Source organism: Nelusetta ayraudi, unplaced genomic scaffold (genome assembly GCF_046127955.1).
Source record: "Nelusetta ayraudi isolate G7.1 ecotype Tasmania unplaced genomic scaffold, CSIRO-AGI_Nayr_v1 ptg000084l, whole genome shotgun sequence".
Lineage (NCBI taxonomy): Eukaryota > Metazoa > Chordata > Actinopteri > Tetraodontiformes > Monacanthidae > Nelusetta > Nelusetta ayraudi.
The window spans coordinates 102,955-161,607 of NW_027466134.1; the positions used below are offsets into that span (position 1 = coordinate 102,955).

Sequence of the window (58,653 nt, forward strand, 5' to 3'; positions counted from 1 at the left end):
AAGAAAAAAAAAGTCCATTAAATAGGTTATTGTCTGATACACATGGCTTTATATATTCTGTATTACACTGTATATACACCAGTCTTTATAAGAAAGGTCCATTCATTGAGGGAAGCTATTGTAAGTCATCGACGCGAAGGCCAATGACTGCTTCAGGCCCTTTTGTTTTGGAATTTTTCCTGATGTACTCCCAAAGAGAAAAAGAAAAGGCTTGGGATTGACATGGCTGACTCTTCCTACAGACACAGCGGAATCGGAGCGCGCCGACGCACGTGCACGCACTCCGACCCAGGTGCGATAATAATAATTTAAAAAAAAAAGCAAAAAAAAAACTGAGCAAATAAACACAGAGCTAAGGAGATAGAGGAGAAAGAAGGAAGGAAAGGAAGGAGAGAGAAGGAAAGAAAGAGACATCAGTTGTGACTGAGTGTCTTTCCGGAGGGAGCGACCCCGCACTGAAGGAGGTGACGGGGCCTTGCACAAGCAGCTTCCACGCACAGATACAGCATCATAGAGTTCACGTGACAGGTTAGAAAAAAAAAAAAAAAATGAAATGTACAAGGTAATAATATTAGTTAGGTACAGTCAAAACCACGGCTTAAGTTAAGAGAGTTTAAGGCTTAAACAGGACAAAAGCAACACTGCTGTGTGTGGTGTGTGTGTGTGTGTGTGTGTGTGTGTGTGTGTGTGTGTGTGTGTGTGTGTGTGTGTGTGTTAAGTGCCAGGATCAAAGAGCACTATGGCTTACTTTCACTCGAGCCACTCGCGACCCCTCCCCCCCCACCTCCGCCCTCCCGCCAACCAACTCAAACTGAGCTCTTCGGGGGACGCAAAGTGGCCATGACAGAAAGGCCACTAGAGGGAGCTGTGACGTGCAGCGGAGGGGCAGCGGAGGCGGGCCACCCCCTCCCTTCCTCCGGAAAGCTCCAGGCTTCTCGGGTGTTTTGGTTGCGCGACTAGAGCCTCTTCCTCTTGAAGTAGTCGGCGTACTGACCGCCCAGGCCCTGCGAGTGCTGGCCGATGTAGGCGCCGTCCGATGATGTCACTTCCTGCACCGCCAGCTGGGGGTACTCCCGCTTGTGGCCTCTCGTCTGGTTCTGGTGATATGGGAGCGGACCGAGGGGAGGGGGGGGGGGGAATGTTAGCGACATGTCACTTTAATGACTCGGCGCCACCTTTAGATCAGCGAGATGATGTCGGAGGCCATCCGTCTCCACAGACGTCATTTCCACTACGCTGCAGTGTAATGTTTTAGTAATGAGTCGGAAAATGAGCCCTGAAAGAAGTTATTAACAGATTTTTTTTTTCATAGAATGTCTCTTGAAGGCCCTGCGAGTCACAATTTAAAACGTCTATCGACACGAAATGGAATAATACATAAAGTATGTGCGCGTCAGCCAAAGTCACTGTGTTTCTTATTGACTATAATAATAATAATAAAAATAAAATGCACTTTACTTAAAGGTCAAGTTGCTCTATGTATACATGAGAACCGTTGTAAGGTTGAAAAACCAAATTACTTTTATTGTACTGTGAGTATACACTTTTATCAATGTATTCATGGGCAGTATGTTAAGCTTTTACCAATATAAAAATCATAAATCAAGTCAAACTTTGCACACTAGACCTTTAAAGGAAGGATTTTATTTTATTTTCTAAAGTGGCCCTGAATGTGGATGTCAAACATTGTTTGCAGTACCCCTCCTTACCACTAGATGCTACTAAATCCTCCGCGCTGGGCCTTTAACATACCGGTGCAATTGTAAACCCTCCATTATTGTTTATTGAAGTATCACACAACCCACATTTTCTTAAGGACGTAGAAATAAATGTTTTACTGTGTTGCTGTTAAAGGGATTTTTAAATCTATTTTTATACAACAAGAACATTAAGGGTGAAAACATCATAAACCCTCTTCGTAGCATTTGCTGCTTTTAAAAGCAGCATGTTTTTTTTCCCACGCAGGCGAGGGTTCAAACAGCACCGTGCGCACGACGGAGGACGAAAACAAGCCGGGCAGCAGGAAGAGCAATTTTATAGCGGTTATCCAGGTTTATTACTCTTAGGCGGAGAGGGAGGAATCTTCAGGTCTCCACAGTCAACAGCGGCCCACCAATATCAGAGACAATACATGAACCAGTTAGCTGTGATATGAAAAGTCTGTTGTTGTTGTTTTTTTTTTCCCAGCTACTTGCACCCACTAGAAATATGTTTTCTGAGGCTTCAGCCGGATTATAAACGCCCTGCTCTGTGTATGAAAATCAGACACATACAACTGTCCAGGCACCATGTTTAAGCTGTCTTAAAATGACCAATGAGTCGCAATGTAACGTGTGATGTGTCTTTTTCTATTAATCTTCTCACATCATTTTATTTCTGTTATTTGTTTAGCTTGCCTATCTTTATAATTTAAGTTGCCTCGTCCGCGACACTACGTTGTTTTTGCAATAATTAAAACCTTTGAGAAAAAAAAACAAAAAAAAAAAACATAAAGGACAACACCCCTCTTACTCACGTAGTAGTAGGCGTTCCAGTCAGCGGCAGCGGCGGTGTGAGCGTGTGCGACGGCGCTGGGCGCGGCTGCTGCTGCCGCCGCCGCTGCCGCCGCTGCCGGGTGCGGCGCCCCCAGGAAGCCGGGCATCAGAGGCAGGGTGCTGTAGGCGGGGAGCACGGCTGCAGCCGGCAGCACGGCCGGCGGAGGAGCCGCGCCGTTGCTGACCGTGTGCAGGGAGACTCCCAGAGGCTTGCACACGTCCACCTCCTGGAGAAGACAACAGCGACCGATTCATTTCTGACCCGCCCGCCGTCTGGCCGGCTCGGGCTTTTATCAAATGTTTTTTTTTTTTTTTGGTCAAACGGTGCGGTGAGAATTTCTCCGATTTTAATGTTAGAAAAAAACAACAGAGTCAAAAAGCAGCAAGGTACACGGTGAGCCGAGCCAAATTGTACAAATCTATGAGCGCTTAGGAACCACATGTGACCCTCAGCTACTCTCAGCTGACCCACCCACAGACAGTTTTCTTTTTATGAACTGCATTAGTTTATCAATGTATTTGTAAATATATTAAGGGAAGTCAAAGATAATTTCCCACCCTGATGGACAATAAAGATCTCTTCCATTCCATTCTATTCTAAAGTTCAAACAAAAATACAGCGTCCAACTTGTTAAAGTGGAAAGCAAAGAATCCACCTGATGCAGAAGCGCAACTCTTTTAGAGTTTCCGAAACCATCAGTGGGAGGAAGTAACCAAGTACGAGTACTTTGTTACTGTGATTAAGTTGATTTTTATAAATATCTGTACTTTACTTTGGTATTTCCTTTTACTTTTACTCCCTATATTTGCACTCAAATACCTGCACTTTGGAAAAACATGCTTGTTACTTTTGTGTTTTAAAGCCTTTGAAAGATACAAATTCTGTTCAAAGTAATTCAACAAAATGAAACTGAAATCTGGACGTTTCTGCAGGTCAGCTTCGCGCTCGGGAACCAAAACTCAACGGCAATCAGTTCTTCTTCCCAAGGTGTCGGTTACACCCGCAAGCTCAGCAGACCGAGATGTTACTCTTGTCATGTAGCGGGATCAGTGGCGACATTTTACCCGTGTACGCTCCCCTCACACACACACACACACACGCACACATGCAAACACGCACACTCCTATATAGCTCACAGCTGCACGGCATGATAAGTCTGGCCGTGGCTGCTCGGGGTATGTGGAGATGGTTGCCATCAGCTGCTGGGCGCCGAGTGACGCGCTCCTTCTAACTAGGGTGTCAGTGTCTGACGGGGAGGTCACCCGCTTCGGAGAAATACCCCAAGTGCATGGAAAAGCTGTGCTGCGCTGCTGCTGCTGCTGCTGCTGCTGCTCGAGCTAACGCTGCAGATTAATGCCGAAAGGGTTGGAGAGGGCATGAAAATTATCATAATTTTGTGGTTTGCTACTGGGTATAATCAGTCACATCTCCGTAAGAAGAAAAAAAAAAAATTAGTTGTTATTTTGTTTTGCTGCTGTGGTGGCAGCAACATTAGCCAACTAGCGCTAGCTTGCAATAATCTTAAATAAGAGATTTGATAAGAAAAAAGGGTTAAAGGAGAAAATTATCAGTCTCTGTCGTGTGGTAGAAGAAGAAGAAGAAGAAGAAGAAGAAGAAGAAGAAGAAGAAGAAGTGACTGCTGCTGCTGCTGCTAAAGACATTAGTATTGATGCTACAGGAGCCCTACTACATGGCATTTTCAAACTAAATGAAGAACTAACAGGCACTAAAGGCCCTTGTTGGAATTTTTATTTACTTTTTGAATGTGACATAGAAAAGTTTTTTTTATATATCTAATCACACCACAAGGAAGTCAAAATAAAATCAGAATAGTCAGAATAGAGTCCACAGCGTAACTGGGCCTGTTGCCGTACCACGAGCTACGCAATATAAATCTGCGAGGATTCCAGCTCGGACCTTTCATACACAGGCACCTGTGTGTTTGTGTGTTTGTGTGTGTTTACCTTGCTGGCGTAGGCCTGGGTGGCTGTTGCAGGCTGGGAATAGTACTGAGTGACCGCCTGCATGTAGGAGCTGTAGTCTCCGTAAGTTGACACCGGCGGCGCCTGAAACACCAGGAAGTCCATTCACAAATTTAGTGCAGCTCACTCCTCATTGATCGAGTACACTTTCACTAGTTATTTGTAAAAGTTGCAACTTTTGCAAATGAGCACTTTTTTACCGACCTCTGTAAAGCAGGTAGGTAAAAGTTAACACCTTTTATAAACAAATTCTAAATACATTTTTATTGATTTATTGATTTTATTATTGATTTTTGGGGCATCTTCATTGATTTTATGTCATTTTGTAACTCTTCCACGCTACACATCACTAAAAGGTGTGTATGCATGAGTGAGTGTGTGTGTGTGTGTGTGTATGTGTGTGTTACCTGTGTGTGCTCCTTGCTGTAGTCAGCAGCTGTGCTCTCCTGGGCAGCAGCACCGTAAGAGTGAGCTTGTGCTGCCTGGTAGTGGTGATACCACTGCTGCATGGCCTCCTAGACGCACACACACACACACACACACACACACACACACACACACACACACACACACAAACAAACACAGTCACCCCTTTCAGATCGGCTTTTCTTTCGCGGCCCTCCCTGCGTCTCATCTTTTCAGACAAACAAATTAAACCGACTGTTTTATTGGTCGTCCCGTCGCGCTCCGTTTGTTCCTGTCAGCAGATCGTAATTAACGCTCAAAATGAGGTTTGCGCGGCAGTGCTCAAATATCAGATAGGCCAACGTGTGCCGGAGGAGGCTGAGAGCGCGACGGGACGGAACAGAGCGATGGCGTGATAAAATAAAGGAGGAGATGCAGGCAGACAGACAGACAGACAGACAGACAGCCGGCAGGGCTGGAGTGGAGGGGGAGCGGGCAGATGGGAAGACGCCGCGTGAAGACGCCGCGTGAAGACGCCGCGTTCTCCGCCAAATCTGTGTCTCATTGTGTCGGCCCAAAAATTCCGTCCTCACTTCCTCCAGCTCAATCACTGCCGCTGCTGCCAATCCTCACATTATTCATCAGAGGTGGGAAGTAACAAAGCACAAGGACTTTGTGACTATACTGAAGTGGAATTTACAGATAATTGTACTTGTATTTCAGATATTTCTTGTACACAAATACCTGTACTTTCCACTCCTTGCGTGCTGGTTACTTTTGTGTTTTTTTATGCGTCACCTATTCACACCGTCACAAAGAGAAGACTGTGCTGGGCGGCCGTAAACTGACGGGACTGAGACCCTTTGTGTATCTGCGTTTCCCGCAGTCACCCACCTGTGTGTAGGCCTGGTTGTATTGGCTGTAGTCGGCGGAGGTATCGGCGCTGTACGGGGCTGCGGTGGTAACTGGCGTGCTGTGGGAGAAGGAGGCGGAGCTCTGGGAGACGACGGACGGGACGGCGGTGCCGTACACCCCGGAGCCAGGCTGCCCTCCCTGGGCCTTACGAGCCACGGCCCCTGAGCAGCACAGTGATCAGACTGTGAGCACCGTGCTGAGTGTTGACGTATTCAAATGATTTCAATCCAAACCCAAGATTGACTGGGTTTATTGTGTGTGTGTGTGTGTGTGTGTGTGTGTGGGTGTGTGGGCCCACCTTGGAGAACCACCCCGGGCATCACACTGGCCAGGTTCAGGTAAGGATTGGAGGGCAGTCGCACCTCTTTGGGTGGGTCGCCCAACAGAGAGCTCTGACCGCCGCTGCTGACCTACAGAGAGAGAAACTCTTAGCTTTGACCTGAACTTGTGAAAATTTGTAAGGACAAGGACACTGGCGAAGGCAACGAGTGCCGAACAATAAATTATAGATAGATAGATAGATAGATAGATGATAGATAGATAGATAGATAGATCGATAGATTCAGGATTTCTTCTTCTGTCTTTGGTAACTTAAAAAGGGTAAATATTAAACATCATTGGCAAAAACAATTATGATTGCATTGTGTTTTTATTTACAGTGAAACCTGCTGTCACCTGCATATTCCTATAATTCCAAATAATAGAATTCTAATAATCTTCCAACACGATCATAACAAAATCCCAGCAGTGATTGTCCTGATGATCATTTCTTAGACCAAAGAGGGGGGAAACAAAGCACCTCTTTTAAAATCAGACACATTTTTGATCCTATTTTAAAAATCAGAAAAGGGCTCAACCCAATAAATATCAAAAGAAACTTGAGAGGGGGTGTGTGAGTTGTGCTCACCACTGTAGGAGCGGGGCAGCTGTCAGAGGTGCCGTGCTGTCCTGATGATGTATACACTCCTCCAGGGGTGTTGGGTGGAGGCGGGCCCAGGCCTGAGTTGCTTATACCCAAGGAGAAGCTCTGTCCCTGTGGGTGGGATCCCATCACGGGAGTCCCCGGAGGGGCCGGCTGCCTCTCACAGGAAGTGGAGGAGGAAGAGGATGAGGAGGAAGCAGCAGGGTTCGTGGAGATGGAGAGGGCGCTGCTCTGCTCTCCGCCTCCGGGCCGAGCCTGGAGGTACGGCACACCCGCTGCTGACACCACCACTGTGGCATTGTGGGTAGACGGCGGCGCGGACTCCTGGCCTAACTCTGTGAGATGAGAGGAGGAGAGAGGAGAGGAAAAGCAAGGAGACGTGAAGATGATGGAGAGGAGAGGGAGTGATGAAGAGAGGAAAGATGGGAAGGAGAATTTAAAGGAGCGGTAGAAGAAGATAGAAATAAATCAAAAAATAGAGGTCATTGTGGAGTTTAAAAAAAAAGTACATCAATGGGGTAAAAATATGAAAAAAAATAAAAACAAAAACAAATGAAAGAAAGACATAGATGCAGCAAAAAAGAAAGGAGGAGCAGGGAAGTATATTCATCTTTTTTCTTTCAACTGATGAACGTCCAAAGTCAGTCTCCTGCGGACATGGACCAATCAGGCGGCTGCACACGGAGAGCGAGAGTCTCTGCAGAGCCAGATGTGATACTGAGGGCCGACTCGTTTATCATCACTTATCAGCTCCCGTTACAGCGCGCTGCTGCCTCACTTTCACAGACATAACACGTGTGTGCACGTGCAAACACACACGCACGCACGCACACTTACACGGCACCTTACATCCATCCAGCAGAGGCGCATTAGCTCACAACGTAAAGGCTGAAAACTCTCTCGCACACAATCACATTAAGCGTAAATGCAATAAAAGCCTTGACAAATGGCCTCCCCAGCACAATAAAAGGGTCGGCGCTAACAAGCCCAGAGGTAACAGGCCCCTGCAGCCGCACACAGGCACACATAATAACTCAAGGGTTGTACTTCACACACACTCAAATAGCTCATCACCACGCAGACAAACACAAAATGCTTATTTTTCCTACTTTCTCGGACACATTGGTTTGTTTTTGCATGTTCGGTTTGTATCATCTGTTTCTCATTGACATATATCACAAATGTGTCCAAAAACGTTTTAGTTTTTTTTTTTTTCCACTACTGTACCTTTAAGTGTTACAAACGTCTGCAAGAATCTGCAAGAAATACTGCGGAAACAAAGAAGCGCTTGTCTTTGCACTGTCTCAGTTTGCAGGATCCCTTCTCGGTCTGTTTGTGTTGGGATATAAATAACAGAAACATAAAGCACCTGTGCAGCTTCTACATCTTGGCAATCGGAATATTGGCTCCGAGTGAAGACGCATTCAACAGGGAGGCTGCCAAGACCCGAGCATAATAGTAAATCCATCCGCATGGGATACAATTCTCCTCATGACTCATCTCTCATGTAGAAATGCATAGAAAGCCACCGCCTTCTACCGTCAAATGCTTTCAAGTGTTGTGAAGCGCTTTCCTTCTCTTTCAACGTTTTTATTTTCATTAACGTAGAAAAAATATTGAAGTTGAGTGGGAATTCAGTCAGGAGCAGTAAATAACGACCACACTGAGTGCTCGGCCTTGACCGTGAGCCACTATATTCTCTATTAACAGGCTTTATTTATGGTGGAGTGCGTGCTGAGGTGCTGCGGTGCTGCTGGCGGATGAAAGATTTGATCAGGGTGAAAAAAACAGCCTCTGAAAACTGAGAAATCTAAAAAAAACTCCAGCGATGCTGTTTGTTGCTCACCTGTGGGCGAGTCGCCCAGGAGGCCTTTCCCCAGCTGCACCAGTCCTGGAGGGCGCAGAGACAGGGCCTTCTGCATCAGCAGCCTGGACGGGTCCCCGAGCAGACTGGAGACCTAAAGAAGAGGAGGAGGAGGAGGAGGAGGAGGAGGATGTAAAATTAAAAGGAAGAAGGAAGACAGAGTGGAGGGACAAAGGTCTCAAAACAAATCAAGGCGTGAGGAGAGCACGGTGGAAAGGTTGGACAGAGAGCCATGGAAGGCAAAGAAGATTAGCGGCCAGAACTGTGGAAGCCAGAATAGAACTAATGAATAAATGACAAAGAATAAAGCTAGGAAGATCTAAGAAATACACCCCTTTGTCCCTTTGTGATGTCATGCCACTGCATGACATGGGAAACTAGGAGGGTCCAAGAAGGAATCAGTTGCTAACTGAACTCAACTCAACTAACTGAAGCGACGAAAACTGAAAAGGTCTTGAGGGAGGATGTAAACAAAGGGCTAAGTATGCTACTTTCGGAAGAGTTCCTTTCCCCCTCTGACAACTCAACGTGCAAGGCCACTCTTCTTGGAGTCTTTGTGTGAAAGATAAAGACATCGGAATGAAAGAGCAGCCACTACAGAGTACTCTGCCGCCGGATTCTGCTCTGCCATTATCCACTCCTGAAGCATCAAACACTGCAAACATCAGCGTGACATTTAAGACTGACTTCTGCAATTAAAGCCAACAGCGGAGGCACATAATAAAGTATTGGGAGGGCTTTTAACACCTCGGGGTCTCGCCTTAAGCAAAAAAGGGGCGACACAATTATAGCGTAAATAAATAACAGCCGGGCTGCTCGGTTTAACGGAGGAGCGGTGGACGCTGAAAATGTCACGACAGTAGCTGCTCCTTTGCAGTTTTTCGCAAAATAAAAGCAATAATAATAATTCTGAAATTTCGGCAAAGTATACCATTGCAATTTGCAGCTGTTTCCAATGAATGGTGTGAAGTGCATAAGTCTTAATACTTTTTATGAGAATTACGTTTGCTTCTGTTTGTTTACGTTTGTTTGCTGTCAAGAATGGTTGTTATATTTTTCTCTTTGATTACTTATAAAAAAAAAAATTCTGTCTCCTCCTCCGTCCAAACGTAACACGCCATTTTCACTTGAAGTGAACTGGTCACGTGACCCCGTGCGTCACGTCCGCTGACGTGTAAGTGCCAAAAAAGTGTTTCCATGACACTTTTGCAATATACTCTATATTGATATGTCTGAAAAACCACCTCCTGAGAGCATCAAAACCTTTTAGCCATATCTGAGAGGTTTTTCCATTTTAAGCGTGTCCATTACCAGTTTTTTATTGCGATATTTAGGTTTTGCGCAGTTCTAGGGGTAATGGAATCGCAGCTCGGGTTTCTTCCCACGAGGATGCAAAATCTTACGGTGCTGATGCGCTTGTCTTTAATGTGCAGGAGCTGCTGCTGCGCCAGTTGCATGTGCAAGAGGTTCTGGAGGACCAGTCCATTGGAGAGCATGGCATTCTGCAAGGCCGAGCAAAGGACAGGCGTTGTTATTTATTTGGAAAAAGGAGAAAAGAAAAGAAACGTGTGTGAAAATCCCTCTCGGGTGGAGCGTCGACCTGCTGCGCCTTCCCCAGCGTGAGCAGCGCCGCGGTCAGAGGAGGCCTGAGGAACGGCAGGCTGCCGTGACGGCCGTACTTCCCTGGAACACACACACACACGACGACAAATCAACAACAAGTACGACCATTTTTCTACTTTTTTTTTTTTTTTTTTATCTCATTAGCCGCATTTCAGGCTAATGCGCCCATCAGTCATCGTCACAAAACAGGTAAATTATTACTCAGACAATCCACCTATTCATCCATCTGTCAACCGCAGCACATTTCTGCAGCGGCTCAGTGCTTTGTGGGAAATATTACATTAGCGCAAAACAAACCGCTCCCCAGTAGAACTTTAGCCTGCGTTTGATTTTCATGTTTTGATGCAGCGTGTGCGGCTCTATGAAAAATACAGAGCTAATGGCGGATCCCATCACCATGCTCACCTCAGGGGTCGACACAACACGCTGATTCGCATGTTTAGTTTGGTGTAATTGGAACGGGTGGAGAAAAGTGTCTGATGTGATTTAAAAAAAATATATATCAGTATCAGTGGCGCCTTGCAGCCAGAAGCTCCTGGAGTTCAGTTCCTAGCTGGAGTGAGTTCTGGTTTTTAGGCCAAAATTACAAACTGAAGTGGCCTGGACCAGATGCACTGATAAGGATGTGGATCTGGTTCTGAATCTGATGGACGCATAGTGGCTGACCACTGGTCCTCAAGTGATAGAGGACTTAATGCAGAGAACTAATCTCATGGAACATCATGTATATGTGACCAATAAAGTAATTTTGTTGGTGATTAAATTCTAAAATTAGATCATATTGAGTGACTTCAAAAACAAACAAATATAGAACGCTATGAGCCGATAACTATGAGTTATTTATTATTAGCCGGGTTTCCATTTCAGTTTGTTTGCGAAATGAAAGCGATATTTCTGAACTTTCAGAAAAGTACAGCTGCGATTTGTACGTGTTTTGGGCACGAGTTGAAAGGAAGATGGATGCTGAAAACATGCTGCATGTTGACCCGATACTCATGACATCAACAGCGGTTGCCTTGACAATATTGAATAAAAGACCAAGGCAACGGATCATCGGCAAACTGCGTGTGTGGGGCAAAGGTCACGAGTAGGGGATTTCTGTTAGAGGGTTGTGAACGAGAAATTTGAAAGACAAACTAAGATGAGCTGGTCGTGCAAAGTAAATGCGAAAAGAAAGTGTTCTCATTGCATTTTTGTGATATACTTCTGTCTCGTATTTGAGGACCAAGTTTTTGAGTGTGTTTAAACTTTAGCAGGAGCTCGCTAACAACATTGACACCACAGAGAACAGAAAGAAAGATCGCTGGTGGAAAGACGGTGTGGATAAACGTCAGAGTTGAACTTCTGCTTCCAGTTATTTTAGAACACAAAGCCTTAAAAGGTCCATGTTACGGTTGACTGAGGCTGAACACTCGCTGTGTTCATTTTCACTTTGCACACAATCCACGATTGATCCACGAGCACCGTGTGTTACTGTTCACTACTGTTTGCGGCGTGTTGTAATTGAGATTAATGGGAAGCCTGGAGGCTGGTCGTCGTTGCCCGACGTGGTTGCTGTGAGTGGTCGTCTGCACCTCACGGCCGCTCAGGTTGCAAGGTGGGGGAGGGGTGTAGAGCTGTGACATCAGCTTTTCGAAAAAAGACACGAATCCGGGCAAGAAGGCGTTTTCAAACTTATCCACCCTGAGCAGCGTTTTCAAAAAAGTCGGTTATTGGTCTGTGTGATTTCAGTGCAAACGCCAGCTTTGTGTAAACACAAAGCAGAACCGCATAAATATTTGTGCTTTTTCAGAGAAACACGTCTTTCTGTAAACAGGGCCTAAGAGCAATGGAAACCCAGGAGTTGTTAGAAAGTAACATAATCACTGCTGAAAAAAACCCCAGTAGAGCCAAAGAAAAGCGGCCCATTTTTTTCTAATCATGCTCGTCGGTTGGATGGTTTCTCTCTCGCTGTTTCGCATTATTTGTTGTGCAGCCTTCACTTCCTGCTTCAAATAACATCCTCAAAGGCAAAACCGCCGTCCACGCTGAGCTTATCGCCGCAGGTCCGTGAAAAAGATGAGAAAGACGATGAAGAAAAATCTGAAACGTTTACAGCCATGCTGTAGCCTGCTTGTGCCAAACAACAATAACAACAACAAAAAAAAACATTTTAATTCTGTCATTTAGGCAGGAGGCCTGTGGGAGGAGGTGGATTACATAAATTTTTTCCCCCCTAATTACAATTATTTCCACATCTAATGCGAATTCCGGTGTTGCGCTAGATGATTTGAATCGAGCACTGAATAATTCAACGTTGCCAAGTCGCCATGGCGACCGCAAGAAAGGCTTTGCGCTGGGTGACGCGCGCCGGTCCCGGCTCTGCCAGCGTTTAGCCCACGACAGATCTGAGAAGATTTACTAATTTTCTTTCGGGTTTTTTTCTTACAATCATATGAGTACGGTTCCAGCTGTCACACCTGGGTGGTCACATGACGCGCCGACCCGGCGCAGGGTCTCCTCACGGTAACGTCAGTGTCAACGCTCAGGGTAACTTTCACCAGAATAGGTGAAGAAAGTTTAACATTTAATCAGCTCCTAATTTTAGACTCTAATTGCGCGCGGTCTTCATAAGAGAGCGCTCCCTCGCCTCCGCGCTTCCTGCTCTCATTTGTCCCACTAATGTCACGTTATTTCATTTAAATACCTGATTAGCCATTCATCAAATAATGAAGGGACGCCCGAGCCATTCGAGTGTGAGGGAAGGCCGCGTGGATCTCTGATTATTATCCAGCCAAATCCCTCAGAACGCTGACGTGCATCAAAATGATTGAAAATCTTTCGCCACTCATGCGTCCGTTGCACGTTGACAAGTTTTAAAGCGTTGCAGAAGTCGAGACCGAAACTTCTGAACAATGGTCAAAAAGTACCGTCACGTATTTTATAAATCGAAAGTGAAGTTCTTCGTTTTTTTTTTTTTTTCTTTTTTTTTTTTACAATTACCCTTCAATTGCTGTGTACAATTAACTAGAATAAATGCTTTTTACGAAAGAAAAAAATACATGTCCTTGAGTATGTGAAGTAGTGTTACGTATTTATTACGTAGATTTTAATATGGGGGAGAAAAAACATATAATCTCGATGCATCTGAATATTTTCTTTCTCTGCCACCAGTGAGAGATTCTCTGGTTTCCTGAGCAAAGTTTTGAAAATCAGCTGAACATCTGACATCTTTCTCTTGGACAGCTGGTCTATTCGATCTATTTTATCATCCCTCTCTCTCTCTTATTTTAACTCTCCACCTCTTCATGTATCATGTCATGTCCAGTGTCAGAGCACCTACCACATATTCACTGTTCACAAGGCTGCTGCTCTGTATTTACACTGGACCTCATTATTCTGGGTTACATGATGCCACGTGTCAGTACAGCATCGGGGATACTTGGGGATCTCCAGGTCTCATCAGATAACAGTTTGAACCCGACTAAGAGAAGTAAAGCACGGTAGTTCGCTCTGCTGTTTGCTATAACTTGTTTTAACATGTTCAGTTGCGTCACTCAGAAATGGAGCCATACATTGAGTTAATGCAAATTCCATGCCAAAGGTTTCTTTTAGTTGGACAAAAACATGAAGAGACAGCCGCGACCGTGGCTGCCTTTGAAAGCCCCATGACGTGATGGAAACGATCCACAGGAAGTTGCCGTGAACTGCTAAAGTGATTAGCGCAGGTGTTGCAGAGGCCGTAGAACTGAAACTGGGGGACTTTTTAGATGGCGGCACTGACATCTGCTGAAGCGCAACTTGCCGAAGGACGGCGCCATCTGCTGAGTGTCGCTGTAGGACTCGAGGCGGCTTCCAGTCGATGCACGCTGGCTAAACCAGACAGTTTACAAAAGGGCTTGTAAATTTTGCCTTCCCTTTCCAAATGTCCCCAGTGGCTTTTTCCCGTACAGAGCCGTAGGATGAGGAGGAAATGACTTAGGAAGCATTTCCATCTGGTGTGTCGTCGAGCTACATTAAACTAAGATCTTGATATTGTGGTTCGTGAGCAGCAACAACCTCCAACTGACTGTTGAAGTTTTTTTCTGCAAGTCATTACATTTTTTTTCCCTCCAAAACTCAATTATTTCCCTCAGTCAACTGTGAGTTGTTTTTTTTTTCCATTTTGCATTTTCATGCCGCTGTCTTTTTTTTTTCTTGCCCTCATCAAAAATGCACAAAAAACAGGTGTGTGGAAACTCTGGCTACTCTCGCACCTCCTCTTTTCCCAGCGTGGTACGGCCTCATGAGGATTTGCAGGGCTGCCGGGTTGGTCATACTGGTCAGCAGCTGGGCCAGGTTGGGCTCTGGGAGCAGACCTTTCCTGTTGCTCAGAATCTGCAAATACACACACACACACACACACACACACACACACACACACGCACGCACACACACGCACACACACACACACACACACACAGACAGGTTACATCAGGGGCGCGAGTGTCTGTGTGCGTGCACCACGGCTTTTGATGTTGTCATTAGGCGTCCCTGGTGGCTACAGTAATGATTACATGAGTTTACATCATCGGCTGTGTCTGCAGTGTCAGCAGCGGGAGGTTGATCAGGGAGACAAACATGAAAAGAGGGAGAAAAAAAAAAAGTACACACGACATTCAGGTCGAGCGAGAAAAGGAGCACAGGAATGCACATTAAAGATGTTTCATTTTGTTTAAAAAAAGACACTTTTTGTGGAGGGATTTTTTTTTTTTTTTTTTTTTTTTTTAAATAAAATCAGAAACAGTGTGAAGAAAGTTGCTCATATTAGCTTGTTAAGTTGTTTAAAGGCCAAGAGGGAGAAACAGGAGAAAAGCACTTTGAAGGACAACTGCTATGATGAAGTTATCCATGCTTTTGTTCAGAAGGAGCGGTGCATGAACTTCATTATATACGCATAGACACACACACACACACGGATATACTGCACATACGATCACCACAGCCTTGGATAAGGCGGATTTCAGGGCGTGTGTGTGTCAAATAGAGATAATTACTATTAATAGACAATTACCAAGAGTGATATGGAGTAATAAGTAGTGAGAGTGATTAAAGATGAGCTGTGTTGAGTGCATGAGAAAATGTGTGACCATCTAGTGCAGTGATGAAAAAGATGTGCCACTCAAGTGTGAATACAAAGACAGCCGGATATAATACATCAGGATCTCCCACTGTGCATGTCGTACGACCAAAACATAAATTAAAGACCAAATCAGTGTCAGGTGTCACCCAGCAGAGGAGGCCTTTCATCACACACAGCGCTGACAGCTGACACCTTGAATTTGGGACTCAAACCTTGTTGAATCCTTGTTGCCATGGAGAAAGATGCGCTACTGTGGGCCGCGATGGTCAGGGTGGGGCGAGGAAGAACAATAAATATCACAGATACATTTCCACTGCACTGGCAGACTCAGAAATAACACACATGGGCTATGTTTTTAAGTGAGTGAGTGGAAATGTCTGCTTCAACTCAGGGGCGGCCGTATAGAAGCAGGCTTTGCACACACGCACGCACACATGCACAGTAGACAGACAGCTTCAAGGTTGAAGGTGTTGTGCCTTCGGAGATGCTATTCTGCACAGCTCGGTTGTAACCAGCGGCTATTCGAGTTGCTGTTGCCTCTCTATTGTCTCCAACCAGTCTGTCCATTGTGACCTCTGACCTCTGACATCAACAAAGCATTTTCCATTCGCTCACTGGATATTTTCTCATTCTGGGACGGTTCTGTGGAAACGCAGGAGGTGGTTGCGTCGATGTGAAAATGCCGGCAAATGAGCAGTTTTTGTGAACCACGACATGCCAATGCCGTGTTCAGAATCACTGCCATGTGATTGGCTCGTTATCAGCTATTTGTGTTTACAAGAAACTGAACATTGTACCTAATAAAGTGGCAGTTGAGTGTACTGCAGTCTCACTGAGCTCTGCTTGCAGAGCCATAATGATTCTGCCACGCGGGCAATTATCAAATTAAATCTTTTAATCTGTGGAGTGTTTGTTATAAATAATCAACTTTGGTTATGTCAAGCACTAAGACGTCTTCATTAAAGCTTCTTACCATTCCCTTGTAGCCTAAACAACCGTTTAAAGTCTAATGACACGACAAATGGGAGCCACCAGTGACTGTTTCCTTGTTCCCTTCCAGCTGCCTCTGCTGCTGACACTTTATCCGATCCGTAAGTTACTTTACGTTTACTTGCTCTGTGTGTTTCATCTGATTCGTGCAGCTGGTAACTTTGTTATTGTCCCCTTTGTGTCTTATATGAAACGGCAACAATGCGCAGTGCACTGGACAAACTTGTTTCAGGGGAATTTTGCTGGACTTACTAAAACGTTGTTGACGAAAGTCTTTAAATCTGCATTTTTTTTGACAGTATTGATGATATTGTGAGGTGTGTTATTTTAGCTGGGACTAAGTGCAACATCACTGTAGGCCTAGACGTGAAATGGACGGCCCGCCACTGCGTTACAGGCTCATTCCCGAATAAGAATTCAATCAGCCATCAGGCTGGGAGAGGTTACAATGATTGAATTAGGCGCAGCGTCAAATCCAATGGAGCCTCCATCGGTGGATCCTCAGCAGGGCTGGCAGACACGGCAGCACGGAGATGCCCCCCCCACCACCAACCCCTTCTCCCCGACTGCATCTGGACCACCTGGCCGTCAGACCCCAAGGAGGAGGAGGAGTAGGAGAAGGAGGAGGAGGAGGAGGAGGAGGCGCGGCGGTGGCGCTGACAGGGACAGAGCAGGTCTGCACCCGCCTGTCAGGACAGAACTTCTGGTTACGGTAGGAGGGGAACATGTGACTTGAACATTTGTCTTATTGGTAGTCGGACGAGGCCGGATGTGGCTGACAAGCGTCTTCAGGGGTTGAGGAGGAGGAGAGGGAGGGAGGGAGAAGACGTGAGGGGGAGGGAGAAGAAGAGGAGAGCTATTTTCTTTTTTTCTCCGTGGTGCCGGGAGAAAATTGTCATCACGCATCAGCCTGTTTGGCTGCTGGCACAAAATCCAGCCACACGCCCACGCGGAGGAGGTAAGCCAGCCGCGAAGAAGGCAAGGCGTGAAGTGTGGTGTGGGGAGAGCGATGGAGGGAGAGGAGGAGGAGGAGGAAGAGGAGGCCATCTGGTCCACGGCGCTCACAGTCGGCCCGGCGCGGGAACGAGAGAATCAATGCCTGCGAGGAGGACGAAGAAGAGGAGGAGGAGGAGGAGGAGGAGAGGGAAGAGGATGAGGAGGAGGAGAAAGAGAGGGAAGAGGAGGAAGAAGAGTGGAAAGAGGAAGCCAGGAGTCGGCCTTCATCTCCGTCCGAGGGCTCTGGCGTCTCTTTGAGCAGCTGCTCACATTTGCTGTGGTGCTCCTGAAGTGGCCGCGGGGCCGCGGGGCCGCTAATGCAATGTCCTTGAACGTTCTCCACCTCTCGGCACCTTTTAGTGGCTGAGCGTCCGTCGTTCTCCAGCCTCCCAATAGTCTCCCAACACACTTCACTCCCAGCGTCATGTTGTCTTTTACCATCGCAGTGCTGCAACCCTTGAGCTGCTAAACGACCACAGCATTCGTCCCAGAATGATCAAATATTAGTCAATATATTTTATTATTATTATTATTATTATTATTATTATTATTATTAGTAGTAGTAGTAGTAGTAGTAGTAGTATTAGTATTAGTAATAATGATTGGAGTTTTGAATGACCAGCGTGACTATTATTGACTATTTAATAAATAAAAAACTTTATTGATTGACTTGATACAAACTCATGTTTGGAGAATTGGAGTGAAATGTGTTGTTTAGTGAGTATGATAAAAATTTCATCATATCTTCATGTCAGGGAAACTTAACAGCAGTTCTGCCAAAAGCCTTTTGGCAAAATTAATGTGTTTTTTGTTTTTTTTTTTGTTGAAAATCCATCACTTATCTAAGAGCATTAATGCCCTATTAAAAAAATACAGAAATGTCCTAAATGAATAAATAAAGTTTTTGGAGTACTTCCACCAGATAATTGTACGGCAAACAACTCCTGGTTGCTATTGCACATCTATTGATTGTTTTCAGTGAAAACAGTGAATCTTAAGTTGCGTGCCGGTCCAACGGCAGCACCGAGAGAGTCGCAGGTTTCCTGGCGTTGCCTTGTACTCACCATACCCTGGGCGGCGATGAGTGCAGCCAGGGTGCTTCTCCCTGAGGTGCCGGGGGTGCAGAGCGACAGACGGACCTCCTGTCCTCCCACCGGCGTTCGGTCCATCTCGATCAGCATCGCCTCCGCCTGCTCTGCGCTCTCGTACTCCACCACGCCAAATCCTCGCACGGGGCTGCCCTCATCCTGAGCAAGCTAATGAAAAAAACAAGACAGATGAATAAATAAATAAATAAACCCAAGAGAGAGAATACAGGATAACATCATCTAATGTTGTGGAACAGCTCAAATCTTAAATCACCAGCAAACCCATCAGGACCAGAAACATGAATTTTTTTTTTTAAAAAAGTCTCTTTTGTCAGTCAATTTTTTTTCTTCCTTTTCTGTGCTTCAAGGTCTATAGGAGGAATATTCAAAGTGAGAAATCTTGGCGTACACCTGAGTAATTGCTATCTGCTACACTCACCGCCACACTCGCACAATGCGCGGCGTAACCGCAAGGCTTCTTCCTTCCTTTCTTTCTTGCTTTATTGATAATATGTATGCATCCGCTCGGAGGAATGTTAAATTAAACCTCCGCTCTGCCAAGGCTTCATTTTCCATACCTCTGACAGATCTGTAATTTCAGGCCTTTGATAACACCGAGGCCCACTCTCCTGCTTTTCTTGGAGTACCCCCCTCCCTGTCCCCCCCCCCCCCCCCACCACCCCGTTTTTCTTTTCTATTCTTTTGGCGGGAATGAAAAATGAGCGCTGCATCAAGAAACATTCTGGGTGTTATTATGGAGTCAGGGCATTGCCCCCCCCCCTTTTTTTTTTTTTTTACATGCGAGAGAGAAAATACACTCCAAGATAATTGTAATCATCTAATGGTGGTGGTGGTGAGGGGTGGGTCTCTTTGAACTACTTTTGCAGCAGTTCCACAGCTCCATCTTAAATGATGACAAAGTATTCACAAAGCTGTGCAATCCGTATTGCAACAAGATCTGTCCGTCACCTCTGTAGCTGCAAGGTGAGACTTCACGGAAAGTGCTCGAGGGGTTCAGGAGGAGCATTGAAGATATGGCTTGCGATACAAACGCACGCACCTCGAGGTTTGTTTGTGTGCGCGTGTGTGCAGTAACTGACAGAGAAGGTCTTGAGTTGATGATGGAATACCGTAGCTTGCCCCGGATGAAATATAGATGCATAAAGAAACAGCATGACTACGGACATGCACAGACCTCTCGCAGTGACCGCTGTAAAAGGGTCACTGATCCCAAAATCTCAAGAGCTCTTGAAATTTTCACAGAGATTTCTATGCGGCACATGAAGATGACCTCTGAGGAGAGCCTGCATCGAGAGGCTAAACCTGTGAGTCTAAGGTAGGAAATAAATAAAAAGAAAAACACGACTTGTTAGTGATTGCAGCTGAAGTCCGCCGATAAACTGAAAAATTGCATCAGAAGTTGAATAAGATAAGCAAGATAGTCTTTGTCGGAAAGTCTGAAAACCCTGATATGTTGATGATTTACAGAGTAATGAAGTGAGTTACTGAGTGAGTATATGGTTAATTGTGTGCTATGGATATGTCCGTATAAAATTCTCGACGCGTCTTTTTTCAGATTGTCTTTAGTTGCCTTTGATGGATAGATAGATAGATGGATGGATAGATAGATAGACAGATTGTCAAAGAAAGAAAAACAGAGAGTGAATCAGTGGATTTTCTGAAGTTTCTATGTTGCTTCCTAAGCTGTGGCTGTTTTTTTTTCCCATTGGAACTTCATTCAACGACGCTTTGTCTTCTCCCCCAATCGCCTGCTCCCCCCTCCGGTCAGAAGTGAGTGCGAATGTGCGGATGACGGAGGGATGGAGAGAAATAGACGCATGTGCGGGGGAGTGGGTCGATAGGCCATTATCATCAGCATACATTAAGCACACTATGGAAATGACCCCAACCACTCCTGAGCCTCTTGAGAGGCAAGTGGATGGGAAGATGGGCTGAGGAGAGCTGGGGGATGGATGGAGGGAGGGACTGAAGGAGGAAAAACGACAACAGATGATGCAGATATACAGCAGGGGAGAATGCACGCCAAGACACACCAAAAGCAACATACATTTTTTGGTGTGTTTTTTAACAAACAGGCCCAGAGTGGATTCACTAACAGACTGCGGGTTACGCAATTAGCTGGATTCTCACAGGACTGTTAGCAGACAGCTAAAGCTGTCCACCAGCTTTCTGTGCATGTGTAGTGTGTGTCAACTGAGTCAGACTCTGATGTCTCACAATGTTTCAAAATTAAATACATGACATGGACAAGTGGAGACAGACCAAAGAAGAAATATCAAACGAGCCCGCTGACTTTGCGCTTAGCTCCATGTCAGCTAAAAACATTACGCAGTTAAAATTAATCTTTTAAAGTGCTGAATGAATTGCATGCCAATATTCAAAAACATTAATGTTTACTAAAGAAAGTATTCATGGAGTCCGAAGTGATTGTAAGTTTTGTGTTTTTAAAGAGAGATGTACAATGAAACACATGCTGAGTCAGAGCTGCGCTAAACGTTATTAGCATAGCAACAAAGACGGCTAACAGCTTTCAAGGGTGCAAAGATTTGTTTTAAGTACTCTCAGTGTTTCGTCAGGAAGTCTCTTTGTGCGTGTGTGTGTGTGTGTGTGTGTGTGTGTGTGTGTGTGTGTGTGTGTGTGTGTGTGTGTGTAAGAAAAAAAAAAAACTAGCTAGCTATCATTGTGCCTGACAGTTCTTGACCCGGAGACCTGCTCTCTGACCAGCAGTGGAGTCACGGGCAGTCCAAGGCCAGTGTGGATCACCCTGTCACTTTGTGTGTGTGTCTGTGCGTGTGCACGGCCACGTCAGCTGTCTGAACAGAGTGACGAGGTCGCGACAAGCCCATCACATCCAGCTGGGGAGAAAGACAGATGGCCTGCCGCAGGACAGAGTTCAGAAGTGAAACTTTCTTTGTTCCCTTTTTGGAGAAAACCTAGAAAAATACCACTGATTTAAAAAAAAATAATAATAAATTAAAAAAAAATAAAGACGTCTAGTGCTGATGTCCTGCACCAGATAATGAATTATTTGGAGCAACAGTCGTAATCAATATTAGTGGCAAAGCTTTTGTAGGTTCTGGATCAAAAAATAATAATTAAGAGTGTTAATGGCTCAAACTTAACGCTTGAGTTTAGCTGATAAATACACACTATTTTATTACTCATAATATTTTTGGGAATCGTGTAAGGCAATATTTCATTTCATTATATTGTCCATAAAAGAGAAGGTCCAGTCATATGTGGAATGTACCTGTTTATTCAGTTTCAGCCCAGTGAGGCTGCTGAAGGAATGTGTAAGTCGTCTGTTCATTGTGGTGTACATGCCACATGTACCTGGTACTTGGTATATATAGCCACTACCACGATGTGCGAGTGTATATTGTACCTCATTTGGTGAAGACGAAGGTAAAGTTCTGAACATTTATCTCCGGTGTCAGTAATGAATCGACTTTCCTCTTTTGGTGACAGACTGTCTTCCGTTCTGACCGACTGTATCGCCGCCGCTCGCCGTGTCATCCTCCCACACAGACTCCATTAGGCCTGACACCGCCCGACCTCCGTCCCCGCTCTAATAGGTCTGGCATTCTCAGCGCCCTCGTCTGTCCCCGCTTCCTGTTTCCGTCCTGCTTTACTTCCCTCTAATACGGCTGACATTCGCTGCCCGCCGCTTCCTCCGTCTGTCCCCAGGTGACCAAAGCCAAAGTGCTGTCTGAAGGGCCCGTTCGTGGGTAGCAGAGTTAAAGCACCCGAGAGGGGGAGGAGGACTGGGGGGGTGGGGGGAGTAGGTCTGCGTGTTAAGTGCCCTCTGATCAGAGGAATAAAATGACAACAAGGCAAAGCGCTGCTGGAGGTTGCAGAAGGCAGAGTTGAGTGCGAATACGCTGACGACAGTGAGGCAGAGTGTGTGTGTGTGTGTGTGTGTGTGTGTGTGTGTGTGTGTGTGTGTGTGTGGGGGGGGGTGGATTGTCTGTGTTTTCAAATTAGCTCTGTATTTTAATTTTATTTTAATTGCCTACATACTGTACCTTTTTTATTGACTATTGACTAACAAAAGTCACTGCAATAACTTTGTACAGAAATCTACTGATGTGGAAACACCACAAACCCAGTGGGGGGGGGGGGGGGGGGGGGGGGGGGTTACATCACCAACATCTACATGTACTGTGGGAGTTTGCGGTCAATGTAACGCTTTGACACAGTATGGACTTTTTTTTTTTTCAGGGCACCCTCCATCTCTGGCAGACCTTGAAGTTGTGAAAGGAGTACTAAAGCACCATGTTCAACCTGTCGATCTGCCTTCAACCTTGGACAGTATCTGAATTGCTTGGATTCCTGCTCTGAGATCTCAGTCACTCCAACATTGATTCGATCCGACATCGATTGTTGGACATCCAATCTGTCTTCAAACTGCGCTGGGTCCCATCACCAGCTTTCATTTTAGGTCAAACTAAACCACAAGGTGGCTACAAGCAGACTAATACAGAAAGCGACTGTGAGTCTAGCTACTGTAGCTGCTAAAGAGATGAGCATGAACGCTGCAGCGGCGACTCTCTACTGACAACTGGGTGGCCTTTTCACATTTTAAGGACACGGAAAAGGACACTGATGTATTTTCTTAGTGGAGAAAATATTTTCGCGATACTCCCCACTGACTTTGGAAATACTTTTAGTCAAACAACGCGGCATGCTGTGGCGCAAGTTATGACAATGACATGTCACCAGTTCCATCATCAGGGAGCCTTTGATCAGTGGCAGCCTGAATAAAAACCTAGTTGTAATAAATCTGATTCGGTCCTCGGACAGAAGGTTCATCCAAACGGCTTTCAAGTCACCACTCCCATTTTGAAAAGCTTCCTAAAGACTTTCAACTGAAAGAATAATTGAGATAAATTCTCCATGTGCTGTGCCGGCTGAACAAACACTAAAAGGGAAAAACTGCAATCTCATTGGGTTCAAATCAAGGCCTGATTATTCACTTGATTGTTAACTGATAACACGGGTTACATAAATCAGCTACTGTGCGCATACACACCACACAACACCCGGGCGAGAACATAGTGCACATTGGAAAAAGAAAAAAGTTCAGATCCACGGGTCAAAGCCTGCTGGCTCCGCAGCAGCAACATGAGCTAAACACCCCCAGAGCATCATGGGACCGGGATGATGTGGGTGTATTGATTTTTACGTAGGAGTCGGGCGGAGGGGTGGAGCTAAAACTGGAAATGTACACGATGACAGTAAAACAAAGCTGGCGATGTCCAAATAGGCATGAGGGGGTGGAGTGGATGCGTGATGCAGGTTTTGGTGGGTGGGTGGAGGGGGGGGGGGGTGCGCGGACACCTCATCTTTACCATGGCAACTGCTTTTTGTTTGGGTGACGCTGCGGGGACGCCAGACAGGGACTGTCGGCAACATCCTGAGTGTCTGCCAGGAGTCTTTACCTGCTGCTGTTCAAAAGATAAGTGTGTGTGTGTGTGTGTGTGTGTGTGTGTGTGTAACTGATAGAGACGATGGAAGGAAAGGACAGGACTGAATAGATGAAAAGAGAGTGTCATGATCATTGCAGTCCTTTATCTCTGGGCTCTGGGAGAATTCATTCTCTTGAAGCCTGATTTCACAGCGCTAACACGTACAGCGAGACGCAGCCGCTCAAACTCTTCCTTCTTTGGAGATCTGAGCCTGCCAGTACACGGTGTGAAAAAATGAAAAAGGGCGTGTCGAAAAAACAAAAGAAACAACACAAATTCAGTCACTCCCTTCACAAGGTGCTGGTCTACGCAAAGAGACGTACTGTAGGTCAACATGACTTGGCCAAAAGATGCTCACCTGGCAGAAAACAGGTTTGTAGGTCTCAGAGAAGAACTGCGCCAGTTCTTCAGAGTCGCCGAGGTCCAGCGGCAGCCGGTTGATGCAAAGACACTTGGAGTGCAGGTTCTCCTCTTGGCTCAGCTGGTTGACGTCCATCCACTGCACCATCAGAGAACGATCACCCTGCACAATAAAAAAAAAAAAAAAGAGGCTTTAGATTTTACTGCATCACACAGTGTACATGGCAGCCCAGTAAATTATTGATAGGACAACTACATTGCAAAAATCATTAACCGGCAGTAATCGTTTAAGGAGCTTTCAGCTCCTCTTCTGGACGTCCGTCTGCAGAATCAAACCTGCTGAGCTCTTGGGCAAACCTATGAATCAATGATTATTATGCATGCACCACTATTTTATTTTAATTTGGCCAAGAGCTGTGTCCCACAGGTCGCTGCTGTGCTTACACGAGGACGTTGTGAAGCAATTTCAGCTTTTATCCTCAGGAGATGCACTGAAACCAAGCCATAATGGCAGAACCCATGATTGCATTTGTTAGCCAGCGCCCCCTGAGCAATTGATTTTAATCAACCTCAGGGTACAGCATGTCCCGGCCAGGTTTTGCTGGGTGATTAATAGGCATTTAACAAGATCAAAACAGATATAATATATTGAGCTGTGTTTTCTTTTTTTTGAAAGGCTGATATTAAACAAAAAAAAATATATATACACAATTATTGCACACTGAATGTTACAATATAAGTGAAATCCTTTGATGATAGATATTATTCAGTCATGAATTAATAACAAATATATATATTTATTGACAACAGTAGAATTGAATAGGGAGGCAAGAGTGAGTGTGCCCCCTAGTGCCAGGGAGGTATAATTGTCGTCCCCATGACTTTGACATACCAGCGGTCGGCCCAGCAGCTCCGAACGGGCCCGCGAGGCAGAGTCTTTCTTCATGTACTCAACAAACCCATATCCTTTGGAGTGGCCGGTCAGCTCGCTGTAAACCAGGAAGGAGCGCTCGATGTTTCCGTAGGCGCGCACCATCTCCTCGAACTGCTGCGCGGTGAAGGTGTGCGGCAGGTTGGTGAGGCAGAGCAGCGAGTCGGTGGGCTGCAGGGTGACGTTGATCAGGCGTCCGCGAACAGTGCTGTGGTGGAGGGAGCGGATGGCATCCTGAGCCTGGTCCCCGTTCAGCAAAGTCACAAAGGCTGGAGGAGGGGACAGCATGGAGACGGAGCGACGAAAGGGAAAAGAAGGACGAGGGACGAGAAAAGCCAGGAAGGAAGAGGTGCGTGGAAACAGATGGAGGGGAGCGGGGGGGCGGGAAGGGGGTGGGGGGTGGCGACGCAGACGCACAGTTAAAGCACACATCCAAAAAACAGGCAGAAGGCAGTTTGTGGGATGCAGAGTGGGGACACACAGTCAAATAAATGCAAAAGGCAAGTCAGGTGGAGAGCAAAAATAAAAGGGAATGATGGTAGCAGGTGGGGGAGGTAGGAATGTGAAAATTGGGCGCAAACATGCAAAATGACGGACAGACAGTCAAAAAGACAGACAGACAGATACACAGAGAGAAAGACAACACATTAGCTAGAAAGCCAAAAGGGAGCCACTATGTGGGGGGGAATCCACTGTGAAACGCACACATATACAGTACACCACTAATCTCACTTGTAAACAGCTTGACTAGTGTACATCATGTGAACAGAGTCAGTGGGTGCAGGAATTACTTTGGAAACTGCTAATAATACATGATTAGACAAACGCCACCCTCCATTTCCAGCCATTAAGAATATACAGGTTGCTTTTGAATGGCTGAAACACACACACACACACACATGAAATGTCATTATTGCAAATAAACAAATACACTGAATGTAGTATTAGTGTAAAGCCGTAAACAGCTGCACATGTGAGAAGCCAGCCATGGGCTTTTTAAGTGAGGTGGTTTAAGAAAACAGAGGATAAAGCTTTTGGTTTGGTTTTATTTTTTGTTTTTAAAGAAAATAAAGGTTATGTTTGCACGTGTCCATAATAATAAACCTGACACACCTGGCCATGGGTTGAAAAGGTGAAAGCTGAGAAAGCAGAAACAGAAGGGAAAACATTTGACAGGGGGAAGCCCTTTAATGAAAACAAACTTCGAAGGTGATTAGTTCTTTACATTCTTTACTCAGTGTCAGTGAAACCTGGTGGCAACAGCTTCGGCTTTTTGACTGGGGCTGAGAGCAACATTAGATTCCTGTGAGCGCCCTGCAGGTCATGAGGTGCTGAAACCCTTTACTGAACTATTGCCATATCCACTTGAAAGTAACAATAAAACATGTACACTGGGAAAAGCCTACAGTGCCGTTGTCCAATGTTTATGAACATACAATTCCACCCAATACTGATAAATCTACCACGACTGCAGAATCCATGCTAATTTCACTGGCTTTAGCTAGGCTTGCAGTCACTTTCTGTTTCCGTCTTTTTGTTTTTCCTTTTTAAGGGGCGCTTTCAGCGACTGCTGACCAGTTTACTTGGATTTGGTTTATTTTCAAAATAAAAAAAAATAAAAAACTTCCATCTTATCACATCAGTGTCACGCTTTTAAACAAGATCACAAGCTACCGGCCTCCCCAACATCAGCAGCTCAGCCCGACTTCTGCTATGGTCAGTTAACAATTGGCTTGTTAGTTTTGTCACTCTGTTTAAATGCACAACATTGTGTTACTACACTGTGTGAATTCTTCAATTACGGCGGAATCTCTCTGGTCTGGCAACTTGGTCTGTCCGGCGCCGTGCTGCACTCCTAATGCATCTACTAGAAGTTTCTGAATGGCGCCGGACAGCGGACTCAAGCAGCGGAACGCACAACGGAGGCTGAACCCTATGGACCAACTGAAAGCTCTGGATGTGAACTGGAGGTCGAAAAAGCACTCAAAATAAAAGCCTAGACTATAAAATAAATTAAATAAATTCATTATTTGTAACAACATTGTGAAGAGGGGAGACAGCAGACTGGCTCTGAATCAGATATGATCTTTAACCTTTTAGTGACAACAAATCACATCTGGTCATTCTGTCATTTGCCTCCCGGATAACCACACGGGACGGTCTGGCCTTCGGCGTATTTTCTGGTTGCATCACCGCTGTCCCCTCCTGCTGGCCAACCCCGGAAGTGACGTTTTTATAGCATCCAGCAAACCATTGGTTCGCCATCTAACGATGGCGTTGGATGTTCAAATAGGTAAAAACCCTACGTTAAAAACTGAATATTTTATGTGAAATTTCAATCTTAAATTTATACGTCGTGTTTTTGCCAGTACATGCCGCTAATTTCAGCTGACTTCCCGGGATGGATTTTGCGTGCTGCTGCAAAGCATCCAGGGATACAGAAGGACGCGAAGGATAGTAGCGGTGCATCCTTCGAATCGGCTAAAAGTAGGGTGCATTCTCGAGGGCGCATTTTCGAGGGTGCATTTGGAGCGTCCTTCGGACTTTTGGGAATTGGGACAAGCCTTTGCGCAGTGCTATGAAGCAACTTCCTTTCAAATGCATGCTTTGAAGGATGCAGACCCTGAATTGAGACACAGCCATTGGCTTCATTGCGTGAACTAGCGACTTGTCCAGAGAGGAAACACTGAAGCATCCATCCCTCCATCCAGCAGATAGAGGGATGGATGTTTGGATGGATGGATGATGGATGGATGGTCTTCATTGCATTACTATGTTGCCCTTTCAGCCAAATTGATTACAAATTCTAAAACTAAAATACACGAGATAAACGCAGATAAACGCTAACAGACAATATACCTTCCAGTTGAGAGTGAAAGGTGTGTGGAGGAGACAGTAACTGCGGAGATGGCTAAATGCACCAGCAAAAGATAGTGAAGGTGAACGTATGTGCTGCCATCCCTAAAAGTGGAAACAGACATTCTTTCAGTTGGACAACAACCAGGCAAGAAATGGGCTCCGGTTGAAAGACCCGCAGGTATCTGATCCGGTGTGCGTGTACGTGTCGACCGGGTGGGAGTCCCGGGTGGAAACTACCAGGCAAAAAGAGTTGAAACGAGGCCAAAGCGGGACGTCGGATGTTCACAGAGAAGGATCGATGCAGACGGATGCAGCAGGTGGGGCTCAGACTCACATCCCCGACTCTCGCTCCGTCTTCGGCCTGCCTGGATCTTTCTTTGGCTCAGATGCTACGTCTATTCTTTCATCGATCTCCCGCTATCGTCTTTTCCTGCCCTGGTCCTCCCACAACACGCCCCCACTGGCTCCGCTGCTTCTTCATCTGTTGGCTTTGCGTCTATGTCCTCATGGCTTCTTCCTCGCTCCCCTCCGGGCCTTTTCCAGCTCCGTCTCCACATCCCTCCTCCGCCCAAATCAATTACCTCAAAGCCCATCTAATATTCGACATGTATACACACCTACACGCGCACTCCGACAACGAGCGGAGAGCCTAATCTGGTTTTAACGGAGCAAAGTGGGCTCGCTAACATTAGGCATGACGCGGCAATGGGAGGAATATGAGTTGTTTTTTATTCCGGCGCTCTTTCTTCCTCTTCTTCCTCTTGTAAGAGACAAATTCTTGCTCGATACTTTCAGTGCAGACACTGCAAACGCGAAGACTTCAATAGCTTAAGAAATAATCTTAAGAATTGCAGCCCGGCAATCACAGGGTGCCTGCGGAGTAGGCTCCATCAAAAAAGAACCAACAAAAAATGAACAAGAGGAAACAACAAAAAAAGTCGTAATTATGGGTCTTTGAAGATGTCGATTATTACCGCCTTTCCTATGAGGAGCGTAGGGGTGCGCTGAGACGGGGGAACAAAAAAGAAAAAAAGAAAAGACCTCCAAGGCTGTAATTCCACTGCCACTTCCCCCCGTTGAAGGAGCTAATTAAAAACAGGGGCTCGATGAACGGCGGGACGGTGGGACCCCTGACACTGGATGGGGGTTTGTCCTCGTGCTGTGTGGGAGGGGCTCTTTGCCGTTTCATCTCAGCTCTGGGGCCCAGATGAAAGTCTCAGGTGACGAGAGAGAGAGAGAGAGGAGGGGGTGGTGGTGGTGGTGGTGGTGGGGGGTGCTAGTGGAAATAAACACCTTGGTGGGTGTGAGCAGGGGAAACACCTCTGATGTTGCCGTCTTCTGAAGGCCCTCGTGTGGGCAATCGGCGAACCTCTCCGCCACCTGCCATTTCCCACCGCCCTCAACTTGTGGGTCCATTTTGTGTGTTCTCTTTCTCTAAAGCCAAGCTCTGCATCTTTATCTGCCTTACAATGATAACTCTTAAAAAAATTTAAAATTAAAATTCAGAAGATTCCGTACAATTCAGAGCCTGGGTCTGCTCGAGGTTTCTTCCAACTGGGAAGTTGGAAGTTTCCTGTTGCTATGCTGCTCCCTCTTGCGGGATCTGCTACTTTCTCTTGTGATTGTGAAAACACTTTGAAACACCAAAGGGCCGTTTCAAATTCAATCTGAACTAAAGACGTGTTTCAAGCTTTCAGGCCAGAAAGGACAAACTCTCTCTCGGCTCGCGCTGCTTTTTCTGCGACTGATAAACACAAAGACACACGGGTGACAAAACCTAACCAAACATGTGGAGAAAATATTTCCGGATCACAGCAAAACATTGATGGATTATATTTTTTAAAAGTGGCAAAAAAAGAGGTCACGACTAAGTAATAAACATCGGCTTTGTAAGACGGCCTTCGCCATCCTGGAAAGGGGAAAAAAAAAAGCAGTCGATAGGAGCTGCGGCGGCCGGCAATTGTGCCCGATCGCTCTCTGCCACTTCCATCAGCCGTCTCCCTCCGTCTCTGTCTCTGCCCCACCTCGCTGCACTCCGCCGAAGGCTTCACGTCGGTAAACACTTGAGATGAGCTGCACCCTGCTCTCCGCAGTCTGCCCCGCCTCCCCGGGGGGCCCCTCATAGTCTCTGTTCTCCATCATCACCTCCTCTCTCCCAGGTCTGCTTGCCGCTTGTCTTCCCTCACTGTTTACATCCATCAGTCCCCACGCAGACCGTAACCACTTGCACCGCTGTGCTGGAAGACACGCAAGGGTGTTTTCCCATCATGGACAGGCTTAACAGGTTTGAAGGCACATCTATCTATCTATCTATCTATCTATCTATCTCTGGCAACTAAAGACAATTTGAAAAACAATCTGCGTAGTCACCTTCTACTGATAAGGGTATTGTGTCTTTTAAATGCAAAGGGGAAAAAAAGTATTGTCTTGTGAAATATGCTCCATTCAATCAGCTCATACGTCACCTCGTGCTCGCATAAGTGCTTTAACGGTCACAATGGTGGTTATTTTCTTTCTAAAATGAATTATTTTATCATGTTCATTATAAACACACACACACCTATATTTATACGTATATATGCATATATATACACACATATACGTCTATCTATGTATGGGATACATTCCATGTTTTTGCTATTATTTCCTTCAAAACATTAAACAAGAATAAACGCACTTGCTGCGAGCTGTTTATATGCTTATTTATTTATTTATTTACCATGAACGGCACAAAACGTTTGATTGTCATCACTCCAATTGGCCAGCGTTGTTTTGACATGGTACGTGCGAGATGGCCGGAGGCGGACGGGCGGACGAGGAACTGAAAGGATGGAATGACGAGCGGAATAAGAGGCAGAGCTGCCGCTGATCCAACGCTCGGCGGGTCTTTAACCGGCCGCCCACTCACCTGCCCACAGCTGCAACGTTCACGCAGCCGCTCCAGTCGCTCTTTGAAACATTTCACACTCCAGGAATGAAACCGGCGAAACACAGAAATATGCACCCGTGATGGAAACGTTAACCTAGCAATGAAGCCGATGATGAAAAATCAACGTAAAGACTCTCCTGTGTTGTCGTGGTAATATATCCTAAAATGCGACCTGGGTCTGAAAAATGGATTTTTCATTTTGTCCGAGCCCAGAAAGAGTGACATGTTTGCACGTGCAGCTGACTTGCAGATTCCATGAAGCCAAGCTGGGGGAAAAAAAAGGGGTCGGGAATCAACATGTGACCTCGGTGGCGGATGAGCACTGCCAGATACAGACTAACAAGGAAACAGGGAACATCAACAAAAGATGCTAGCCACAATTAGCGTCTCAAAGCATCTGCCAGCTGCTGATTATATACTCGTAGGCTAAGTACAGTTCAAACATCTTGGCCGATTCTCTCGGCACAAAATAGGTCCGCATAGAGAAGCTTTTAAAGGGGTTTCCGTTTTCATTTAACTTATTTGCGTTTGACTGTTAGGAGTGCGTGTCTGCGGCTCCAAAAAGAGTTCATCCTGTAGCCTGAGTGATTTATTTTCATCAGCCCCAAATGCTTCGGCCAGTGAACAAAACCAATCATCTGCATGTATTTGACATTTGAATAAATCTCACATTTCCCTTTTGGTAATTTTACATCTATCGATCCCTCCTGTATAAAATTCCTTCATCCCTCTCAGGTTCCCCTCCCCCTTGCCCTCCTTTGTGACCATTGATCAAAAGAAATCTGCCGCTTTACGTCAGCCCCCATCCATCAACTCAGCCCTCTGTTATGGTTCATCCATCTTCCCTGCAAATGGCCATTGCTCAGCCTTCTCTGCCCGCCCTGCCTCTCGTCCCACTGCAGCCTGATCGAAACCAAATACCTTGAACCAATCGCTGTCATAGTTGACCAGACAACACAAACACCTGCTGCCTGAACGGTGTTAAATAGGTTTTTCAGTTAGCAAGAAAAATAAATAAATAAGTGAGACCAAATGGGGTATTACGAAGATCCAAATAAATAGTCTGATTTCTATGTTAATGTAAAGCAAAAATGAGTGAAATGAATGCGTGTCAGCAGCTGAAGTATTGTCATTTTTTCTGTAGGTGGCAGTAAAAGCAAAATTCCACGACATGGCTACAATAAAAAGCGAGAAAAAAAAAAGAAGCAGAGGTTGCAAGCAAAACAACAACAACAAAAAAAAATGCAGTTGCCATAGCAACAGACAACTTGGACGAAGCCAAGAAATATTCTGGTCTCCTTTGTGGCTGACACGTATAGGTTGTTGCCGCCACCTGCCATGTTGGCACATGAAAAATTGGGACGGTATCGCCAGCGTTCGCTATGTTGCAGCTCCAACGGCAAGACCGTCTGTGTCGCGAGTTCAAAATTAACTTAAGACAGGGAAAAACCTCACTGCTACAGTTTCATTTCTTTCTTTCTCTTGAATTTTGACATTTCTGTCAAATGCCCCGCATCTATGAGGTTGGACATTTTGTGACGGAGTGAGTGACAAAAATGCCGGGTGCCAGCGTGCAGAGTGTGTGCGTGTGTGCGCGCAATGAAAGATAACAGCCGCAACACGTTGTGTGTCGTCTGTGCTGATCTGCGTGGAGTGATTCACAAGGAGACAGATGGACGGATGATTACAGGGAGGGAGACAGAGAACAGAGGAGGAGGGAGAGTGTGCAATCACATGGTGCGCTTCCGGAAAACACCCACTGATCACTCAAAACCAACTCCAGTGACTAATGTCTTATTTTAGATAACTGTTCCCATGTAGGGCGAGGCAGAATATACAGATCCTCTGCTGACATGGAGGTTGCGCTGGTCATGGAGACTTTTTTTTTCAGGTCCGGCGCTACAAGGTGTTCAAAGTTCAGGCTGTACAGAGCTTTTGTTTGTCTTGAAAGGTCCCATATTAGGCAGAATTAAGCCAACCTTTCTTTTCTCCCCATTATTGGTCCACGCTTCTGAAAATCACTGTTTTTTTGAGATGTTGGCCCAGGGAGATGAGAGTCCAGCAGGAGACTGTGAACAGAGGGCAAAGTCGGAATCCTTAAATATTTTGTTTTCTTCTTTCTACGATGATTGACCGCTGTGAAAGCGTTCTGTCATAACTGTGCATCCTTTGGGTTTCTGGTTTATTTCCACCCAATTACATTTACTGCCCTCTCAATTATAATTTAACAGACTCAAGACCATTTTACTGCCAATGCCTCGTCAGTACTTGATTGATTCCTTGTTTGCTTATACTGTATATATGGACCCCCTTGAAAACATAATGATGCATCTTAAGGGGCTAATCCAAATAAAGAATTTCCAACGTCACTGAAGTTCCCTGAAGTTGCACAGAACCACAAACAAATTATTGAATGCACCGCATGCTTGATAAAATGATGATCATGACGCAAATCTATGAAGCACAAGCACGGGCTGAGGCATCCGGGACGTGCACAACGCAACGTCTGTGTAATGACACTGGCAGCTAGTGGAAACCTCAGACTGTAAAACCTAAACATTCTCACTCTCCGCAAACACAATGAACCCCATCAGCACCAGCATCACTAGGGAAGGAGAACACAAGCAAGAATCAGACCAGGGACATTAGTCTTTGACAGGTGGTTAATAAAGGCTCATTAATGTACAACAGCAGCGGCGGGACCAACGAAGGAGGCACTAAAGAAAGAAATACACACAGCGAGCGTTTCAGCAACGGCGTTTCATTTCTGTCGCTGAACTTAAAACTCATTCTTTTGCTGGTGTAACTCTTCATCCTTCATCTTCCCGTTCACACGAGGGGGCTGCACACACAGGGAGCGAAAGGCCAACGGGCCTTTTTCATTTTTTTTTTCCTCCGCCAGCCGGTGTTGTCTTCATTAGTGGACAGTGCAGCGACAAACACAAAGGCCTCTGCTGAAAAGCTGCAAATCCCTGGATAACCCGGCCATTGTGCAGCCAGATCCCCGGTTCCGCAGCGCTGCCGATTTAGCGCACATACCTTAGGACTTGTGATGCGCTCGGGAATGGCGGCGCGCCACGGTTGGCTGACCGCACGTCTGCTTGAATGGACTGATGCCCGTAGATTCTGCGGGACAGCTTTGTCCGCCTGTCTGCCTGTTTCGTGTGTCAGCGTGTGCGTGTGCGTGTGCGTTCTTGTCGGACTGCCCGTCTACAACTCGGACTACCTGAGCTGGCTTTTAATACACAACTTGGTTCACACACATCCAGTATTTGGGCAAAAAGAACTGCGCAAAGCCGACTGCCTCCCGCGACCAGCATCATGTTTTTATAGACGTCAGAAAGGCGACCCTGTAAACGTTCTCCTTTTACCGGCTGTCTGGGATCTCGAGCGAGCGGCAATACAAATCACAAGTAGTTAATTAAAAACGATGACACAGATCTGATGCTGGAGGCCACTCATTTGAACAGATGGAAAAAATGTATCACAAAATGTATTGAGAATTCATAATATATTTGCATATTAATCCTTTGAAGGCCACCGTAACAAAGAAGAGAATGATGAGGCTATTTTCTTTTGAATTTTTCTTAAGTATTTGGTCAGCGTTTAGAAAGGCAACAATTGGATGGTGACCTGGCAGACCTTCTCTTTATCTTTACCAACTAGAGCTTTGCTTAGCAATAGCTTTAGCCGTATAGCTCAAGGCTTCTTGTTTGTGGGTGGGTAGACGTTAGTTGATGTTGATGGCCCTGCGGCTAGCTAGCCATGGTGCTTTGCTGAATCTAATTTAGATACTGGCAAGCCACTTTGGATTAAAGTGAAGATATTTTGCAGCATCTTTTAAAGGGAAACCTTCAGTGCTGTTGTTCATTACCCCCTTACTGTGGCAATGCCATCCAGCGCTGATGAAACGCCTTTGCTAATGTCTTTAGCCGCTGCCCGGCTATCAGCTTGCAACTACTGGATCCTGTTTGTTTTTTTTGTCAGAGCTAAATGGAACCTGGTTGATTAAGGATCCATGTGCTTGCACTTTTAAAACCAGACTGACTGAGTGGGATTTCCTGAGTTGAAACCCAAGCGATGCAGCCTCCGAGCAAAGTTGTGTCTGCGGTGGTGATATGATTTTATCCGTGGCGGGCAATCTCAGCGGATAGCAATGCGACTACGAAGACAGACGACGAAAGATGCCTAAACATCTGATCCTCAGCTGTGGCTCTGCGAAGAGGAGGAAGTAAAGAAGGGAGAGAGAACTGGGTGAAGAAAGTTGGGAAAATGGGGGTATTATTGTTAACACACGCTTGGAAATAAAATGAAAACAAATTAGTGCATTAGAGTGCAGAGAACAAAATAAGGAGACTGAGGTGTTACTTTGTGTGTGTGTGTTCTTTAAGCGTTTTTTTTTTTTTTTTTAAACCCTAATTAGTCTGGGAGCTGAGGCAAAGACCCGAAGCAGAGCCGCAAAGAGATATGTACACACACAGCGGGACACGCTTAAACACACACATTGACGCAGACGCGTGCGTGTGCTGCGGGAAGGACACCAGCAGACACATAAACACTCCGGGAGGAATGACCTAATAAGTCCAACAGCGGCTGGTGCAGTGAACTGATATGGTCATGAGGTGCAAATGCATGCCGGAGCTGTTCAGGGCGGCGCGTTTCAATTGGAGCAGTTGGGGTCGGGAGAGGGCCAGCAGAGGTTCCGCTAACTGGATACCGTGTAAACAGTAAGGGAAACATTACAAGTCGATGATGGCGGGTGTGTGGGATGTGCAAATTAGTTTTGCAGCATTTAAAAAGAAAAATAATAGACGGGATATTCAATTAAAGCAAAGCCAGTGACAAAAAATGTGCAGTGTGAGCGTATTATCATATCTGGCTCCATTAGCGGAGCAGACATAGAAATAATTATTATCGTTGCTGAAATGAACGCCTAAATTCCCTTCAGAGGTCAGTTGCATGCACCTCGAGGGAAAGCAGTTTGAAGTCGCAGTGGCTTAAAAGCATTTTACAAACACTTGAGGTAACTGTGAGTCCCAGGGAATGTCCACCCATATATGGACATTTCTTAAAATGACACAACAGCATTTCTTAAAATATATTCACTCACAAGACAACTAAATATTTTAAGTGTCTAGGTGCAATACATACGTGACACCATTTTCAGCCTGTCACCTAAATGGTGGTGCTGTTCAGGAACAACATTTGGTGATTTTTCCTATATTTTCAGGTCTTTAAAAATAAAGAGTTACATTATCTGGTCTCAGTTCATTTAAAAATTGCCTTTTAACTTTATTCTCAGAATGTCTGCTTTGCAAACTGAGCACAGGCTGTTTAAAGCAGAAGGTGCCAGATAACCCGATGATGCTACTGGTTCTGGTTACCATCACATCTTCTGTGAACATGCCAATCAGTACATGTTAATGCTTAGTTACTGCGTGCTACTTTCAATAACAAAGAAAAGAACTCTGCTCCTGCTTTTGCAAACAAACCAATGCATGTCTCTCCCAAGTGATCACAGCATTTAGTAAACACACTGCTTGGATGGCTGTGTTTTAACATTCGCATATGTGATGCTCTCAGCCCTGGGAATATGGGTCCATTTCACACCAATTAGAAAAATCTCTTCGTGCACAACAGAGCTTCGCCGTCACTTCTTGGTACGCCGAGGGAATTTCTCCATTTTTGATCACAGTATAACTTTGGCAGCATCTAGTTTACTTGAATAATCGAGCTTTTATTTTATTTTTGTTGCAAAAAAGATTTGTCCACCCATTTATTTTCATTATCTTGTCCCAAGTCCACTCACGGTGTCAGCGGGCGTAGAAGGATGGTTTCCGAACCACTCCCGGGGATATATGATCCCTCCAGCAAGTCCTGGGTCGACCTTACCTACAGAGCCCCTCAACCAGATGGATGTGCCTGGAAAACCTCAAAGGGGAGGAGCTGCAGATGTCCGATCAATGGCGTATGGCTCCGTTTGACTACAGCTCCTCTCTGAAGTTCCTGCGGATCTCCACACCCAATCTCTCAGGCTAAGCAAGATGAGGGTTGCAGCACAGACACAACCGTACATTGAGAACTTCCCCTCAGCTCCTCACTGTCTAACTGAGCAGCCATAACTTGCTTCACTTCGACTCCTGAAGGAGGGATACTCAAGCTTGTTAGCTGGAGATGTACTGCACACCAGCCAAGGAATTCCAAATTTGTCCGAAGCTTCAAGGTCACCCACCTGTGGTGCCTCAGCACTTGACTTTGACTGGCTCAGTGACGTCTGCGATTGATACCCAAGTCTTAAGGAAGCCAGGTTCAGGAGCTTCTAAAAGTGTTCCGTTGAACTTCACCCCTCTGGGATTAGTTGTAAACTATCCTGGATCAGCACAGACTGGGGCTGGGCCTGGCTTCCCCTTCTGGATTTGGTTGACAGTTTTCCAAAATGTCTCTGTAACCAGGTAGAAGTCCCTCAGATATTGACTCATCTTGTCAGATTTTTATAAACAGTATATCTATATCTGGCCGCCTGTAGCCTTCTTGACCAGACAGTATATATTAGTTGATGATCACTTGTCCCCGTTCTTTATCCGAGTTTCCAGAACATATGACAAGAGTTCAGACAACACTAAAGACTACATGGTGACTAACATCTCCTCCACCTCAGGGAATTCCAACACAGTGTCACTGAACCCTGCAATGACTGACACTGCTCACCTGCAACAACTCAACAATCAGAAGACTTGTTCCAAGAAAAATGCACTTAGGTAAACCCAAGTACACAAGCTATACCGGGAATTACTCAATGATCTGCACCTGCTCAACTTCCTTCCAAACCAAAGAAATTACATTCAACTTCCCTAGAACTGGTAAGGATCCCCAAGGCCCAAACTCTTGGCACCAGTCACTCATTTAGAGACCCCAGCTCTCCTGAGATGACTTTGGCTTAGGTGAGCCGACCGGAGGCTTTCGGCAAACAAACCGTGGTAAGGAAGAAAACTACTATATCTTTGTCTAAGATAAACTAATGCTTCGAGATAACTCAATTATCTAGAAATAGCAATTAAAAAAACTGTTTTTATGAACACTTGGATGTTACACAGAGAAATTTAAGTGAAGACAATCAAACCTCTGTGTGAAAATCCTTAAAACTGAGCACACAGTCAGTGACATGATTAGCATTCCTGTGCTTTGATTACAAAGGCCTGAGGCTAATTATAACAGCAGAGATATAAAGACCAATCTAAAACCAATTTCATATTCTCAGCTCATTTGACTGATTACGCTCGAGTTCCACTACAGTTGTGGCTTCTTTTCAGTAACATGATATGAATGCGTAATGAGGATATTACGCATTGTATTAACAATGTGTGTGGAGGATTTTTAATAAATTTGCGGGCAGATTTGAAAGCACAACAAACCTGCGAGTGAACCCACTGGAGTTGATATGCCGAGCCTGCAAAGTCCATTTGCCGGGCTCAAGATAATTCCTGACTTATTTTCCTCATTCTACTGATGTGGTCATCCAATCTACCACTCAGCAATTTATATTTTCAGTCAGAACCGTAGCTTAAGTCTGGGATTTCTGCAACATCTTACTCACTATGGCCGTAATGGCTCTAAAAAAATTCCACCCTTCAGCCCTTCTGCATTTGTCTTTCAGTTTAATAAGTTTAGTTCTGTTTTTCTGGGAGGCTATACAGTCGTTTTAAGAGCTGCAAAGAGGGAGGGCAATGACAACAGCATAATAAAAAATAATCTTGTTGTGTTTAAGGCTGTAAGACTAGAGGGGCAGAGAAATGCAGGGCGACTGAGGGGAAATATAGGATGAGTCAGGCTATAAACACTTGCTTGCGGTGATTTAATCCAGTCCCTGTGAAAACTGATCCTGTCGCACATGTTAGCCACCTTCCTACACAAGCTTGGATGAGTGGAAACAAAATGTGCTAGGACGTTTTTTTTTTTTTAAATATTATATAAAATTGCCATGGGTTCGATTAGATTCTGAAGGTCATTAAAAAAAATTAAAATAATATAAGGTATAGATAGTTGCGGTTTTGAAATTGCTAATTCTCAAACTGCACAGAATTGCCAAGTAAGATTCACACACAAATACAACAACAAACAACAGCAGTTTTAAAGGTTAATAAAAGTTGTTTCCTGGATAGTGCAACTTCCTGAAGCAGACTTTAACTTTTTACAAAATATTTGTGCAGCCACAAACTTTGACCCAAACTTATTTTTGTTTGTGTTTTTGTTCTAAAGGAAATAAGAAGGACATCCTATGGGTTTTTCAGTTTAGCTGGACCATAGCGTTCACACACACAACAGCGAACCCCTCCCACCAACCCCAGGTGTAAATTTGCCACAACAAACAAAAAATCGCATGCACAAAGGCATCCACACAGCAGCACAAACACATGAGGATTTAATAATGGTCAGAGGGGCTATGTTTGGAGTGGGTGAAGAGGTGTCAAGCAATGGGGGTCGGTCACCGGATCGAGGCAAAACATTTAATCCTTCAACACACACGCACGCACGCACAAGACACACACCAACACTTTCTCTCTCTCTCTCTCTCTCTCTCTTTTTCTCTGAAACACACACACACACACACGGTGGTGAAGCACAAAGCTACAGAGGCATGAAATCAATCTTCCACAGCTCTTACTGAAGCAGTTGGGGATCTCCCACCCCACAGACACACAAACACACACATAGAGACTACTGAAAGTAGTGGTGTGTACTGCAATTTTCACATTAGAAGGAGAACAGCAAAAATAACAATAATGATCATAATAATTCAAACGAGCAATCAAGACCAACCAAAAAAGTGAACCCGTTTCTAATGGTATGTATTAGTAGCGAGTCATGTTGAGTCTTTTTGCAACCACTTTTGGCGGTCCTTGGTGGCCAAACAGCAAAATGCTTGACAACACTTTCTGGCACTTTCTCATTGGAATCTTCTTTGAAACTGGACGCTCTGTCCATCTCTACCTACAGTCGACGATTTCCAGTCAACAGTCAGCTGCGGCAATGGTGACTGATCTACAGAGCGGAAGGGAGAAGTACCAACAAACCTTGCTCTCGCCTAATCCGACCGGGATTATTTGTTTATTAGGCCATTTTATAACATCAAACCGCAAATGTAATCAAACCAAACAGAGGAAACAAGGAATAACGTCAATAACGGCAGTTATCTGTCAGGCATCTGTCATCAGCCTGGAGGAAAAAGCTTTTCAGAGAGCACTTCTGCTGCAATGTTCTACCTCAATAGAATCATTTAAAAAATAAAGCCAGAGTGCCACCACTATAAACAATATTAAAGGAAGCCTCGCCTTCGTCTTCATTTTACCGAAGGCACTCGCTGGAGCTTCGTCTGAGGCATAAAAACTCACACTTCTAACTGCTGTAATTCAAAGACGCCAAACGTTGAGGCCTCAAGACGTAAACACAGGATGTTCTCAAACTGCTGGGAAAAAGTCCTTAAAACAAGTGGCAATTTCCCAAGAAGATGGAGAGGGGTTAAGTTCTGAGTGAACTACCAACCAACAGAGACAGAGATAAAATAAATTCCTGGACTCTTGGAGTGTTAAAAAAAAAACTTTTCTCTGATTTTCTTGGATTGTCACCCTGGTCCACCCATCAGAACCCACCACCAACTGCCAGCAAAGGAGCCTAATTAGCTCAGAACTTTAGCCGCCGGTGCGACGGCGCCCTGTGTTTCGTCAAGCTCTGAAACCCTATTAACCTTCTGGACAGGCTGCTGCTTTGATATCTCAGCTGTTTACACTCGGCTGCCCTGTAAAAGCGTTATGTTTCAGGTGCTTGGCTGTCTGCGCGGGCTAAATATAGGCACCATGCAAGATTTCCCTGGAAAGGGACGCACTCTTGGGGCAGAGGGTCGACTCTCTGGGTGTTCGTACGTGCGTGTCTCTCCTGGCGTTCCCACATTCACGAGGACTCAATGTACTCTTCGCAGTGTGAAATGCCTTTCAAAGAAGCGGAAGCGGATTTTCACAGGTTGGGATCATTGGTCAAGGATTAACGCCTAATTAAAAATGTGTCTAAAGCATGATTTGGAGATGAGTGCGCAGGGATTAGGTTTTACATTCGTGACGTGGAAATCACTGTTGGAACATGGCAAGGACGAGCTGGTTTTAATTGTCTCCACACCGACCCCATCAGTGAATGGATGAATGGATGAATGGATGAATGGATGCTGGTACAAAGTAGTGCGACCGACCCTCCAGGCTTCTTGGGGCCTGGTACCTCGACATCGGCACCTCACTGAGAAAAGACGGTGACCACCGCTCACCTCGAGGTTACCTGGTCTATTCTGCCAGTGGCACATCGCGCTAAAGTTTCAGTCTTGCAAGTCTAAAGTACACAACACTGAAACTGCAAATGGCTTCTCAGATCGGTTGCTGGGTGGTTTCTTTGATCCGTCTATTCGGACTTGGACACTACTGAGGAAATTCTTTGAGGCAACGAGCGCTGACACGTGTGGACGCCAAGTGTTGCTCAGGCTCCAAATCTCTCTCGGCAGGCACGTCTCCTCTTAGTTGGTCCTGCCATTGTATTTATGTTTGTTGGATTTTGGATTATCCTCTGTTCTCCAAAAGGGCTGTTTAAGGCTTCATTGAGTACTGCAGGCGTTTGCTGAAGTTGTCTGAGTTTAAGTTAACACATCCGTGTTTGACTGAAAAGACGATGAAGTAAGAGTTCTACCTGTGCCTTTGTTGCGGTCCACAAAGCAGTACTTGAGCTCATAGTCCTTCAGAATTTCATGGACCTCCTGCGGAGAAACAGAAGGAGACACATATACATTATGTGAGCTGAGGGATTCAATTCATCGACTTTGTAAAATGACAGTTTCCCTTTCTCTTGTCAAGAAATATCGAAAAAGCTGAATCAGGAAGGCAGACTGCGTGAATTATTCATTCACATTTTTTGCCCCCAGTCCTGGTCCTTGGAAATCTTTACCATACTTATTAAAAAACAAAAAAAACAAAAGAAAAATGAAAATTGATAAATCATCGTTATTTGTTTCAAGAGATGAAGTTCAAAATAATAAAGGGCGGCCGGTGTTAACAGGCTTTTAATTGGACGTGAAAAACAGGAAGTGTTGATTTCCAATTAGAGAGCGATGCAGTTGGACAGACAGAGCAAATTAAAACGAGGCTATTACAAGAATTGGAGGACACTGCAAAATGGGAACTGATTTGCTTTCCTCTGATGCTGGATTTGGACAGAGTGGCAGAGCAGCTCTTTCTGCACGACTCTCAACGTTAGCGCGACAAGGATGCTGCTAGCTGTGCGTTCAATCTGAAAGTGCGACCACAAGATTTGACGACGACACTTCCTCCACGTCAGACTCTTCTCCTTCACGGTGAAGTCTGAGTGCAGACCATTTGCAACCATCTCGAAGCTTCATTTCTTTATTCATGTCTCCACCCACTAGCTTCCACAGCTAGGGTTGCTAATCTTCCTGGGGTCCGCGTAGAATAAAAACAAATATTCCACGGACATATAAACATACGTCCATACACATAGTACACAGTACAAAAACCAATCAATTTCACAGACCCCATATGCATTACTTCAGCACAGTATAAGCCCTGTAATGTTCAGAAGATGATGAGGTTGACAGTCGGGAGTCCGTGTGCTGTGTTGTGATTTGTTTTGAAATGAACCAGGCGCTGCGTGTTTAATTTCCTGTTTGGGGGGGGGGGGGTGATCCGATCTGATCTACGTGGCTCGATGTGAACTGGGAGCAACGTCGCTGAAAATAGACCTGGCGCCTATCTCGTACGATGCACAGCAGAGTGCCGCTTCCTCGCAGTTGCTCTGCAGTGCCCGCTGTGGATATGCAAAGAGCGGCAACGGTAGAAGCCATTTGCTGCACTGCATTGTGGGGGCTCCACAGTGACTAAGGACTCTCTGCAAGCTCAGATTTCATCCCATAGCGTCTGTAGGGTGCACAGAGAATGGTCCCTGAGAGAGGAAATTTTCTGTGAGCAGCAGGGTGAGGAGGAAAATGCCTTGTTGAGGTCAGAGGTCAGAACGGATGAGGTCCGACTGCAGAAAAGCAAGAGTAGATACGTCACTCGGCTAATGACGTCAGTTTAACCCAGTTACAAAACTTGTTAACCGAACTGGCATTGTTGTATAAGCCATTATAACTATTTACTTGATATTTCTGAGTTTTTTTTCCTTCAGAAATCTAATTGCTGAAAGACTTTCAGAGGAAACACTGAAGCCTGCAGTCAATGTGGAAAATGTAGGTGCAGACTACAGTCTCTATAATCAAGCTCTTGTTAAAATGCAGCAATTAAAGGTGCATTTGCATTTTCCAAAAGTGGTCCGAGGCAGAAAGCCAAACAAACAACACAGAAAGTTAAGGCCAACTGCCTGGCAGTTGAAAGGGGCGGGGCTTCTCCAAATTATCATCTTTGGTTTTTTTGGGGTTTTATTGGCTCATCACGCTGAACATGTTGACGCTCCCACTGAAGGGCGAAGACATTGAAATGCATTTTATTTTTATTTTTACAGATTCTGTCTCCCGCGCACGCACACACACACACACACACACACACACACACACACACACACACACACACACACACACACACACACACACACCCAGGGCGCCTTAGCGGGGACCTGCTGCTTGCTGTCGCTGCAGCGCTTCGCTAGCAGGAACTCCTGGTGGCTTTTCACGTGAAACTCCTCCAGATGCTCAATTAAATCAGCAGTGTTGTATGAAGCAGCGTTACCTCCCACCCCTGGAGACATCCGACACACACACACACACACACACACACACACACACACACACACACACACACACACACACACACACCAAAAAAGCACATGCACACGGTCTTGTTCTTTGTCATTTCAAGCAAAGATTTCTCCAGACTGAGGACAGTGACGCTGAGTTACGCCAGATGTTTCTTCCGGTACGACTGCACCGCGTGAGCCGGCAAGTCCAGCGAGACCAGCGAGGTCCTGCAATAATTGAAGAATTCACTGGAGATTTTGTGATAAAACGGGAGACAAATGGCGCCGTGGCCCTAAAACAACGGTTATCGCTGCCAACCACAGGAGTAGAGAGCAGGACAGAGCCTTCGATGGGGAGATTTGGGAAACAATGTTGCCAATGAGATGCTAAAAAGGTCATTCATTTAACATGTTGTCAGGAGCTCATGAGCTCTTAAACCAGCAGTGGTCTCCAAACTTTTTTAGCAATGGGCCACATGACGGAACTGCATCATGTCGGCGGGCCACGGTTCATTGCCGGGGGGGGGGGGGGTGGGCCGTAGTTTGGGGACCCCTGTCTTAAACTAACAGGTACAGCTGTATACAGGTACTGCTGCATATATATATATATGCGTGCTTTATCGGACGCTCCGAACGTACATCTGGTGCAATTTAGCAGTTAGCCACATGCTACCAGTCGACTCACGCAGACCGTCTGCGACGGACTGGAATGTGGTTTGGTAATGTCTTCCATATCCAGTGAGTAAATGACCTAAACGTACAGCCTTAACACCAACACTGGTATCAGATGAGTCTCTGAATGCATTGCAGCAACAGGACGACCACCTTGTGAGTGGCGGTCGGTGTGACATCTGTGAGGGGCTGCGGCCACAGAAAAACACATCAAACTCGATTTATTACGTCATTTTCATCGGGAAAAAAAAAAGGATTTCGATTTTGAACGAGAGGCGACGAGAGTTTCTGATGCCACACTCATCCTCCTCTCCCATCTCTGCGTCGCCCACCATCCAATCCAGCCCACTCACGTTCTGCATTGGCGTGGGCCAGGCGAGGCAGCCCACGCAGAGGGTCAGCTCGCCCACCCACGGGAAAAAAAAATAATAATCTAAGCGGGGGAGGAGGGGAGCAGGAAGATGAGAGCCAATTGAGTTGTTTTATGAGAACCTCTTGGACCGCGCAGCATCTAAGCTGAGCGGTTTCATAGGAGCTGTGGCGCGACGCCGCTGCGGCGGCCGGTATGTTTCTAAAAGGCCTTTCAGTCGATGATTAGACGTTCACTGATCACGGAAACCAGCAGAGAGCCGGACAAAAAAGAAACAATCATCAGCTAAAACAGCGGATTCTCATTATTTCTCAGTCAGTCAGAGCGATTATCCTGTTTTGTTTTCCAAACACAAATAAATTTGCCTGTACAACATTTGTCCTTAAAAAAAATAAAAATAAAAAAAAAAGCTAAAAAAAATATGTAATTGGTGCACTGGCAGTCAATGCCGTTACATTAAACAGGGCAAACGGAGATGTTGATAACTTGTTATCCTCAACATTGACGTATTTCTCCGTCTGATGTTAGAGCAACAACACATTCTAGTGTTTTGTTTTTTTTATTGAATCAAATTAAACGTCGAGGCAAAAACACTGAGATGACTAAACAGAAATTAATTAAAATCAAAGCATGCAGACGGAGAACAAAAAGTACAAACAAAAAAATGACTGAGCGTTCCTGCCAACGAGAACTCTGCTTACTCCTGCATGTCCGCCTACCTGCTTGTTCAAGTTTAAACATTTTGTGAGCGTTTGTGTGTGTGGGTGTGTGTCTATATACACATTTTTTTTTTTCCCTTTTGTCTTTACTGCTTGGTCGTGCTTTGTCCAAACAAAGTGCCCATTTCTGAGGTTGAACAACATGTTTCAGTGTTAAATTAGCCAATGTTTACCCGAGTCATGCAATAAACTGTGGCCAGTTCTATTTTTATAATTTGCTTCATCTTTACCAAAGGTGCACATTCTCTAAAGTAAAAATCTGTGATGCTGTAACTTAACAAATAGCACCTGGAAATGTGGGAATCTTCTGGGTGTCTCTGCAATATTGGCAGTTGATTGGCTGATGATTTGAACACAAATTTCTATATTATGCTATTATGGTAAAATGAATATCAGTTCATCATTTCATGAATCAAGACTTGAAAAAGGGCGACACGGTGGCGCAGTGGTTAGCGCTGCCGCCTCACGGCTAGAAGGTCGTGGGTTCGATTCCGGGGCCCGGACCTGGGGCCTTTCTGTGTGGAGTTTGCATGTTCTCCCCGTGTCTGCGTGGGTTCTCTCAGGGTTCTCCGGCTTCCTCCCACAGTCCAAAAACATGCATGTGAGGTTAATTGAACACTCTAAATTGTCCGTAGGTGTGCATGTGAGTGTGAATGGTTGTTTGTCTCTATGTGGCCCTGTGTCTGTGACTTCGCCCTAAGACAGCTGGGATAGGCTCCAGCAGACCCCCGTGACCCTGAATAGGAATAGATGAATTGAATGAAAGTCTTGAAAAATGGTACTCTGCAAAATTTCTAGACTGACTACCAACTTGCTGATGAATTGTTCCAGGACGCAGGAGATGGCCACTTAGTGGCCCTTTAAAAGCCTTTAAAGGTTTTTGAAGAGTTTTCTCAAAGTCCTTTGGTATGTGATAGACGTAAGCCAAGGCTGAACCAAACACTCTTTATTTACTTTAAGTTTATGCTGCCTCACTACTCTCGGGGCTGTTCTGCACTTAAATTGACCTGAAAGTTAGTTTCCTACAGCGCGGGCACATTGCAAGAAGTTTAAGGACTATTTTTAGAAGCCGGCAGCATCAAGTTTCTTTTTCTCCGCCATGAAATGTACCAGTTGAGCCGTCCACGCTGCACCTTTTTATTTTATTTTTCCTCATGATATTACAGTTTTCCTCCCTCAACACGTTCTCAAGCGCTCTTCCTTTCCACCGAGTCACAATAGCATTGTTCTAAGATCCTGAGATTTGTTTCACCGAGGCTCCTGCTACACTACTGCTGATGGTTTGTATTAATCACAAGTGATTGAAAAAAAAAAAAGCTTCTGATCAGCTCTGCAAAAACAAAAAAACAAAAAAACAAAACACGCTGGAGCCATCAATTCAAAGACGCGGCAAATATTCCTGCACTTCAAGAACAAATGAGCAATTTGAAAATCAAAAGGGTAAAACTTTACCATCAAACACAACTTGAAAGGACACCTGTCTGAAAACCTCCATGCCCGCATTGCACGACCACCTGCGGTGAAGCTTCCGATGCAAACCAGTCGGCAGGATCGTCCTCAACATCCAGCTGCTCCCAAACTGACACGCCAGATGGAATGATTCGCATATTCCAACATATATTTTCACACTGCCATCTGGAAAACAGCCATTACAGAGCATTTGGAAGGGAGACGGAGGTGAGGTAACCGTCCATGCGTCACACGGGAGCCGGCGGATCCGATTTTTCTCACTACCGATCAGTCGTTAACACTGCGGAACAGACATCAAAGACTTTGATGGGCACCTGTGTTTGCTATCACGCTTCCAATGTGAGCAAAAGCTGAGAGAAGCCATTAACTACATAACTACCACGAGTTTGCAGCTGTTTCCTGTTTGAAAGATGATGATTGGTGTCCCCGCTGTCCCCAAACTGGCTTAAAAGATTCTCACGCAACTTCTTTTTTTTTTCCAGATGCAAGACGGCCCACTGAAAATCTCACCCCAAACATGGGTGACCACGGAGAACTCTTTAAAAGAACGCGCCCACTGGACAGTTGTGACTTCAGTAGATAAACATACATTGAGAAAAAATGACATCGTCAGCTGATTGTACCAGCTTGTCATGGCTGAGAAGACGATTTTTAATTAAATAGGAAAGGACAGAGGATTGTACCTAAAATTAAAAAAAAATAAAAATGACTTGTATTACTCTGTGGCCAACAGAGCCGTCTTGCACAACATCCAGGAGCAAAGTTCAAGTCCTTGTGCTTTATTTCAAACGTGTCAAGATGTGAAATAATTCCCTCTGCCGACAGTCAGGACAGCAGTGACAGGGGTGGGAATAGAGTGCCGCCACTGCTGGAGCGACTCCTCCTTTCATTCCTGTCTTTGCAGCAGCAACCTTGACTCGCGTCCGCCCTACAGTTTGTCTTCATGTTATGTCGTGCGTTCGCTGCCGTCTCGCATCTTGCATTCCGCCCTGCATTCTGTCAGAACAAACCTGGATCCCATTCCGCCGAGTGTTGGAGGTGATGCGAGCGTGAGATGGAAAGAGAGGAAAGAGGGAGAGAGAGAGAGAGAGAAAGCGGGGAAAAATGGTCCGACTCCTGTTCATTCATTACGCACAACACACAAGAGTACGCAAACGCTTGCTGTGCTGCAGCACAGTGAATTAGTCAACTTCAACACGAACACCACCAAAGGGAAAGCCATACAATGGGCCATTATTACCACATTTCTGTGCGCGCGCGTGTGTGTGTGTGTGTGTGTGTGCGTGTGTGTGTGTGTATGTGTGTGTGCATGCATGTGGGTGGTTCTGCAGCAGAGGCGGAGGGGATTTAGGGGACACACACTCTGCGTGGCCTCTTTAGCGGTGGTAATTGGGTCCTTGACCCACTGATAGAGCGATGTGCTGCCTAGAAAGAGAAGAGGGGCTGAAACCAAGGTCATCCAGCAAGTGAACACTGAACACCGAGGTTCAGTTCACACTGGCAAAACCAGGAGTTTATTCCCTCACTCATGCGCTCACTCTCATTTTGTAGGATTAAATGTTTGACTGTCTGCTGGTATTCTGGGCCTTGTTCTAAAACATCCAATTTGTAGGAACACCTCATCAAATCCCCAAAATCCCAGTGAGACCACATGGATGCTGGGCTGCTCCGTGTCCAAACTCTGGTCTGAATACACAAGCCACTGTTTCAACTGTGTCACATCTCATTATAATGTTTGGTACGCTTGACAAAGTGCAGTGTGATTGTTTACCAGAGCAAATGAAAAATGCAACAGTGATGTGAACTTAATCCCCCGATGGCAGCCAGTCCACTGAACTATAGGTGCAACTCTGTCCTTAGTCTTGCAGTTTCCTCTTTGCTGTATCTATTATTCTATATTGGACTCATCCATCCACCCAGTCTGTCCCTGGGTGGATGGATTACCACCAGTGGGGGGGGCCGTCAGGGCCAGTGTGGCCTTCTCTGCTGGCCCAAAGATACTCAGAAAGTTTTTTGTCATTATTAAATCTGCCTGAGGCCTTCGTAATAAACATTGCAGGCTCTGGCAGTGAATGGACCAAAGTCAGTTGTGATACCCAATCAGATCTCGAGTCCCGCTAGAAGGTCTTAAACAACTGGACAGGCACGCATCCTGAGACCCTGAAAGACTTAACTAAAGCTGGGCGTCCATTAGCTAGCATAACAAACTGACAATGGCTGAAGGAGAAGGTCACGATTGTGTTGCTGAGTCATCTGCAATTTATAACGTAAATAACTTTCCAACAAGCTCAGTTACTTTGCTGTTGCATTTTCTCAAAAACAAATGCAAATAATCTGTTAAAAGAACAGTTTGTTCCGTTGTCGTCTCGTTGGTGTTTTATGTGAAGTTGCAACAACACATTCATTTATTTATTGGACAATTTCTTTAAGCTCACATAGCAAACTTTTGGTGGACCTTTTAAAACTTTGTCAACTAATGTCTTAAAATTGCATTTTATTTAAAAGCTTTGACAATATCTATGATCTTGGTTTCCCACTCTGAAGTCTGAATGCGAGCTTATTGATTTTAAATGCTCAGAAGTGTTACTCAACTGGCCAATAGGGTTACCTCTGGAGCTTCGAAGCCCAGCTATCAGCCTTTGCCGGCACACAGGGAGTTGACTGAATACAAAATCATTACCCTAAAATGCTATCTTTTGGAGGTTGTCAAGATGGACGAGTGAAATTTCCGGTCGAAGGATCGGTGATCCAGCTGTCGCACAAAAAGCTGCACACAGTGTCTGGGCCTGAACAAAGTAGTCACGTATTCGTTTCAGTTTGTTAGAGGCTCAGTTCGCCGCACAAATCTCTCACCCCAACAAAAAGCCTTTATTCTGAAATACCTCAAGCAGTGAGTGTTCATGCAGTGGTGCCTCATGAAGTTCGGAGGTGCGATATTAACACCAATGGTCTTTGCCAGTATCCCCTGGAACCTCGTCCACAGCGGCGGTGTGTGTTAGCTTGCCATACTGGCGCGAGAGCTAGTTTGTGTACCACAGAGGATATTTTGGCTGAAACCCCTGTGTGCTGAGACACACTGAACTCCCAAGTCTTCCAGACACAGAGGGACAACACATGGCAGCATGGAGACCCGCTAAGTTTGTATTAAGCACTTTTTAAGTTGCACGGTCCTTGGCTATAAAAGACCATATAAGAAGAAATAACTGCTAACTATCCACTTAATTTATGTACAGTAGCTGGTTTATTTTTAAAGAAGAGAGGCAGAGGGCGGAGGGGAGCAGGTGGTTTGCCCCAGGACAGGACAGAGGCGAGCCAACCAATGTGAGCCTCCTCCTTGGTTTTGGCCCTGAAGCCACGGGCCTCAGCCTGTGGGTTTTTTTTTTTTTCTTCGTCCGCAGAGCAGACAGTCAGTCCTCACATATCTACGGACCCCTGCGGACACTGGCTGAAAGCATCATTCAAGGATGCAAGTTATTTTAGCTTTGGCTGACTTTGACTTCCTAATGTTTGGTACACATGAGCAAGCAGTTTTTGTTTGTTTGTTTGTTTGTTTTAAAAAAAAGATGTCACATAGATTATTAGAGTATCATAAAAAAAAAAACAACGAATAAATATTTGAGTCTGTGTTATTCGTCGGCTTAACATTAAAATCACTGCTGCATCTGCAAGAAAAAGTGTGGAGATGGGCAGGGAGGCTTTTAGAGGTGAAAGCTAAGTGGTCTCTGGCAGTCATCTGCTTCCAGTGAAAGCCAGCAGCCCGCCAACAGACTAATTGTGGCGAGGCGAATGGCGTCTGCTCTTCGTGTTCCGAGTCCTTCATCTGATCGAAGCAAACTTCCCAACAGAGGAGTCACAGACTGATCTTGGTTTCAAATGTTGGACTGGCCCTTATTTGCATAAACACCATTATTAAAAATAATAAGATGAGTGTTTGTCTTAAAAATCTTGAAATCTTAAAATCCATTAATGATTTAAGTTGTTTTTTTTAAACAATATTGCTGTTGATGTCCCTTTCTTTCTTTTTCTCTATGTTAAAAACTATAAAAAATAACAGACTAATATACAGTATAAATGTATTTTCTATAAATATAATGGAAAATACACACACACACGTATACTGTATATGCATATATATATGTGTAAATATGCACATATATCCATATATGTATACACATGTATGCATACATATATGTGTTTCACATATTGTAAATGAGACTACATCCACTGGAAGCTGTTTATCAAACTGAAAGAGACACTCTGACAGTGCGACTTGAACAATAACAGGCCTCTGGGGGTAAACGCTCTCTCTTCCTACTCCTGAAAGGCTCACAGAGGAAGTGACATTTTGCCACCTCTTCCACTTTTCATCCTGATAGTGATTGACAGATCCTATTGTTCCCCGAGGCAGGACTGAAATTCCTGAAAGCGATTTATGGGAAATAAAAGGCCACCTCGAGGAAGGACTAATTGCTTCATGTGGTTAATGTTGACTCCGTCACCAGGAACTCACAGAAAGTGACCTTGCTTCAAGCTTTAAAACAGCTCTGCCTTGGTTTTTTTTTTGTTGTTGTTGTTGTTTTATTGTACAGTGGGGTCATCACTCGCTGGATTTAACTTGCTGGACCAGATATCACGGGTGCGAAAGGAGAATCGTACGTGCAAGACTTTCATTATGACCCGCATTCACATCAGCAAAGCCAAAACCTCTGTTTCAGTTTGACTTTACAACGATGCCATAGTGATGCATTATTAATGCTGTTATGAATTTTAATTTTTGGTGTCTGGTGCTCGAATCGCCGAAAACTTGCACTACATGTTGACTCCAAGTGTGAAACCTTGTAGCCTTTTCGTCCTGAAGAGCTGAAATGTTTTCAGTAGGTCTGAGGATCCACTGTGGATCATTTTATCCTGTGACAAAGGCATGACGAGACTCGTGCAATCTTCCCGTAAAAAAGGAAGCACAAAGGAGATGAAGCGATTGCTGTAGCCGCAGCACTTTAGCCGGAACTGGATTACATTAAGGGAGGAACAAAGAACGGCACTCAGTGCTTCCCTCGGCAATAGAGTTTCCACTTTGCCTCCGAGTGACTCTGGAAAGAGTTTCATCTTCCACTGCTGTACATCACTCCTCCACACTGACAGCTTCTATTTCCAAAACTCATAAATATCGACGTGAAGACTCGTGCTGTTACAAACTCATCAGGTTCTTTCCCAGGTGGACATGTGGACATCAAGTGTTACATTTTAGATTGCAGCGCTCATCCTCTTCCCCTCTCTCTCAGGAGAGCTTGCCAGTAAACTACGGTGGCCGGCACACACAAACCTGGATAACTCATTCACCTCCTTCTTCTTCATTCATTCATTTACTCCGTTCTAATGTCAGCCAGTATCGTGAGCAGCAGTCACCTTGGACACGTGATGCACCTTCAGTTGCAACTCCCTCTGAATTTTTTCCTGCTCCCAGCACAGAGACATCTGTGCTGCACGCCTGCATCGGTTTGCACGCCTACTTCACTGACCACAAGGTTGCCATTGCCAGGTTCAAATGTTTGGTTTGATTTTTACGAAGGAGTCATCATTCCGCATTGTCTCTCCCTGTCCAATCAGAGATGGAAAAGCTTGAAAACCAAATAGATCCCAGTAGGTGCCAGTGGACGAGTCCCATATGTTGGTGATGGATTTCAACACAGACTCACATGCAAGGTGAATTCATTTTCAAAATGTAGTTAGATTAGATTAGATTAAATTAGATTAGATTGAGCTTTAGTTCTCTCTTTGAAATTCAGTTCAAAGAGGCAGAATCATGGACTACGGAATTGCTTGCATGGGATATTTGGTAATCTGGCCTGACATGTAAGACTACAAATCTTAAAAAAAAAAAATGAAAAAAATGAAAAAAATCATTGGATAAGTATGTCGCCTGTACTACACAAACAGTTGTCTGTCGTTGGGTGTTTTGAAGTTGCTGTTTGCTTCACGCTACACGACTGGACATCAACAACAGGGAGGTAACACAGTACAACACTGACGTCCAGGAGGACGACTGGTTTGTCCTGGATTTGCATGTTTCTCCCTGTAGAAACCAACAAGTCATTGGACTCATTTTACATGTTCACCGAGGCCGATGTCTGGGAGTCATCGGGGACATATTGGCGAGCCTCGATCAAAGATCCCGTCGTCTTTGAACAGTTCACTCAAAGTCACTCCAAGGTCGACTAATGAGTGCCGAGCCATCGCCAATTCGCCTCTGATCAGCGGCTCTCAGTGGGGAGCTTATTAAACTCGGTTAGGACTTGCAAATCAGGCGTGAACAAGGCAGAAGGTGATTCGCACTTGTTAGACTTCACGAAAGTAAATGAGTAGTTTAATAATGGACAAACTTAGCTGTGTCTCCTGTGGCGATAAATATTTCTTTCCTAGCATAAACTTGCCAAAACCCTTTTCCTTTGCACAGCCTGCAGTGCAAGTTCCTATTTTGTTGCTGCCCAGAACGGAACACAACATCGACACTGCTGGAAATATCTACATTACTTAGTGAATTTAATCACGCTTTTTGAGTTTCTTGCTTATTCTCGTTGGGTCTTTCACACCGAATCATTGAAGCAACAGCAGAACGTGGAGAAGTGGAGGCAGGGAGGGACACCAAGAAACTCTCAGTGAGACGTTAAGATTGTTTTTTCTTCTTCAAAGGCCTCACAAGAGTCAGTGTTTGTGATCAGCAAAGCTTGTGGTTCGTGGCTTCTTGTTGTCCAGTTGCCCTAACATTGTGCAATCAATATTTATGTCTTAATAATAATTTTTTTCTCATGACAATTTAAAAAGCTGTTTCTGGCTCAAATATCAACCTCACTCTGAAAAAAACAATAAATAGCACTGAGTGAGATTCCATCAGAAGATCACCAGTTCATTGTTAGTCCAGCGTTCGTCTTCTATTGACATTGCCAAACCATGCAAAGTGAAATGTGAACAGACTGCGGGCCGGCGTTTGCGGCAACACCTGAAAAAACTTGGGAATAAACAAGTCGGCCGCTAAGGTGCAACGTGCCCGAGGGCTCGCCGGGAGACGATGGTGGGGAAGGTTTCCCAGTGTCACCAGGGACAGACTTCATCAACATCTGCCATCTACAAAACACACACACACACACACACACACACACACACACACACACACACACACACACACACACACACACACACACACACACACACACATAGACATCACAGCATGAAGAGCAAGATAAAGAAGTGGTTGAAAAAACAACACAGCAGCTCAGGCACACACTGCTTGGTGACATTTACATGCATTTGCCTTTACCTGAACACGCACCGCGCTGGAAGCGCACGCCCACAAGCGTCAAGGCCCCGTATGGAGGATGACACATATTAACTAGTCTGCACAGACAAGCACTGCGCAAGCATTGTGCGCTTCTGTGCAACTCTAAATAATTCAAGAACTTTGCAGAGGTCTTTTGGAATCCAGCCGCCTTGGAAGACAAAAAAAACACACACACTAACGTCTGTTTTACCCTCCAGTGCATTGGCAAATATGTTTTGACTGTACGTGCTGGAATTTAATGGAGCATCAACTTTAGTTTTGCCTCATGAAATCCTGAGGGGAGTTCGGAGTGCATAGTTGGGATTGGGGAGGGAACTGTCTTCGCTCAGTCAGTACATGGGCTGGGCCAGATCCAACTGAAGCGTTTGCTTAAAAGCATTTCGATTGTTTCTGTCATTTTCGTTACATGATTAAAAATGCAAACGGCACACCAATCTGTTCTCTGGTGCCACAAAGTATTTTCACTTCTGTGGAAAGTTGCATGGAGTCCTCAGCAGGAGACGCGTGACGTTAAAATTCTCTGGAGTCTCTTAGAGGAATTGAGGTGGAATAAGGGTATTGTATGTACCATGAAAGTGAGTGAAATTTTAATTTTAGGGTGAACCATCCCTTTGAAGATATTCAGTTGGGCATTTTAAAGCGGTGGGGGGAAAAAAAAAAAAAATTAGAGACGTGGCATCTTTCTTCATTGAAATTAATGTCCAAAACTGACTGACAATTTATCGAGCCTCATGCAAATCTGGACATAATATATTCCGCTGCTTGTCTCTTTTTCGGTTCACAGCCACAGGTTCTGAACATGAATCAGACAGCCAGACACATCTGAAGCCTCTCTCCCTTTTCAACGTCTACCCTTAGATTATCCCCCCCCTCCGCCCCCCATTATTAGCTTTTTTAAACAGAATTTGTATTCAATAGCGGACGGGTATTCATTTTAAATCATCAGCGAGAACATTTTAGCCGCCACAGCTATCAATTCGACACAAAGCAAAAGGATACGAGTCCTTTCAGGATTCGCAAACAGGCGTACAAAATAACCCAGCATTACACTTCCCATCAGATTAGTCTTGTTCATTCTGTCTAATCTCTTCCCAGCACTCCCTCCCTTCGATCGACTGGCCGAAAACTTCCATTTCATCCAACGCCACCCCCAACCCCCACCCCTTTTCTCTGGGACGTGGACCCATATATCTGACACAGCGCACCGTGACTGCTCGCTCTCGTGCACACGCTCCCAGGGCGATGCGCAGTCTCCGCTAATGTTGCACTGGGCACGATGGACGATGGGGCGGGTTCGGCCTCCGCGAGCCCATCAGCCAGGTTACGTAAGACACTCGTGGAGGACTTCTCCTCGCGCTGATTTATAAACTTTGGAGAGGACGACCGTAATGTCAACAGCGGCCCAACCAACATAAGCACACACACAAACACCACGAGAACCTCGCGCTGGACCTGTGAAAGCAACCTTTAGACCCTCTGCGGGGCAGAAATGGCTTCACACAGGAGAGGGCGCTGCAACTGATGGCTGTCTTTGCTGTACGACAAAAAAAATAAAATAAAAAGGCAAATTGCCATCACACTCTTCTCCCCCTGAGGTGATGTTTTCAAATTGTTTTGTGATTCAAATAACTGGAATTACTCGTAGATTCAATTTGCATTTATATAAAGAGGAGTTGGGAGAGGAGGGACCTCAATGCCTTCAAGGGAACGGCTAGACAAGACCAATCGTTACTTTACAGTTTGTCATTTTGTCCGTCTTTTCTGGTGCACTGCTCAGTATTTTAGCACTAGAACAGGCGCACAGACGTGGGGCTCGCGCATTAAATCCGATCATTTGTACTTCAGCGTTTTTTGTGGTCTTCTAAACAGGTCCAGCTGGTGAAATTCTCTCTCACCATTACTGGCCATTTTCAAAATAAAAAATATGATTCCTTCATCAGAAGCACATTTGGAGCTCTGGCATCCCTCACCTGCCTTCAAATCAAGGACGTGCAGCCTGAGATGAATCACTCTAACGACTCAATTGGCGTCCGGCTGCGTTCAGACGTCTCGGCTCAGACTCGGCAAACATTTCGCGCCACTTCTGGCACAAGAAGACGTGGAAAAAATTCCGCTTCTGTTGCTTTGGCCTAATCCAAGTGACTTACCCCCCCCAACCCCACCCTCCCTCTCTCCTCTCTGCCTGTTTCTCACACACACTGTGAAGTCTCACTCTGTCCCACTGGTTTTCTTCTTCCACACACACACACACACACACACACACACACACACACACACACACACACACACACACACACACACACACACAGGCAAGCAACTCTTGCAGAGTTGGCTCTCTCTGGCATTTCGGAGCCATCACCAGTGCTTACATCAGCCCCGGACTGGTGGCTTCACACTGACACAGGTAATAAATGAGAACAGGAGGGACCGAGAGGCTCTTAACGCTTTAACCGGTGAAGTCCCTCCGCACTCTTTGATGGGAAAACATGCACGAGAACGGCTTGCGCGTGCGATGGACACTGATCTGCCGTTTCATTAAGTGCAGGTGTGATCACAGCAGCAGCAGTCTGGTCGCACTGGCTTCAATCAGAAATCAGCTTTTCAAAACATTCTCAGGTTCGACGTTTAGAAACTCTTACCGTCGTGTTTACTAAATATTGAAACTGGTGATGTCGTGATGTCGTAATAAAGCAGGATAACGATGCATGTTTTCTCGCAGCAGGATCCCGAATCACTGGAGAGCCGCTGTTTGCTTTCCAGTGATGGAACATTACTTCCCCTACATCCACATTCAATTTTCGCACTTTCCTCGACCATAAGGGGGGAAATAAAATAAAATAAAATCTTGATGTAAGTGAAGTGCTAACACCAGGGCATAATGATGAGTACACCTGATGTGCAGGGGAACTTATTTCGAAAATCAAAGATTTACCTACAGTAAGAATATAGAAATTTGTATTTTGTACGTGGAAGAACAACTTGGGATGAAGTTATCCAGTAAGTCGGTTTTTGTTTTATTTATAGTTGTTTTTCTAACAATTTCAGTATGCTCAATAGAACAAAAGTGGTTCCATCCATCGGATGACGTTTAGTCAAAAGCAGAGACCAGTTCTCCATCCACCGAGCGTGCATGAGGGAAAGTGCAAAAAAAATAATAATAATTTAAATTTAAAAAAAATCAGTGCGTAACTGTTACGCGCCGCTTGTGCTCAAAGTCTCAGTGTGCGTAAAAGCTGGCGAGCCGAGAGTTCCGTCTCGACTTTGGCCGCACTTTTCATCCCGCTGAACCGCAGCCTACCTGGTTGGTGGTGTCGGGCGGCAGGTTCTTCATGAGGATCTTCCTCCTGTTGCTCAGCTCCTGGCGAGTTTTGGCCAGCCTCCGCTCGATCTCCTCCGGCTCCAGCTCCGGCAGGTCGCGGAGGCTCACGTCCGAGTCGGAGGGCTGCTGCGCTCCAGCGGTCCCCGCGGCTGCTGCCGCTGCCGCTGCCGCCGCCGCTTCCTCATCCTCCGGCTGCCGGCTCTCGGGGCTGTCCATCACCGGGGAAAGTGCGCTATCCCCGGCCAGAGCTGGGTGAAGGCTCGGCGGCTGGATGGATGAGGCTGCCGCCATCTTGGGTAGCGGAGTGAAAAGTGTGTGTGTGTGCGCGCGCGTGTGTAAGAGAGCGAGAGAGAGGGAGGGAGACAGCCAGAGGAAGAGTGGGACAGAGAGAGAGAGAGAGAGAGAGAGAGAGAGAGCAGGTGGGAGGTGTGTGAGAGGAGAGAGAGGCATCTGATCGCGAAAACAAAAAACATTTGATTCGAGAGCTTCAACAAAGTCGTGCTTTGAAAAACAAAAACAATTCCCGATAATCTCACCTCAAGCTTCTGCGTGGTTTGTGTAGTTGCTTTTACACTCAAAACACGAGTCTTCAAATTTACGATCCAACACGTTTACGCCGGTTTTAAAGCCGATAGCGGCGACATTAAAAGCACCCAACTACAATTTGTGCGATATTGTTAATTTCCAAACCCCTTTTTGGCGCTTTAAGGTGGAAAAAACTTTTTTTTTTTTTATCACCTCCCGGAAACAAGAACACAACCACGGCCGTGTCGCCCGACACTTTAATTATTTGCTTGGTAGAAGAATCACTGATACTTTAAACAACTTGTTTAAACACACACACACTACAGGTTGAGGCTAGCGTGCATCTCCTGACTCCTGGCGACCCCAACTGTCCGCTGAATGTATAGAAGCCAGTAAAGACCCGTTGGAACCGCCTCGCCATCCAGCCAGTCTCTCTTTTTATTATTATTATTATTATTATTATTATTTATTTTATT

At 45.3% G+C, this 58,653-nt stretch overlaps 1 protein-coding gene across 1 annotated transcript; it reads right to left on the reverse strand.

The window, feature by feature from the left end:
- Nucleotides 1–316: 316 nt before the first annotated feature.
- On the reverse strand, nt 317–58,153 carry raver2 (ribonucleoprotein, PTB-binding 2). Its single transcript, XM_076045414.1, has 16 exons — nt 57,632–58,153; nt 41,712–41,778; nt 25,163–25,470; nt 24,269–24,433; nt 18,398–18,589; nt 14,482–14,602; nt 10,224–10,306; nt 10,027–10,125; nt 8,606–8,717; nt 6,745–7,094; nt 6,136–6,247; nt 5,817–5,998; nt 4,925–5,032; nt 4,500–4,601; nt 2,516–2,761; nt 317–1,097 (listed from the first exon to the last, which is right to left on the reverse strand). The coding sequence occupies exons 1-16, from the start codon at nt 58,100–58,102 to the stop codon at nt 957–959; spliced, it is 2,859 nt and encodes a 952-aa protein (XP_075901529.1). The 5' UTR covers nt 58,103–58,153; the 3' UTR covers nt 317–956.
- Between the last annotated feature and the right edge of the window lie 500 nt (nt 58,154–58,653).

Coding starts and splice junctions, on each gene's coding strand:
- raver2 (XM_076045414.1), bottom strand. CDS start 58,102: ATGCCTCTCTCTCCTCTCACACACCTCCCACCTGCTCTCTCTCTCTCT. Junction 14,603..18,397: donor TCATCGCCGCCCAGGGTATG/GTGAGTACAAGG, acceptor GTGTATTTGCAG/ATTCTGAGCAACAGGAAAGG. Junction 8,718..10,026: donor AAGACAAGCGCATCAGCACC/GTAAGATTTTGC, acceptor CCTCTTCTTTAG/GTCTCCAGTCTGCTCGGGGA.